At 44.9% G+C, this 72,089-nt stretch overlaps 2 protein-coding genes across 2 annotated transcripts in view; both read right to left on the bottom strand.

The window, feature by feature from the left end:
• The window catches only part of IL27RA (interleukin 27 receptor subunit alpha), a 77,304-nt gene extending 54,763 nt beyond the window's left edge, over positions 1-22,541 (bottom strand). The window contains exons 1-2 of the mRNA XM_089652648.1: positions 22,282-22,541; positions 11,685-11,766 (exon numbers count right to left, since the gene is read on the bottom strand). Of these exons, the coding sequence (XP_089508774.1) occupies positions 11,685-11,760 (76 nt within the window). The 5' untranslated portion in view covers positions 11,761-11,766; positions 22,282-22,541. The remainder of the gene's footprint in view (positions 1-11,684; positions 11,767-22,281) is intronic.
• A 27,442-nt stretch (positions 22,542-49,983) lies between these two features.
• RLN3 (relaxin 3) lies at positions 49,984-69,972 on the bottom strand. The gene is made up of 2 exons (XM_089652614.1): positions 69,734-69,972; positions 49,984-50,484 (listed from the first exon to the last, which is right to left on the bottom strand). Exons 1-2 carry the CDS (start codon positions 69,912-69,914, stop codon positions 50,195-50,197), a joined length of 471 nt encoding a protein of 156 aa, XP_089508740.1. The 5' UTR covers positions 69,915-69,972; the 3' UTR covers positions 49,984-50,194.
• Positions 69,973-72,089: the final 2,117 nt, after the last annotated feature.

Below are 72,089 nucleotides of genomic sequence, written 5' to 3'. Positions count from 1 at the left end.
AGTGAGTGCAGGGTCCGGGGAGACCAGATATAGTGAATGCAGGGTCCCGGGGAGACCGGATATAGTGAATGCAGGGTCCTGGGAGACCGGATATAGTGAATGCAGGGTCCGGGGAGACCAGATATAGTGAATGCAGGGTCCGGGGAGGGCAGATATAGTGAATGCAGGGTCCTGGGAGACCAGATATAGTAAATGCAGGGTCCGGGGAGGGCAGATATAGTGAATGCAGGGTCCGGGGAGACCAGATATAGTGAATGCAGGGTCCTGGGAGACCAGATATAGTGAATGCAGGGTCTGGGGAGACCAGATATAGTGAATGCAGGGTCCGGGGAGAGCAGATACAGTGAATGCAGGGTCCGGGGAGACCAGATATAGTGAATGCAGGGTCCGGGGAGAGACCAGATATAGTGAACGCAGGGTCCCGGGAGACCAGATATAGTGAACGCAGGGTCCGGGGAGACCAGATATAGTGAATGCAGGGTCCGGGGAGGCCAGATATAGTGAATGCAGGGTCCTGGGAGACCAGATATAGTGAATGCAGGGTCCGGGGAGAGCAGATATAGTGAATGCAGGGTCCTGGGAAGACTGGATGTAGTGAATGCAGGGTCCAGGGAGACCGGATATAGTGAATGCAGGGTCCGGGGAGACCGGATATAGTGAATGCAGGGTCCGGGGAGATCAGATATAGTGAATGCAGGGTCCGGGGAGACCAGATATAGTGAATGCAGGGTCCGGGGAGACCAGATATAGTGAATGCAGGGTCCGGGGAGATTAGATATAGTGAGTGCAGGGTCCGGGGAGACCAGATATAGTGAATGCAGGGTCCCGGGGAGACCGGATATAGTGAATGCAGGGTCCGGGGAGACCAGATATAGTGAATGCAGGGTCCGGGGAGACCAGATATAGTGAATGCAGGGTCCGGGGAGAGCAGATATAGTGAATGCAGGGTCCTGGGAGACCAGATATAGTGAATGCAGGGTCCGGGGAGAGCAGATATAGTGAATGCAGGGTCCTGGGAGACCAGATATAGTGAATGCAGGGTCCTGGGAAGACTGGATGTAGTGAATGCAGGGTCCTGGGGAGACCAGATACAGTGAATGCAGGGTCTGGGAGACCAGATATAGTGAATGCAGGGTCCGGGGAGAGCAGATATAGTGAATGCAGAGTCCTGGGAGACCAGATATAGTGAATGCAGGGTCCGGGGAGACCAGATATAGTGAATGCAGGGTCCGGGGAGACCAGATATAGTGAATGCAGGGTCCGGGGAGACCAGATATAGTGAATGCAGGGTCCTGGGAGACCAGATATAGTGAATGCAGGGTCCTGGGAGACCAGATATAGTGAATGCAGGGTCCGGGGAGAGCAGATATAGTGAATGCAGGGTCCTGGGAGACCAGATATAGTGAATGCAGGGTCCTGGGAAGACTGGATGTAGTGAATGCAGGGTCCAGGGAGACCGGATATAGTGAATGCAGGGTCCGGGGAGACCGGATATAGTGAATGCAGGGTCCGGGGAGATCAGATATAGTGAATGCAGGGTCCGGGGAGACCAGATATAGTGAATGCAGGGTCCGGGGAGACCAGATATAGTGAATGCAGGGTCCGGGGAGATTAGATATAGTGAGTGCAGGGTCCGGGGAGACCAGATATAGTGAATGCAGGGTCCCGGGGAGACCGGATATAGTGAATGCAGGGTCCGGGGAGACCGGATATAGTGAATGCAGGGTCCGGGGAGACCAGATATAGTGAATGCAGGGTCCGGGGAGACCAGATATAGTGAATGCAGGGTCCGGGGAGAGCGGATATAGTGAATGCAGGGTCCTGGGGAGACCAGATACAGTGAATGCAGGGTCTGGGAGACCAGATATAGTGAATGCAGGGTCCGGGGAGAGCAGATATAGTGAATGCAGAGTCCTGGGAGACCAGATATAGTGAATGCAGGGTCCGGGGAGACCAGATATAGTGAATGCAGGGTCCAGGGAGACCGGATATAGTGAATGCAGGGTCCGGGGAGACCAGATATAGTGAATGCAGGGTCCAGGGAGACCGGATATAGTGAATGCAGGGTCCTGGGAGACCGGATATAGTGAATGCAGGGTCCGGGGAGACCAGATATAGTGAATGCAGGGTCCTGGGAGACCAGATATAGTGAATGCAGGGTCCGGGGAGGGCAGATATAGTGAATGCAGTGTCCGGGGAGACCAGATATAGTGAATGCAGGGTCCTGGGAGACCAGATATAGTGAATGCAGGGTCCGGGGAGACCAGATATAGTGAATGCAGGGTCCGGGGAGACCAGATATAGTGAATGCAGGGTCCGGGGAGACCAGATATAGTGAATGCACGGTCCTGGGAGACCAGATATAGTGAATGCAGGGTCCGGGGAGACCAGATATAGTGAATGCAGGGTCCTGGGAGACCAGATATAGTGAATGCAGGGTCCTGGGAGACCAGATATAGTGAATGCAGGGTCCGGGGAGAGCAGATATAGTGAATGCAGGGTCCTGGGAGACCAGATATAGTGAATGCAGGGTCCTGGGAAGACTGGATGTAGTGAATGCAGGGTCCAGGGAGACCGGATATAGTGAATGCAGGGTCCGGGGAGACCGGATATAGTGAATGCAGGGTCCGGGGGGATCGGATATAGTGAATGCAGGGTCCGGGGAGACCAGATATAGTGAATGCAGGGTCCGGGGAGACCAGATATAGTGAATGCAGGGTCCGGGGAGATTAGATATAGTGAGTGCAGGGTCCAGGGAGACCAGATATAGTGAATGCAGGGTCCCGGGGAGACCGGATATAGTGAATGCAGGGTCCGGGGAGACCGGATATAGTGAATGCAGGGTCCGGGGAGACCAGATATAGTGAATGCAGGGTCTGGGGAGACCAGATATAGTGAATGCAGGGTCCGGGGAGAGCGGATATAGTGAATGCAGGGTCCTGGGGAGACCAGATACAGTGAATGCAGGGTCTGGGAGACCAGATATAGTGAATGCAGGGTCCGGGGAGAGCAGATATAGTGAATGCAGAGTCCTGGGAGACCAGATATAGTGAATGCAGGGTCCGGGGAGACCAGATATAGTGAATGCAGGGTCCAGGGAGACCGGATATAGTGAATGCAGGGTCCGGGGAGACCAGATATAGTGAATGCAGGGTCCAGGGAGACCGGATATAGTGAATGCAGGGTCCTGGGAGACCGGATATAGTGAATGCAGGGTCCGGGGAGACCAGATATAGTGAATGCAGGGTCCTGGGAGACCAGATATAGTGAATGCAGGGTCCGGGGAGGGCAGATATAGTGAATGCAGGGTCCGGGGAGACCAGATATAGTGAATGCAGGGTCCTGGGAGACCAGATATAGTGAATGCAGGGTCCGGGGAGACCAGATATAGTGAATGCAGGGTCCGGGGAGACCAGATATAGTGAATGCAGGGTCCGGGGAGACCAGATATAGTGAATGCAGGGTCCTGGGAGACCAGATATAGTGAATGCAGGGTCCTGGGAGACCAGATATAGTGAATGCAGGGTCCTGGGTTTAGTAGCACTTTAAACCCCACACCAGTGCAGCGCATCATGCATTCAGTTGAATGGGTCGCGTTTGTCAGTTAGTAGATAATTTTTGCTGCACTGCAATGCAAACCATCGCGACCATGGTATATACACCCCCACTGCTGCTTTTGCAGGTTAAGGGGAAGAGGTTTGGGGTGGGGGTAAAAACATGTCTTAGCCGCTATACTGCCCCCCTCCCCCCCAACCGCAAATGTTAACAAGGCCTCAGGCTAGGTTCACACCTATGCTGGTTGCGTTTGAGTCGTTTCTACATTGCATTTTGCTTTTTTGCACTTACGTTTTTGACGCATTTTTCACACTGCCGCAATTTCAGCTGCGATTTGGGAATTGAAATCGTACCAGAAATCAGATCTAATGAATGTGAATGTGCCATTTAAATTGAATGGCATTGCAATGCACCAATGCATGTTACATGGCTTGTCGCACACTGCGGTACGGCACACGTTCATCCAATGCATAGGTGTACAGTAAATTGACCCTTCCATTGAAAGCCTGTCCGGTCACACCGCTGCGATTCAAAATCGTGTGACTTGTGTGCAATTTCAGTTGCGATTTCTGAAAACTTTATTGCTACTTGTAAAGATTTTCAACTATTTCTTGCAATTTGCAGTGCGATTTCCATTATATTCTATGTATGTGAAATCGCGACAAAACTGCAGGAAAAGTAATGCTACAGCTACCTTAGAAATCGCGCTGCAGCAGATTGCACGTGTTAAGACGCTGACATTCACATTCATTAGGTAAATCGCACCTGAAGTCGCATCCAATGTATTTCTATGGCACTTTCCTAATCGGCGTGATTTGAAGTAGCGCAATTTCAAAAATAGTTCCTGCACTACTTGTTTCTGATTTCATTGCATTGACTTCTGTTAAGCCAGTGGTCACACTGAATGCAAATTGGCATGCTATTTGCATGCCATGCAACATGCAAATCGCATGCCAAATCTCAGCCTATTGTCCGCAATTACATATCGGTGCAGTTCTGACTTGGTCAGAGCCGCACTGATTTCTAAAAAAGTACATGCACAACGTTTGGTGCGATTTGCATAGACATCTATATCAGATGTCTTGCAAATCGCACCTAAAATCGACATGACATCCGACTTTGAAATCGTGCGACTTCACTGTAAGTCGCACAATTTTAAAGTAGGGTTGAAGCAGAACTCTTGCCACCCTGTAGCAGGAGTTCTGCTTTAGATTGGCGGGGAACTGGTTAAAGTGGTTGTAACCCCTTATATATACCCAGTGAAGTGATTGGCCTCCGGAGATACACAGAGATGAAACCAATCCTCGTACATAAGTTGTACCTGTTTAGCTACAGTCCTTCTTCTCTACTCTACATCTGTTCAAAGACCAGAATTTATACAACTTGTCTGAGATTTCAGAAAGCAGGGGAAGGGGAACTGAGGTTACACTTTGCGGAGCTCAGTGAGAGCTGATTGGAGGGAAGGGACACTCCCCCCTTCACACAGCACACAGGTACATAGATGAGGCTGTCAATCACAGGCTGTGTGCTGGAGCTCCCTCCCCTGTCACCTTTTATCTCTTGGTGTCAGGAAAACTTGTCAGAAGTGACTCATGCTGATAGCAAAGGAAGGAGACAGCAGACAGAAATGACACTTAGTACTCGGGATAGAGACAAATACACACTATAGAGGGATAAGCTTTGTTCGTATTTCATGTCTGAGGTTTAAAACCACTTTAATTGTACATACAGTTGCAAGAAAAAGTATGTGAACCCCTTGGGATTACGTGGAGTTTTGCATGAATTGGGCATAAAATGTGCTCTGAACGTCATCTAAGTCACAACAATAGAAGAACACAGTCTGCTGCACATAATACTACACAAACATTAGATGTTGCCATGGTTTAATTGCACATAACATGTAAACATTCACAGTGCAGGGAGGAAAAAGTATGTGAGGCCCTAGCTTAATAACTTCTCCCAGAGCTAATTGGAGCCAGGAGTGAGCCAACCTTGACTCCAATCAGTGTGATGATATTGGATGTGTTGCTGACAGCTGTCCTGCCCTTAAAAAACACACACCTGTTTTGGGTTTACTGGTTTCAAGAAGCACTGTCTGATGTGAACCATGCCTCGCAGAAAAGAGCTCTCAGAAGACCTACGATCAAGAATTGTTGACTTACATGAAGCTGGAAAGGGTTACAAAAGTATCTCCAAAAGCCTTGATGTTCATGTGTCCACGGTAAGACAGACTGTCTACAAATGGAGAAATTTTAGCACTGTTGCTACTCTCCCTAGACGTTGTCGTCCTGTAAAAATGACTGCAAGAGCACAGCGCAGAATGCTGCATGAGGTAAAGAAGAATCCCAGAGTGTCAGCTAAAGACCTACAGAAATCTCTGGTACATGCTAACATTTTTGTTGACACATTTACAGTAAAGAAAACATTAAACAAGAATGGAGTACATGGGAGGACACCACGGAGGAAGCCATTGCTGTCCAAAAAGAATATTGCAGCACGTTTGAAGTTTGCAAAAGAGCACCTGGATGTTCCACAGCACTACTGGCAAAATATACTGTGGACAGATGAAACCAAGATTGATTTGTTTGGGAAGAACACACAACACTATGTGTGGAGAAAAAAAGGCACAGCACACCAACATCAAAACCTCATCCCCACTGTAAAACATGGCGGAGGGAGCATCATGGTTTGGGGCTGCTTTGCTGCCTCAGGGCCTGGACGGATTGTTGTCATTGATGGGAAAATGAATTTCAGAGTTTATCAAGACATTTTGCAGGAAAACGTACGACCATCTGTCCGCCAATTGAAGCTCCGCAGAGGATGGGTGATGCAACAGGACAATGGCCCAAAGCATACAAGTAATTCAACAAAACAATGGCTGCAACAGCACAGAATATGCCTTCTGGAGTGGCCCAGTCAGAGTAATGACCTCAACCCGATTGAAATGCTGTGGCATGACCTTAAGAGAGCGATTCACACCAGACATCCCAAGAATATTGCTACACTGAAACAGTTTTGTGAAGAGGAGTGGTCCAAAATGACTCCAGATCGTTGTGCAGGTCTGATCTGCAACTACAGGAAACGTTTGGTTGAGGTTATTGCTGCCAAAGGAGGGTCAACTAGTTATTAAGTCCAAAGGTTCACATACTTTTTCCTCGCTGCACTGTGAATGTTTACATGTTATGTGCAATTAAACCATGGCAACATCTAATGTTTGTGTAGTATTATGTTCAGCAGACTGTGTTCTTCTATTGTTGTGACTTAGATGATGTTCAGAGCACATTTTATGCCCAAATCATGCAAAACTCCACATAATCCCAAGGGGTTCACATACTTTTTCTTACAACTGTATCATATATCATATCGTGTTGTATCGTGTCATATATCATATCATATCATGTTGTATCACATTACAATGTACTGAGTGGGACAGCCTAGAGCAGTGGTGGTCAACTTCCTATTATAGAGGGACTCAAGCAGGGGCAGACTGACAACTCATGGGGCCCCCGAAAATAGGGGATCATTGGGCCCTTGTGTCTTTGCCCAAACTCAAAAAAGGCCACCTACTGACCCCGGGCCCTCGGGCAGTGCTCGAGTTTCCAAATGGTCAGTCCGCCCCTGGACTCAAGTGTGACCTCTGACATCCCTAAAGGGGAACACATAATATTCCGTGAATGTAATGCTACAGAAAGCTGTCAGAGACCACACACATGCAGATAGCAGTGGCAGGAGGCAGCAGACAGAAATGACACTTAGTGCTCTGGATTGAGACAAGTACACACTGCAGAGGGATATGCTTTGTTCATATTTCATGTCTGAGGTTTATAATCAAGTCATTTTAACGGTAGTCCATGCCCATCCATTCACTTTGAAAGACCAGCCAACCAGCTAAATACAAAGCTGTGACACCTATTGGCAAAGGGAAGCCCACTTATGAATCCCACTCCGTCTTGTTGAGCTTTGTGGCTGCAAAACATAGGGGAGGTGACAACACTTATCAGAGCCCACAGTTTTGTAGATTCGGCGCCATTGCCAACCCACCACTTCCTCCTATGAGTCTATGTACCTTCTCTTCTCACCCATTAGCCTGATTTTGGAGGCACTTTTTTCTTTTTTTTTAAGTTGCCAGTTCCAAGGCTGCCATTCTTCTGATTATGGTGAAACATGCGACTTAGTAGATGTGGCAGTGCTGGGCCAATCACCGGACACCAATACTGTCACATGGGTAGAGGTCATAGCCCCGTGCAAGCTTTGACTTCAGTGAAGCAAAGGTGAGTGTGTATTGCTGGGGAAGGGGGGGCTTTAGAGTAAACCAGTTGCCTTACCCTGCATGGACAAGCATGGGTTCACCCCATATGGTCTTAAGGGACCCAGTACTCTGTTCTTGCAAAGAGGGGCATGTCACTCAAAACTGAGTTTCGGATTTATTCTGATGATCAGAATTCCGATAGTTGTAGTTGCAGTGCTGGGACGGGTTTGTCCTTCGCCCATGGTGGAGATGCACCCATCTGCTAACACACGATGTAGATGGCTGTACTGCCCTGCGTGCTCATTCTCCACCCCTCCATGCTTCAGCTGCCCATACTTGCCATGCAGTTGCAAGGTCATTTGACTGGGCAGACTGGGCAGCTGAGTGCTCTGAGGAAGGGAGTTCAACTCCCGAAACGCGTTAGCAATTTCACCCAAGGACCTCCACTGCCCGCGATTGCCATCTTTGGCTCCTTGCTTCTGTTTTTATGACCTTTTTGGTTTGTGAGTATGCATTTGTGATTTTATAATACATTTCCCATATATCACGGTAATGCACGAGGAGAGCGCGCCATGTTTTTTTTTTCTTTTTTGGGCAGTTGAGTGGTCTGTTTTCTCGAGCCGGCTGAAGCATGATGTGACAGCAGTAGTTGTCAGAACACGCAGAAACATGCTGCCCAGTAGAAGAAACTCCATGGTGTGATAGTTGCCCACCATTGATCTGGAGAGTGCACAGGGGTGGACTGACAACTCATGGGGCCCCCGGGCAATAGGGGATCATGGGGCCCCTGTGTCCTTGCCCAAACTCAAAAAAGTCTATGAAAAAGGTACCAGGGGCATCTCATGGGGCCCCCTACTGACCCAGGCAGTTCCCGAGTTTCCAAATGGTCAGTCCACCCCTGAGAGTGCATAGGGGGCAGTACTCACTGCACATCACCCCCACTCCCATAGGAGCACACTACCCCCGGGGCGCCTGCCCCTCCCTTGTCCCGGCCCTGGTTATAACAGTGGATCCCATGATCAGTGGCGTCCCTAGGCAGGTGCGGAGGGGGTGTGCGCGCCGTACCGGGTGACACCTACCGCACGGGGTGACACCGGACCCGCTCCACGAAAAGGTAAGTTGTAAAGCAAGCCGACGATCCCCGCAGGATGGATCGGATCTGCGGATTGAGCATAATGGATCGGAGTCCGATCCATTATGCTCCCCAATCCGCAGATCCCATCCATCCTGCGGGGATCACCAGCTTGCTTTACAACTTACCTTTTCGTGGAGCGGGTCCGGTGTCACCCCGTATAGGTTGCATGTCGATGATCCCCACAGGATGGATCAAATCTGCAGATTGGGGAGCATAATGGATCGGACTCCGATCCATTACGCTCAATCCGCAGATCCGATCCATTCTGCAGGGATCGTCGGAGGTTATGTCACCAAGTGTTATCGCACCGGGTGACACCAACCCTAGGGACGCCCCTGCCTATGATGGAAGTTCTATAATTGAAGGAGTTACCTTACTTGTTTTTTTTTTTAGATCTATGAACAGCATTCAACAGTATTGCTTCACCTGGGTAGGTGCTGGCAGACGGCAAGCCCTGAAACGATCGGTGACTTCATCAGGGAATTCCCATCAACCATTGTCTGCAGACCTTGGACTCTGCAATGACTTTCTGAGCATAGCGGATTAGCTAGAATGTGATAGTTATACTTTACGCTCAGTTCTGGGGAAAGGACGAACCGGCAACTGTCCAAGACACAGGATCGGGGGATGGGGGTGGGGGTGGTCTGCACCCCTTTGCATTATTATGTGTGTACTATACAAGTATTTGTTAAATAAATTGCAAAGCTCACAATTTTTTTTCTCTTTTAGATCTGATGTGCAGCCTTGTGTAAATTTACTGTTTAACCTCTTTCCGTCCGCCCTATAGCAGATATACGGCTACAGGGCGACACGGGTGCGCAAAATCACGTATATGTACATGATTTTGCATTACCAGGTGGGGGGTGCGCGCGAGGCGCACTCACCCCACCCGCGCTGCCATTTGCAGCCGTGGTTGTCAATCACTGGTTTCCAGCCCGTGATTACTCGCCGGCACCTGGTGATTGCCGAGCATCTCCGACGAGGGGGAGAACTGTTTGTAAACAACACAGATCTCTCCCCTGTCAGCTCCTGCACACTGTTTTCGATGGCTCCTGCATAGCCCAGCAATACAAAGCAGTGTGCTTACAGTGAAGCACAAACATATCACACAGTAAAACAGCACACAGTAAACCCTTTGATCGCCCCAGATGTTAACCCCTTCCTGCCCAGTGCCATTAGTACAGTGTCAGTGCTTTTTATCAGCACTGTTCACTGTATTGGTGTCATTGGAGATGTCAGTGACACCAGGTCAGCTCCCCCCAGTTTCAGATTGTCCGCCATAGTCCCGCTATAAGTTGCTGATCGCCGCCATTACTAGTAAAACAAAAAATATCCCATTATCTATACCGCCATTTGTTAACGCTAAAACTTTCACGTAAACCAATTAATTTACACGGATTGGGATTTTTTTTAGCAAAGACACGGAGCAGAATACATTTTGGCCTAAATTTATGAAGAAATTAGATTTTTTCAATTTTTTTACTGGACACGTTTACCTCTTCACGCCGGCGCCTCCCGGCCCTTTAAGGCGTTTTCAGACACCGGGAGGCGGGGTGAGGCTTTAGGGTCATATGACCGCCATGATTCGCTGTCATGGCAGTCATATGATCGGATATGATGGGCGGCACAGTGGTTAAGTGGTTAGCACTTCTGCCTGGCAGTACTAGGGTCACCTGTTCAAATCTCAACCACAGCACCACCTGCCTGGAGTTTGCATGTTCTCCCTGTGCCTGTGTGGGTTTCCTTCCACACTCCAAAGACACGCTGGTAGGTGACTTGGCTCCTGTCTAAATTGTCCCTAGTATGTGTATGTATGAATGTAAGTTAGGGACCTTAGATTGTACACCCCTTGAGGGTTAGGGACTGATGTGAATGTACAATATATATGTAAAGTGCTGTGTAAATTGATGGTGCGATATAAGTACCTGAAATAAATAATAAAAGGTCCTGATCATAAGGGGAGATCAGGACCTTTCCATGAGACACTGACATATGTGCTGGGATTGTGCAGGGCGCATGCTGTCATACATATGTGTTTTCAAATGGTACACAAATATGTAGCAGCTCAGTGTCAAGGGGTTAATAGCAAAAAGTCAAAAATATTATTTTTATCTCAAAATTGTCACCATTACTAGTATAAAAAATAAATAAATGCAAATTTCAGTATATATACCGCCATTTGTAAATGCTATAACGTTCATGTAAACCAATTAATTTTCACGTATCAGGATTTTTTTTTTTTAGCAAAGACACGGAGCAGAATACATTTTGGCCTAAATTTATGAAGAAATTAGATTTTTTAAATTTTTTTACTAGATATGTTTTACAGCAAAAAGTTAAAAAAAATGTTTTTATTCAAAATTGTCAGTGTTTTTTTGTTTATAGCGCAAAAAATAAAAACCGCACAGGCGATCAAATATCACCAAAAGAAAACTCTATTTATGGGGGAAAAAAGGACGTAAATTTCATCTGGGTGCAGCGTTGCATGACCGCGCAATTGTCAGTTAAAGTAACACAGCGCAAAAAATGGCCTGGTCAGGAAGGGGGGGAAATCCTCTGGAGGGCAAGGGGTTAAAAGGAAAATTAAAAGGCCCCCTTTGTCCTCATGCAGTAGGATGTGAGTAGCCACCCATTCGTCTTGTTGTCGGCTGTTGCCTCTGGCAGTACACAGGATCCACCAAAAACTGTCATAGTCAGCTTGTATAAAATGGTTTTTAAAAAGCAGGAGAAAGGCCCATTTCTTACCGTTGGAAGAAGTGATGGCAAAAACTAGGATGACAAGACCTCCAATGAGAGATTTAATCCACCAGTCCTCCGACATCCCACCCTAAGACAGACATAGAGAACGGGAGAGACATTTATATTATTATTATTATACAAGATTTATATATTATTATTAAAATACAGGATTTATATATTATTATTATTATACATGATTTATATATTATTATTATACAGGATTTATATTATTATTATACAGGATTTATATATTATTATTATACAGGATTTATATTATTATTATTATTATTATACAGGATTTATATATTATTATTATACAGGATTTATATATTATTATTATACAGGATTTATATTATTATTATTATTATACAGGATTTATATATTATTATTATACAGGATTTATATATTATTATTATACAGGATTTATATTATTATTATTATTATACAGGATTTATATATTATTATTATACAGGATTTATATTATTATTATTATTATTATACAGGATTTATATAATATTATTATTATTATACATGATTTATATATTATTATTATACAGGATTTATATATTATTATTATTATTATTATTATTATTATTATTATTATTATTATTAAACAGGATTTATATTATTATTATACAGGATTTATATATTATTATTATACAGGATTTATATTATTATTATTATTATTATACAGGATTTATATATTATTATTATTATACAGGATTTATATATTATTATTATACAGGATTTATATATATTATTATTATTATTATTATACAGGATTTATATATTATTATTATTATACAGGATTTATATATTATTATTATACAGGATTTATATATATTATTATTATTATTATTATACAGGATTTATATATTATTATTATTATTATTATTATAATACAGGATTTATATATTATTATTATACAGGATTTATATATATTATTATTATTATACAGGATTTATATATTATTATTATTATACAGGATTTATAGCGCCAACAGTTTGCTCAGCGCTTTACAATATAACGGGAGACAATACAGCAACAATACAGTTCAATACAAGAGGGATAGGAGGGCCTGATCCTGGGAGCTTACAATCTAGGAGATAAAACAGAAAACATGATATCAGGGCTGGAGGCATCCTTACTCAAAAGCAAACATTTATTATATTACAGCTTACCAATTCTTAGATATGACGGCTGCATTATGTTACTTTTTTAAGTTTTCGTTCCTTTATTTTCACCTGGTGATCCTGCCAGTAAATCTATTGCTTTTTTTTACCGGACCAAGCTGTCTTGCAGATGTAGCTGTTAGAGGGTAGAGACAAACCTTTTAGGCTCTTTTTACATTAGCACAGGGGTGTCAAACTCCAATTCATTGCGGGCCGTATAAGCATTCTGGTTGGACTCAAAGGGCCAGTTGTATCTGTAAGACTAGATGTCCAGAGCACCCCCCCCCCCCATTACATCAGATGTCAAGAATCCCACACCCTCCCTAACACCCAGGGGCAGACTGACCATTTGGGAACTCGGGCACTGCCCGAGGGCCTGGGGTCAGTAGGGGGCCCCATGAGATGCCCCTGGTACCTTTCATAGGCTTTTTTGGGTGTGATTTGAGTGTGGGCAAGGAGACAGGGGCCCCATGATCCCCTATTGCCCGGGGGCCCCATGAGTTGTCAGTCCTTCCCTGCTAACACCCAACATCACCGTGCAAAGCTGGAAACCAGAAAGTGCAGGGTCTGGAGGAGGACCAGAGGAGGAGTGGAGTCAGTTACCAGAGTCTGCTGAATGCTGAGACCAGGGGAGGCAGATATGAGGGGGTGCTGCAGCTGCACTGAGAGGTTCGGGGTTTGGTAGAGGAGTTCTATTCTCCTCTCTGCTGGAGCCCAGACCAGACCAGGGGATACCTGCAGGAAAGGTGCAAGGGCCACATGAAATGGCCTGGAGGGCCGTATTTGGCCCGAGGGCCTTGTGTTTGACACCTGTGGGCAACCTTTTTTTTTCAACTGAGCCAAATCTCGCCAAAACCACGATTGAAATTTATTTTGAGAGCCACATTTTTAAAACTGAAAATACATCCCCCATATAGTAATTCATCCCTCATAGTAATTCATCCCCCCTATAGTAATCCATCCCCCATATAGTAATTCATCCCCCATATAGTAATTCATCCCCCATAGTAATTCATCCCCCATATAGTAATTCATCCCCCATAGTAATTCATCCCCCACATAGTAATTCATCCCTCATAGTAATTCATCCCCCATATAGTAATTCATCCCCCATATAGTAATTCATCCCCCATAGTAATTCATCCCCCCTATAGTAATTCATTCCCCCTATAGTAATTCATCCCCCATATAGTAATTCATCCCCCCTATAGTAATTCATCCCCCCTATAGTAATTCATCCCCCATATAGTAATTCATCCCCCCTATAGTAATTCATCCCCCCTATAGTAATTCATCCCCCATATAGTAATTCATCCCCCATATAGTAATTCATCCCCTATAGTAATTCATCCCCCATATAGTAATTCATCCCCCATATAGTAATTCATCCCCCATAGTAATTCATCCCCCATATAGTAATTCATCCCCCATAGTAATTCATCCTCCATATAGTAATTCATCCCCCATAGTAATTCATCCCCCCTATAGTAATTCATCCCCCCTATAGTAATTCATTCCCCATATTGTGTCAATTCACTTACCTTTGCTCCGCGCGTTCCTCTCGCCGTGTTCCCGCGCCGTTCCGGTCTTCAGGGCGGACTGTGAGAGGAGAGGAGTTCTTCACGCTGCCCCGCCTACATCCTGACAGCCAATGTTTGCCACGCTCCGCGGGCCGGATTAAAAGGTCCGCCGGGCCGTAGTTTGCCTATTGCTGGGCTAGCTGCAGAGTCCTGACTTTTGGGGCGGCCGCCCGAGAGGAGGGAGGGGAGCGCGCGCCCGGCACACAGATGAGCCGCATTAAAATGTGTAAAGAGCCGCGGCTTGCCGACCACTGAGCTACGGCAACCTTATTGCCTGTCACCTGGTGGGCAGTGTGCTCCGGAGCCGCAGCAAAGGTGAAAAAGAGCCGCATGCGGCTCTGGAGCCGCGGGTTGCCGACACCCGTCCTAGACCTTTGCAGAAATATCGTGTGACATAAAAAAAATTAAAACTACCGCTATTATATTCTCTAGGGTGTTTGCTTTCATATATATCATGTTGGGGGGTTTTGTGTCATCTTCAGGCATAAAATTATTTTTTAGACGTGTGCAAAAAAGGCCAAAACGGCTCTGGCAGCGAAAGGGTTAAGCGCAGTGAGAACAAGCGGCGGGGGTTTCCTGCTGCGGGTGTCCCCATTGAGGAGATTCATTCTTATTTCTGGTCCTGGTGGTCGCTGTCTGCAGGACAGGAAGAGAATGGGGGAAAAAAATGACAGTTGTTACCTGTTTAGGGGCGTCTACTAACTGGCTTTTGGGTTTTTGGAGTAGAAGGTAAAGAACTGAAGACCCAATACGTGTTCTAACCCCTTCCCTGCACTATACAAAACAAGGGAAAACTCTGGAATCTCAAAGTAAAGTAATGCCCAGAGCTTCTGAATTGTCCCCACCCAGCTGACACAGAATCTAATGATTGTTTCACTAGTGCATGATCTAAGAGCAGAAACATTTCCCTTACTCCACAGTCCGATGGCGGCCAGTGCTCAATTGTTCTCTATGGCAGCAGAATGTGAGCGGACACACCTACTAGTGGCCACCGCTGGTACTGCCTTGTGGGTGATGACCTACAAGGCAGTACCAGCGGTGGCCACTAGTTCTGCATTGTATGGGATGACATCAGCGAGAGGCGGGGCCAGTCATAAAAGTTCTGATTTGGGGGAACCTGTTATTACAACCAGAACCTGCAGAGGGGAAGACAGCAGAAGTGCAGATTAAGTTGAATACAGGTGTACCTCGGTTTACGAATGCCTCGTTTAACATAATTTTCAGTTTACGACTAATAATCCATTGAAAATAATGCCTCGGTTTACAATTTTTTTTTGCAATACGAACGGATTAATTGGTTTTTAATGCATTTATGAATTATTTTTTTAATCATGTCCCTGTACAGTATTTATGCCTTTAAAGTGCACTTTATAAAGAGTTTTGAACAGATAAGACTTCTTTTTACTTTTTTTCTGACCTCCGGAACGGATTAATTGGTTTTCAATGCATTTACAAATTTTTTTTTAATCATGTCCCTGTACAGTATTTATGCCTTTAAAGTGCACTTTATAGAGAGTTTTGATCAAATAAGACTTTTGTTTTTACTTTTATCTGACCTCTGGAACGGATTAATTGGTTTTCAATGCATTCCTATGGGAAACCGAGTTTCGGTTTATGCATTAAATTCGTAAACTGAGGTACGCCTGTACTTTATATTAGTTCACCCTCTAGAAAATAAGTACAATGGGGTCTTTTTTTTTTATAGATTTGTACATATATTTATCCTACAAAACTGCATGTACATTCGTTCTATGTGAATACCAGCAAAATTGAATGTTATTGGGTTATTGCCTCTCCAGGTTGAATGTTATTCATTAATACAGAATAGAGTCAGGAAAATACTGGTTCTCCAGAAAACAACACTTCCGGGAATGTCGATCTTCTGCTCCCCCCCGTTGCTCTTAATGGTTCCTCCCGTCTCCAGGAGGTGGCGGTTTTCTGTTCCCCACTGCTGTCAATCAATGGTTCCTCAAGCTGCCCATCCCCCCTCCCCCCATATAACTATAGGATACAGTAGGTACATGGAGGTTGATGGGAAGAGCCACTGAGCACCATGGAGGACAAGAAGATCAACACTACTGGAAATGTCGGTCAATGAAGCCTCAACTGGCTGACTCTCTTTGGTGGCACAGGCAGCAGGAAAGATAAGTATTTATCAGCTTCTTACAGGTACTTCTTTTTTCATCAAATTTAGGTGACTTAGGTGGTCTTTTAAATGCTGGCCATACACAAGTAGAATTTAGTTCAAAACTTTTTGTTTTATAAGAACATTCGTTAAATTTTCTAATCGGTGGGGTCATTCGTTTTGACCATAGTTTTGACAAAATTTGAAGGAGCAAATAGTTCTAATAGTGTATGTTGGTTTTGTTTCAAAGTCAAATGTAAAACGCAAACAAAATTTCACAGTAGTTTCGAATGACACTCGTCAAGTCATCGAATATGCTGCGAATCTTCGCATAAATGTTCGTTGGGATGTGCGTTCAAAATTCTACTAGTGTATGTCCAGCTTAAAGGATAAGTTCACCTTTTAGTAAAAAATAATAAATGCACATTTTTTTGCAATTAAAAAAAAAGTGCATTAATTATGTAGCACCCCTCTAGATAGCCAGGGGGAGCTAGTGTTCAATTCTTAGTAAGGAGGGCTGAGTAGCACCCGGGTTGTAATAGTTAGCAGGGTTAAATTTTGGTCAGGGCTGAGAGGCTCTACAGGTCAGTTCCCTGATACCTCCCCATGCTCTAGAGTCTTGGAGAAGATTCTAGAAGCAGTGGGTGGGAGTGAAGAGGGGACTTGCCAGGAGGCTTGCCATGGGGCCAGGGCAGCCCTTAAACGTGCTAGAGCCTTCTCAGTAGCAGGAGAATTTGGGTGGAAGATGGTGCGAGAAGGCTGAGGTGCAGGAGCCTGGGAGTGGGCTCAGTTGGGAAGGGGTCCACCTCTACGTAGCGATGCTGGAAAGGAGGAAAGCTCAGACCTCATTGGCCCCCAGAGCAAGGACCATCTATGCAGCAGGGAAGGAGCTAGCCCAACGGAAGGCCTGAAAGCAGCTACCAACCCAACTCATAGGAAAAGGACTGAATAATCTTACACCCCCTGGGCCAGTTTAAGGGGAAAGGAACACTCTATTGGAGAACCTGATTAGGTCCTTACCTGGGACTGAAGGCACTGGATCCCCTTGCCCAGGGATTCCTTTAGACAGCTGGATAGAGAAGGATTATCTGGGGTCTGGTGTGGTGCACCAGGAGAGGCTGGAGAGCTCTCCAAGAAGAGGATTTGCTGTGTGAAGACTTGGTTACATGGTTTCAGAAAGTTGTCCTCAGTTGCAGTTCCCATGGGCATCCCATACACCCCTTACCCCATCCAAATTATCATCCCCTAATAAAACATAAGAAACCCAAGCTGGTTACTGTCTCCTGGATGCAAGTCTGTGAGGAATGCATGTTGCCTGGCTGTGCAGCACTATAGGGGGACCCAAAACTTCAGTGACTCCTAAGGGGGTAGTGCTACAATTATTTTTATCTACAGGAGCCTGGAAAGCATGGCACCAGCAATCAGTAGATCGCTGGTGCCATGCAGCTCTCCTGCAGACCTGTCAGAATATCTGCTTGATGTTCAGGATGTATGGGCAAGCAGATATACTGACCGGAAGAAACAATGAACTACCACGGTGCTCCACAGCGCTGTGGTAGTTCATTGAAAATTACAAGCCCACAGCCGCTAAGACTGCTGGGACGTAGTTCATTCATTCACAGAGCACTGTGAATGAGTGACACAGCCAGCTGGGCGGAGCTCTGCATGGCCACTTTTTTTTTCACATTTGACATCTAGCAAGAGGGGGGGCTAGATCTCCCGCAAGCTGAGAAAGCGGTGCATTGGTGGCAAGAGGGGGCCAGTACATTTATAACATGTTATACAAGGTGAACTTATCCTTTAAGGCTCCGTTCACACCGGTGCGTTTTTTAGAAAACGCACTGCAGTCCATTTAACATGGTTTCCTATGGGCCATGTTCCCATCTATGCTTTTTTGAGCTGCTGCGTTTTTGCAAAGGGTCGGGGACTTTTTTGAAAAGCAAAAAGCTGCATTTTGCTACAATAGAGTTCAATGGAGAAGCTGCTGAAATGCATGGTGGCGCGTTTTTGCCGCTTTTTTGATGTGTTTTGCAGTTTTATTCTGCCTAGCAACAAAAAAAAAATTTCACTTTACCAAAAAAAAAAAAAGCTGAACAAAACGCATCACAAATGTGTGTAGAAAAATGCAAAGCGAACTGCAAAACAGACAAAAAGCAAACTGCATAAGTGTGAATGGAGCCCTAGAACCCATCATTGGAGCAACACAGTGGTTTGGTGGCTGGCACTTCTGCCTTGCACTGGGGCCATTGGTTTGATTCCCATATAGGACACTACCTGCATGGAGTTTGTATGTTCTTTCAGTGTTTGCATGGGTTCCTTCCCACACCCTGAAGGCGTGCTAGTGTGTAAATTGGCTCCTGTCTAAATTGGCCCCAACATGTGAGGTACAGACCTAGATCTAGATATGTGCAGAACGAAAACATTTGTTTCCTTGCAATTTATTTAAATAATTTCATCTAGTAAAGCACAGCAGCTAAATAGTTAGCACTTCCTCCTAGCAGTACTAGGGTCATGGGTTCAAATCCCAACCACAGCATCTGCCTGGAGTTTGTATGGTCTCCCTGTGCCTGCGTGGGTTTCCTCTGGGTACTCTGGTTTCCTCCCACATGCCAAAGACATGCTGGTAGGTGAATTGGATCCTGTCTAAATTGTCCCTAGTATGTGTATGTATGAATGTGAGTTAGGGACCTTAGATTGTACGCCCCTTGAGGGTTAGGGACTGATGTGAATGTACTATATATATATATGTAAAGCGTAAATTGACAGCACCAGGGGCAGACTGACCATTTGGAAACTCGGGCACTGTCCGAGGGCCCAGGGTCAGTAGCGGGCCCCATGAGATGCCCCTGGTACCTTTCATTGGTTTTTTCATAGGCTTCTTTGGGTGTGCGCGAGGACACGGGGGCCCCGTGATCCCCTATTGCCCGGGGGCCCCGTGAGTTGTCAGTCTGCCCCTGGACAGCACTATATAAGTACCTGAAATAAATAAAGTTTGTTTTTGGCATTCGTTTTGCTTCAAATTCAATTCAAATTTTCCGAATTCAGTCGAATTGAATTCAGTTCCATCTACGGCCAGCTCTAAATTGTAAGCACCTTGAGGGCTGGGATTGATGCGAATGTGTGAAAGGGTGGGTGCTCTCTAAATACCTGTACTAAAGAAAAATACATTTCTCCATTGTACGATATTACGCAGATTCTACGCAGACATGTGTATATGTATTCAGGAGGACCCCAAAAATGAGCAAGTCTCTGATTGGCCGATGTGCCTGATTTCGGTTCCATGTGTATTAACAACGCTGGTAACGTTAGCTGTGTAAAGACACGTTAAAAATTGGAGTTTTTCAGCGTTTTTGCATTAGCGTTTAGCCGCTTTATTTAGCTTTTTTTCTACCAAAAACAACATTTTTTTTTTGTCCAAAAACGCCGGTTTGCCACATTTTTCAGCATTAGAGCATTTTTACAGCTAAAAACTTCTAGAAACCCACTAATCCCAGCCATAAAACGTTGATTGCAGTCTATGTGTGTATGGACACGTAGGAGAACATGTTGGGGATGGACACGTAGGATAACGTGCCGGGGATGGACACGTAAGATAACATGCCGGGGATGGACACGTAGGAGAACATGTCGGGGATGGACACGTAGGATAACGTGCCGGGGATGGACACGTAGGATAACGTGCCGGGGATGGACACGTAGGAGAACATGTCGGGGATGGACACGTAGGATAACGTGCCGGGGATGGACACGTAGGATAACATGCCGGGGATGGACACGTAGGATAACATGCCGGGGATGGACACGTAGGAGAACATGTCGGGGATGGACACGTAGGATAACGTGCCGGGGATGGACACGTAGGATAACGTGCCGGGGATGGACACGTAGGATAACGTGCCGGGGATGGACACGTAGGATAACGTGCCGGGTATGGACACGTAGGAGAACATGTTGGGGATGGACACGTAGGATAACGTGCCGGGGATGGACACGTAAGATAACATGCCGGGGATGGACACGTAGGAGAACATGTCGGGGATGGACACGTAGGATAACATGACGGGGATGGACACGTAGGATAACGTGCCGGAGATGGACACGTAGGAGAACATGTTGGGGATGGACACGTAGGATAACGTGCCAGGGATGGACACGTAAGATAACATGCCAGGGATGGACACGTAGGAGAACATGTCGGGGATGGACACGTAGGATAACATGCCGGGGATGGACACGTAGGATAACGTGCCGGGGATGGACACGTAGGAGAACATGTCGGGGATGGACACGTAGGATAACGTGCCGGGGATGGACACGTAGGATAACGTGTCGGGGATGGACACGTAGGATAACGTGCCGGGGATGGACACGTAAGATAACATGCCGGGGATGGACACGTAGGAGAACATGTCGGGGATGGACACGTAGGATAACGTGCCGGGGATGAACACGTAAGATAACATGCCGGGGATGGACACGTAGGAGAACATGTCGGGGATGGACACGTAGGATAACATGCCGGGGATGGACACGTAGGATAACATGCCGGGGATGGACACATAGGAGAACATGCCGGGGATGGACACATAGTATAACATGCCGGGGATGGACACATAGGATAACATGCCGGGGATGGACACATAGGAGAACATGCCGGGGATGGACACATAGGAGAACATGCCGGGGATGGACACGTAGGATAACATGCCGGGGATGGACACGTAGGATAACATGACGGGGATGGACACATGGGATAACATGCCGGGGATGGACACACGGGATAACATGCCGGGGATGGACACGTAGGATAACATGCCGGGGATGGACACGTAGGAGAACACGCCGGGGATGGACACGTAGGAGAACATGCCGGGGATGGACACGTAGGATAACACGCCGGGGATGGACACGTAGGATCACACGCCGGGGATGGACACGTAGGATCACACACCGGGGATGGACACGTAGAATAACACACCGGGGATGGACACGTAGGATAACATGCCGGGGATGGACACGTAGGATAACATGCTGGGGATGGACACGTAGAATAACATGCCGGGGTTGGACACGTAGGATAACACGCCGGGGATGGACACATAGGATAACACGCCGGGGATGGACACATAGGATAACATGCCGGGGATGGACACATAGGATAACATGCCGGGGATGGACACATAGGATAACATGCCAGGGATGGACACATAGGATAACATGCTGGAGATGGACACATAGGATAACATGCAGGGGATGGACACATAGGATAACATGTTGGAGATGGACACATAGGATAACATGCAGGGGATGGACACATAGGATAACATGCTGGAGATGGACACATAGGATAACATGCTGGAGATGGACACATAGGATAACATGCAGGGGATGGACACATAGGAGAACATGCAGGGGATGGACACATAGGATAACATGCCGGGGATGGACACATAGGATAACATGCAGGGGATGGACACGTAGGATAACATGCCGGGGATGGACACGTAGGATAACATGCCGGGGATGGACACGTAGGATAACATGCTGGGGAGTTTACTGGCTGTAGAAAAAAATACTAAAAGCCAAAGGCAGCCGCTGTAAAAACGTCCCGTGTGTATGGGGACTTCCAATCCAATTCACTTATCGCTCCTAAAACGCAGGGAACGCCGTTGTCAGCAATATGGAGGCGCAGTCCATGGAGGGACCGGCTTGGCTTGGTGGCTCACCTGTTCCCAGGAGCTGGTCTGGTCATTATCCTGGGAGCACGCTGGCTGCAGGCGTGCGTTCGCTGTCTTGCTTTCTTCTGATTTTCTTCTTCTCTCCTCTCACTTCCTCTTTACTTTTCCGCTCTCACACTCTTTTCGTCATACACTTCCCACACTTTACCACCCCCCACCAACCTATCCAGCCAGCCCAGCACCCTGGACAGCCTCCAGGTCTCATATGCCGGCTCTAGCTGCCTCTATGGCTCTCCCAGCCCTCTGAGGCCCTATCCTCTAGTCTGTATACGGGAATAATACACCCTCCCTGCACTCCCCTCCCTCCGAACTGTCACTTCCTCCGCATTTTCAGTGTTTAAAGTCCAGGAAGCCAAAGAGCTTTTCATGTGTCTGAGCGCTTTATTTGTTATGTAATATTTGCTTTATTATTTCCTTTTTCATCTCTAGTTCACACAGCTTGCTATGCACTTCTTATCCCTCCGCTCCTCCTGTTTTATTCTCTTCCTTATCAGCCTGTTAGTCACCTTAAAGTGTTACTAAACCCCGGACCCTGCATTCACTATATCCGCTCCCCAGACCCTGCATTCACTATATCCACTCTCCCCGGACCCTGCATTCACTATATCCACTCTCCCCGGACCCTGCGTTCACTATATCTGGTCTCCCCGGACCCTGCATTCACTATATCCGCTCTCCCCGGACCCCGCATTCACTATATCTGGTCTCCCCGGACCCTGCATTCACTATATCTGGTCTCCCCGGACCCCGCATTCACTATATCTGGTCTCCCTGGACCCTGCATTCACTATATCCTCTCCCCGGACCCTGCATTCACTATATCTGGTTTCCCAGGACCCTGCATTCACTGTATCCTCTCCCCGGACCCTGCATTCACTATATCCTCTCCCCGGACCCTGCATTCACTATATCTGGTCTCCCAGGACCCTGCATTCACTATATCCTCTCCCCGGACCCTGCATTCACTATATCCTCTCCCCGGACTCTGCATTCACTATATCCGGTCTCCTGGACCCTGCATTCACTATATCTGGTCTCTCCCTGGACCCTGCATTCACTATATCCAGTCTCCCCGGACCCTGCATTCACTATATCTGGTCTCCTTGGACCCTGCATTCACTATATCCGGTCTCCTGGACCCTGCATTCACTATATCTGGTCTCTCCCTGGACCCTGCATTCACTATATCTGGTCTCCCCGGACCCTGCATTCACTATATCTGGTCTCCCAGGACCCTGCATTCACTATATCCGGTCTCCCCGGACCCTGCATTCACTATATCTGGTCTCCCCGGACCCTGCATTCACTATATCTGGTCTCCCAGGACCCTGCATTCACTATATCCGCTCTCCCCGGACCCTGCATTCACGATATCCTCTCCCCGGACTCTGCATTCACTATATCCGGTCTCCTGGACCCTGCATTCACTATATCTGGTCTCTCCCTGGACCCTGCATTCACTATATTTGGTCTCCCCGGACCCTGCATTCACTATATCTGGTCCCCCAGGACCCTGCATTCACTATATCTGGTCTCCCAGGACCCTGCATTCACGATATCTGGTCTCCCCGGACCCTGCATTCACTATATCTGGTCCCCCAGGACCCTGCATTCACTATATCTGATCTCCCAGGACCCTGCATTCACTATATCCTCTCTCCCCGGACCCTGCATTCACTATATCCGGTCCCCCCGAACCCTGCATTCAATATATCTGGTCTCCCTGGACCCTGCAATCACTATATCTGGTCTCCCCGGACCCTGCATTCACTATATCCGGTCTCCCCAGGACCCTGCATTCCCTATATCCGGTCTCCCCGACCCTGCATTCACTATATCTGGTCTCCCCGGACCCTGCATTCACTATATCTGGGCTCCCCGACCCTGCATTCACTATATCTGGTCTCCCCAGGACCCTGCTTTTTCTATATCTGGTCTCCCCGACCCTGCATTCACTATATCCGGTTTCCCTGGACCCTCCATTCACTATATCTGGTCTCCCCGCACCCTGCATTCACTATATCTGGTCTCCCTGGACCCTCCATTCACTATATCTGGTCTCCCAGGACCCAGCATTCACTATATTTGGTCTCCCCGGACCCTGCATTCACTATATCTGGCCTCCCAGGACCCTGCATTCACTATATCTGGTCTCCCCGGACCCTGCATTCACTATATCTGGTCTCCCCGGACCCTGTATTCACTATATCTGGTCTCCCCCGGACCCTGCATTCACTATATCTGGTCTCCCCGGACCCTGCATTCACTATATCTGCTCTCCCCGGACCCTGCATTCACTATATCTGGTCACCCCAGGACCCTGCATTCACTATATCTGGTCTCCCCAGGACCCTGCATTCACTATATCTGGTCTCCCCGGACCCTGCATTCACCATATCTGGTCTCCCAGGACCCTGCATTCACTATATCCGGTCTCCCCAGGACCCTGCATTCACTATATCTGAACTAGGAAAGAAGACTGACAGCACAGCACTGGAGGGCATCGTATGAAAGGTGAGTCTGCCAAAATGTGCTACTATGTAGTATATCAGGGGCAGGGGCAGGGGCGGACTGACCACTCAGAAACTCGGGCACTGCCCGAGGGCCCGGGGTCAGTAGGGGGCCCCATGAGATGCCCCTGGTACCTTTTTCATAGGCTTTTTTGAGTTTGGGCAAGGACACAGGGGCCCCATGATCCCCTATTGCCCGGGGGCCCCATGAGTTGTCAGTCCGCCCCTGATCAGGGGTGCCCGACTGCTGGCCCCTGGGCCACATGTAGCCTGCAACCTCCTGCTCTGGGATGGTGGGTTGGCAAGCCCAGATCGCAGGTTCAGAATGGAGCCAGCGGTAACATGAAACATGAGGCTGCAGTAGAGAGCAGAGCCAATGCTCCTTGTATAGCGCCACCGCCTGTCACAGGTGGAGTGACACCCAATGCATTCCACCGGGGACAGCAACAGCCGGCGATACCTCCAGGGTGATTCCCATGAAGTGAAGATAAAGCTCGGTTCACACCTATGCAGTTTGCGTTTGATCCGATTCTGCAGTGCGTTTTGTGTTTTTGAACATGCGTTTTTGATGCGTTTTGCAGGTTTTCTTCAACTTGTTGCTGGGCAGATTAAAACACAAAACGCATCAAAAACGCACTGCATGCTTTTCTGCAGTGTCTCCGTTGAAGTCTATAGAACCAAAAGCGCAACATTTTGCGTTGATTAAAGTTCACATGGTGCGGAATTCGCACCGGTTTCAGTGCGATTTCCGCACCGCTTTATAATCGCACCCGGATTCTTGTGCGAATCACATGTGATGTACCACACCGCATCAGTGCGAACCCAGGCTTACACTTTCCAAAAAACGCATCAGGTGAAAACGCGGAGATGTGAACCTGTGCCATAGGAAGTCATGTTAAATGAACTGCTGTGCGTTTCTACAAAATGCAAACAGAAAACGCATAGGTGTGAACCTAGACTACTTTCACACTGATCGGTCCACAAAAACACAGCAAAAACGCATAGGCGTTTTTACTGGGCCTTTGCCGCGCTTTCTGAGCATTTTTAAAGGACAGGTGACTTAAAAACTGCACCAAAAATGCTTCTTAGAGCCGCTTTTCAGGTGTTTTTTAGGCGTTTTCCATTGACCTCAATGGGAAGAGGCATTTTTTAGGCGCTTTTTAGGCGTTTGTGAGGCGTTTTCCATTGATTTCAATAGGAAGATGAGTTTTTGAGGCGCTTTTCAGACTTTTTTAGGCGTTTTCCATTGATTTCAATGGTAAAAGGAGTTTTTGAGGTGCTTTTCAGATGTTTTTTAGGCGTTTTCCATTGATTTCAATGGGAAGATGAGTTTTTGAGGCGCTTTTCAGACGTTTTTTAGGCATTTTCCATTGATCTCAATGGGTAGAGGCGTTTTTGAGGCGCTTTTAGGTGTTTTGTAGGCGTTTTCTATTGATTTCAATGGGAAGATGAGTTTTTGAGGCGCTTTTCAGACATTTTTTAGGCGTTTTCCATTGATTTCAATGGGAAGATGAGTTTTTGAGACGCTTTTCAGATGTTTTTTAGGCGTTTTCCATTGATTTCAATGGGAAGAGGAGTTTTTGAGGCGCTTTTAGGCGTTTTGTAGGCGTTTTCTATTGCTTTCAATGGGAAGAGGAGTTTTTGAGGCGCTTTTCAGACTTTTTTAGGCGTTTTCCATTGATTTCAATGGGTAGAGGCGTTTTGAGGCACTCTTAGGCGTTTTGTAGGTGTTTTCTATTGATTTCAATGGGAAGATGAGTTTTTGAGGCGCTTTTCAGACTTTTTTTGGCGTTTTCCATTGATTTCAATGGGTAGATGCGTTTTGAGGTGCTTTTCAGGCGTTTTCTATTGATTTCAATGGGAAGATGAGTTTTTGAGGCGCTTTTCAGACATTTTTTAGGCGTTTTCCATTGATTTCAATGGGAAGATGAGTTTTTGAGGCGCTTTTCAGACGTTTTTTAGGCGTTTTCCATTGATTTCAATGGGTAGAGGCGTTTTGAGGCACTCTTAGGCGTTTTGTAGGTGTTTTCTATTGATTTCAATGGGAAGATGAGTTTTTGAGGCGCTTTTCAGACATTTTTTAGGCGTTTTCCATTGATTTCAATGGGTAGAGGCGTTTTTGAGGCGCTTTTCAGGCGTTTTCTATTGATTTCAATGGGAAGATGAGTTTTTGAGGCGCTTTTCAGACGTTTTTTAGGCGTTTTCCATTGATTTCAAGGGGAAGAGGAGTTTTTGAGGCACTTTTCAGGTGTTTTTTAGGCGTTTTCCATTGATTTCAATGGGAAGATGAGTTTTTGAGGCACTTTTCCATTGATTTAAATGGAAAGAGGCATTTTTGGACCATTTTTTTAAAAATTCACCAAACATGCCCCAAAGATGCTGCAAGTAGGAGTTTTTACACTGTACCGCAACATCTCAGTGTGGAAACATACATTCACATACGGAAGCATTTTTCATGAGCTTTTCGGGCGCCTTTTATATATGCGAAAACGCTTCAAAAACTCCTCAGTTAAAATTGCATATCAGTGAGCATATCTGTTCTAGTTCTGGTTACTCTGGGCTGCTTATTGATCTGTTACAAAAAAATAAAAAAAATAAAGAAGCGGATCCGTCACCTTCCGTCTGGGCGGATCAGATGGGAGGGCCCATAGAGTAGAGTGGGCATTGAAAACCAATTAATCCATTCCGGAGGTTAGAAAAAAGTCAAGTCAAAACTCTTTATAAAGCACACTCTAAAGGCACGGGGCTGGCGCTATAAACCTCCCAGGCGCAATGCATCCTGGGGAAACTTGCTTCGTATTGCGAAAAAAAATTGTAAACCGAGGCATTATTTTCAATGGATTTTCATTCGTAAACTGATAGTTATGTTAACCGAGACGTTCGTAAACTGAGGTACACCTGTATAACAATGAATGCGTTTAGCTTGCCATCTTGTCCTAAAGTGTGCACTTCAGACTTTGGGCCAGCCCCATTTTTTTTAAAATAGTAAACATGCTATACCTACCTGCTCTGTGCAATGGTATTGCACAGAGCAGCCCCAAACCTCCTCTCCTGGGGTTCCCTGATGGTGCTCTTGGCTCCTCCTCTTCTGTGTGTGCCATCATAGGTAGCTGCTTCCTATGGTGGCACATGTGCTGGTGTGCTCCCAAGCCCTGCTGTCTGTGTCCAAAAAATCAGGTGTACGCAGCAGTGGAAGGTTATAATATAGAGAAAGGTGACATTGTGCCAGACCGGCGTCTGAAAAGAAGCAAATAATCTCATTTTTATTATTTTGCACAGACTGCTGTGATCAAAGTTGAGAAAAAAAAAAAAACTTCGAGCCATTTGTTAGGCTTAGTTCAGACCTTTGCGTGTCGGGATGTGCGCAAAATCGCGCCCTTTCCTACATGCAAACACGCTGTCATTTAGCAGACACACGGCAGTGCCAATAATTGTTAATGGCACCCCTTTGCATCTGCAAACGCACACGGTTCGGTGTTGCACGTTTTCGGAAAAGAGAGGCGTCTTTTCTGCGTTTCTCGTGTGTACGGCAGCCCATTGAAATGAATGGGCTGCTCTACATGAATGGGACGCACAAAAAACATACCCGTGCAGGGTCAGACTTGTAGGTGTGAACTGAGCCTTGAAGGATACGCCCAGCCAATACTTTTATAGTTTTGGATAAAACAGGGAAGATTTAACACCCCGGCCTCTCTACTGATACAGAGGGGCGTCTTTAGAAAGACCTCCCCCCCTTTCCTGTCCCGCTGACACCTATTTCACCAGACAGAAGTGAGAGAAAATCTGAAATAGTAACCAAGAGAGCAATAAAAAAAAGCCGTGAGGGCTCCATCCAAAACTTTTTTGGCTGAACATACAATTTAAAATTTTATCAACTCGAACCATTATGTCTTTTCTGCCGCAGTCATGGGCTATGCCCTGTTATCCAGCTTTGATGTGGGTGTGCCATAGGGCAGTATACAGCCGCATTCACTCCATTTCCAGGAACTGACCCCCTCCTTCTCCCAAATTACTTTGTATAGTCTGCTGTAAATGATGAATATTGTGCAACTGTTATACTTATTATGTCAGCGTTCGCCTCTTCCCACATTACACATACACATCAAGACATAGACATGGCAGTGTAGTGGGCGAAACACCATTATCAACCTAATTGTACGCTGCTAACAAATGGGCTTTAAAAGGTTAATAACATACTTTTCTTTAATATAAATATATATATATAAATAGTCTAAGAAAGCAAGCGAGTGCTTAACCACTTGCCCTCCTGAGGATTTACCCCCCTTAATGACCAGGCCTCTTTTTGCTACTCGGCGCTGCACTAATTCAACTGATAATTGCGCGGTCATGCAACGCTGCACCCAAACGAAATTTACGTCCTTTTTTTCACACAAATAGAGCTTTCTTTCGGTGGTATTTGATCACCTGTGCGCTTTTTATTTTTCACGCTATAAACAAAAAAAGGCCAAAAATTTTGAAGAAAAACAATATTTTTTATTTTCAGCTATAAAAAATATATAGTAAACTCAAAGTTGGTTATAAATTTAGGCCAAAATGTATTCTGCTCCATGTTTTTGGTAAAAAAAATCCCAATAAGTGTATATTGATTGCTTTGTGTGGAAGTTATAGTGTCTACAAACTATGGTATAGATACTGCAATTTACGCCATTTTTGTGCTATACAGCACTGCGCTAGTTTAACGGACAATTGCGCGGTCATGCAATACAGTACATAAATGAAATTTACATCCTTTTTTCCCCACAAATTGAGCTTTCTTTTGGTGGTATTTGATCGCCTGTGCGGTTTTTATTTTTTGCGCTATAAAAAAAAAAGGCTGACAATTTTGAGGAAAAATAAACAATATTTTGGACTTTTTGCTATAAAACATGTCCAGTAAAAAAAAATGCAAAAATCAAATTTAGTCATAAATTTCTGCCAAAATGCATTCTGCGACATGTCTTTGCTTAAAAAAAACCCAATACGTGTAAATTAATTGGTTTACGTGAAAGTTATAGCATTTACAAATGGCGGGAAAGATACTGGGATTTTTAGGGTTTTTTTTATACTGATAATGGCAGCGATCAGCGAATTATGGCGGCGATCAGGGACTTATGGCAGTGACCAGCGACTTATGGCGGGACTGGGGCGGACATTTTGACATTGGGGGGTACTGACTTGGGGTCACTGACATCCCCAAAAACACTAATACAGTGATCAGTGCAAAAAAAAAAAAACTGACACTGTACTAATGGCAATGGGGAGGAAGGGGTTAACTTTATTTTGCAGGGAAGGGTTATAGGAGTGAGGGGAGTGTTTTACTAGGGGGCGGGGCTGTGTACTGGACGGGACAAGGCTGATCCAGAAAGAAAAACTGTTCTTTCTCGATCAGCTCATCCTCGAACTGTCAGGGAAGTGACAGACAGCACAGCTACTGCAGCTGTGCTCTCTGTCACTGTTTGCCGCCGATCGCCGGGACATAGCCGCTAAGGAGGGGCTGTGACCCGGCGACTGACATCTGCGGCAGAGAACCGCGGGACAAACAATGCGGCGGCGCGCCTCACGCGTGCCCCCTATTTGTTTACAAAACACACGTCTTAAAACGTGGTTTTGCCTGTGAGTGCCGCCCTGCCACCGTATATGTACAGTGGCTGGGCGGCATGCGGTTAAAACAATATAAAGCTGCTAAACACCAAAAGGTACCATATAAAACCTCCAGATAAATTGTAAAAGCAGGGTGTAGCACTAAATGAATAACCATAAGGCAAATATCTGTACTTATATCAAATAATATAGACACATTAAATAAAGTGACTCAGTGATATAAAACGTGTCAGTTTCATAAACAATGAATGCATGCATACACCATAGAAGACACATAAAAATGCATAAAACAGTCTGTGGTGAATTAATAAATCTGCATAAAGTGCGACATGAAGTGATAGCCGTGTCATTGAGTGGTGACAAATCAGGTGCAAAGTGTCAGACCAATTTATCGGACAATAGTCCACATTTAAGGTGCATAAGAGATCTTGATGATCTTCAAATCCAGTGATCTGGTCAGGTATCGTGGTGATATAAGTGATAAGATTGCGCACTCACCAGATACGCAATCAGACTGCGCATTTGGAAATAACAATTCCAGAGGACTGGAGATCCCTTTATGGTCTGGTCTGGTCAGGTGCCCCTCACTGCCTGGTATCCATTGCCACACATGATACAGCCGCTCTGTGGGTATTAGTAGCTCATGAGGAGCTCCAAAAGAGGAGGCCAGATAGTGTAATACCTTTTAAACAGGTGATGTTTATTCAAAAAGGTGCAGCACAAAAATTGTGAGAAAGACACTGACCATCTGTTGATATCCAAGATGGCCGCTGGGCCCACCTGGCACTGGCGGCATGACATCACAACTCTGTAGCTCCCTCCTGACGCGTTTCGTGCACACGTATTCATAGGGGGTGTATATATATATATATATATATATATATACATATATATACAGTTGTGTTCAAAATAATAGCAGTCAGACATCACTAACCTGACCAATCACTGTTTTTGGTAGAAATGATATTTCTACATGGCAGATAATTTACTAGCAGGTGTAGTAGAGTAATAGAAATCCAACAGACCCAACAGTCATGACATGCATGCTGCTGATTCTGTGTCATTGAATCACTAACTGAAATGGGCATGTTCAAAATAATAGCAGTGTGGAGTTCATTCATTCTTTGAAAAACAGGTGGCAATTATTGCCCTTATTTAAGGAAGGAAGGCAGCAAATGTTGTACATGCTGGTTACAGTGCATTTCTCTCTGAAATTCTGAGGAAAATGGGACGTTCCAGACATTGTTCAGAAGAACAGCGTACCTTGATTAAAAAGTTGATTGGAGAGGGGAAAACATATAAAGAAGTGCAGAAAATGATCGGCTGCTCAGCTAAAATGATCGCAAATGCTTTAAAATGGCAACCAAAACCTGAAAGACGTGGAAGAAAGCAAAAAACTACCATTCGAATGGATAGAAGAATAGCCAAAATGGCGCGGACTCAGCCAACAATCAGCTCCAGGACGATGAAAGAAGGTGTGACGTTCCCTGTGAGGACTGTTACAATTAGAAGACGCCTATATGAAGCCAAGCTATCTGCAAGAAGTCCCCGCAAAGTCCCACTGTTGGAGAAAAAAAGTGCTGAAGAGTTTACAATTTGCCAAAGAGCACATTGACTGACCTAAAGAGAAATGGCGCAACATTTTGTGGACTGATGAAAGTAAGATTGTTCTTTTTGGGTCTAGTGGCCGGAGACAGTTTGTCAGACGACCCCCAAACACTGAATTCAAGCCACAGTACACTGTGAAGACAGTGAAGCATGGTGGTGCAAGCATCGTGATATGGGGATGTTTCTCATACTACGGTGTTGGGCCTATTTATCGCATACCAGGGATCATGGATCGGTTTGAATACATCAGAATACTTGAAGAGGTCATGCTGCCTTATGCTGAAGAGGAAATGCCCTTGAAATGGGTGTTCCAACAAGACAACGACCCCAAACACACCAGTAAACGTGCAACATCTTGGTTCCAGACCAACAAGATTGACGTTATGGAGTGGCCAGCCCAATCCCCGGATCTTAATCCAATAGAAAACTTGTGGGGTGACATCAAAAATGCCGTTTCTGAGGCAAAACCAAGAAATACAGAAGAACTGTGGAATGTAGTCCAATCATCCTGGGCTGGAATACCTGATCACAGGGGCCAGAAGTTGGGTGACTCCATGCAACACAGATGTACAGCAGTTCTCAGAAACAGTGCGACCACAACCAAATATTAACCAATTCAATACCGGGCACTTTACCCCCTTCCTGTCCAGGCCATTTTTCAGGTTTCGGCGCTCTCACACTTTGAATGACACTAAAATTTTAGCATTTTCTTCACACAACTAGAGCTTTCTTTTGGTGGTATTTAATCACCACCGGGGTTTTTAATTTTTTGCTAAATTAACAAAAAAAGACCAAAAGTTTTGAAAAAAAAACACGTTTTTCTTTGTTTCTGATATAAAAGTTTGCAAATAAATAATTGTTCTTCATAAATTTAGGCCGAGATGTATTCTGCTACATGTCTTTGGTGAAAATAACCCAAATTAGGATGTATTTTTTAGTTTGTAGGAAAGTTATAGAGTTCACAGACTATGGTATAGATCTGAATATTGATCAATCCTGAAGTACTGACGGCCAATCTAATTTCTTGAGGTCCAAGAATGTCAGAATAGTACAGATACCCCCCAAATGACCCCTTTTTGCAGAGTAGACAGTCCGACGTACTTCATAAGAGGCATGGCGAGTTTTTTGAAGTTTTTTTGTCATAATTTTTTGGAAAAATAAAAAATTAATAAAATTATTTTCACTATTTTTTTTTACATACTGTCACCAGTGCAGTACAGCGTCATCATATAACTGGCATGGCAGTGATCAGGGACACTGACAATATGAAAAAAATATATATAATTTTTTTTTTTATTAATTTTACATTTTTATTATATTTTTTTTTCTTTTTTTTAAGATTTTTTTTCATATTTCACTATGTCCAAAGTAGTACAATGTTACTATGTACTACTTTGGGGAAGTGATCAGTATTTTCTTTACACAATTTTTTTTTTTACACAATTGCTATAAGCAAGCATTTACCTGAATGACATGGATTCATTCAGGGCTTCTTTTTTTTTTTTTGTGCTTAGCTGTGATTTGGCCACAGCTAATCACATGACATGTGCATGTGATCGCTGTGACCATTCACAGCTAGACACTAGTATACAATGGATGGCAGGAATGAAGCCATCCATTGTATACAACTGTCATGTGACCTGCTGTGATTGGTCACAGCAGGTCACATGGTACCGGCAACGGGGCCGATACTCAGATCTGTCATCAGCCGCGTCCGAGGTATACGGCCGGTGACAGATTGCGCTGCTGCGTGGCTTTGCAAGCGCAAAAACTGCGCATGCCCAGGAGGACGCCATTTGGCATCCACCCCGGAAATCTACAGCATTTTGCCGGCCGCCAAACGGCTATTGGCCGGGCGTCTTTTGGTTAATTAGGTGATTCAAAGGAAAGCAAAATCTTCAAACATTTCTCAGTTTATATAGTGAATGTTTGAGTTTGTAAAGAAGAATACAAACACTGCTATTTTTTTGAACAGTCTAATATTCACTTTTCTTCAATTTTTTTAGAGGAACAACACAAATTTGATATATTTTTCTTCATGTCTTGATTTGGAATAGAATGTGTAGTGTTCCCAATTATAAATAAACAGTGCAAACATAGACCTCTAAATATAATCAATCTATAAAGTGCATAATAATACTAAATATATCATAAATAATATTAATAGTGAAAGTCCATCATAATAATAAACACACATAGTTTGTGAATCACAAAAAATTTGTGTGAAGATAAGAAATCCAAAAATTCTTCAGATGCAAAGAAAACTTCCACCTTCCACCTGTGCAAACCAACATCAATTACACTCACCAGATTTTTGGTGAATGAAACGCCTTTTAGGGATTTAAAGGGATCCTAAGCCCTCTTTCATATCCACTCTATAGGATTCCTCACCATCAGAATATGCTCCACCATTCAACCAGGGGAAAAAAATCTCAGATAGTGTGATATTGCTAATTGCTACTATTAACAAAATCAAAGATTAAGGCCACTCACATTTCAACTACTTTAAAAAGGCACATTTATTGAAACAACCTCTTCCAGATGGAAAATGAGTGATATACAGCCTCCTCAGGACTCTCACATCACAGCTCCAGGGTACAGCAGAAGCTCCACAGAGAAACCCATACACAGATCCCAAAAGCTGGCCGCTGGAACGCACCACTCAGCGTGCGCTCCACTCACCGGAGGTGACGTCAGATGTACCAGGTATAGACTGGAAATGCGTCAACGCGTTTCGCCCCTCCCATCGGGCGTTCTCAAGTGTTCCCAATGCATTTGTGTGGATGGAAATAAAAGCTAGTAGAAGGATTTTGAGCTTTATTCATTTTTTTAAACACACTGCTATTATTTTGAACACAACTGTATATATACAGTGAGAAACAGAAGCATTTGAACACCCTGCGATTTTGCAAGTTCTCCCACTTAGAAATCATGGAGGGGTCTGACATTCACATTGTAGGTGCATTCCCACTCTGAGAGACAGAATTAAAAAAATCATGAAATCACATTGTATGCTTTTTAAAGAATGTATTGGTCTTGCACTGCTGAACATAAGTATTTGAACACCTGAGAAAATCAGTGTTAATATTTGGTACAGGAGCCTCTGTTTGCAATTACAGAGGTCAAACGTTTCCTGTAGTTCCTGACCAGGTTTGCACTGCAACAGGGATTTTGGCTCCTCCACACAGATCTCCTCTAGATCTGTCAGGTTTCGGGGCTGTTGCTGAGCAACACGGAGTTTCAGCTCCCTCCAAAGATGTTCTATTGGATTTCGGTCTGGAGACTGGCTAGGCCACTCCAGAACCTTGATATGCTTCTTACGGAGCCACTCCTTGGTTATCCTGGCTGTGTGCTTCGGGTCGTTGTCATGTCTTAGCCTGTAGGGTTCAATATTGAGTTGGCCCCGCCCTTTACAGCTATAACAGCTTCAACTCTTCTGGGAAGGCCGTCCACAAGGTTTAGGAGGGTGTCTATGGGAAGGTTGGACCATTCTTCCAGAAGCACATTTGTCAGGTCAGGCACTGATGTCGGGGGAGGAGGCCTGGCTCACAGTCTCTGCTCTAATTCATCCCAAAGGTGTTCTATGGGGTTGAGGTCAGGACTCTGTGCAGGCCAGTCAAGTTCCTCCACCCCAAACTCGCTCCTCCATGTCTTTATGGACCTTGCTTTGTGCACTGGTGCGCAGTCATGTTGGAACAGGAAGGGGCCATCCCCAAACTGTTCCCACAAAGTTGGGAGCATGAAATTGTCCAAAATGTCTTGGTATGCTGACACCTTAAGAGTTCCCTTCACTGGAACTAGGGGGCCAAGCCCAACCCCTGAAAAACAACCCCATACCATAATCCCCCCTCCACCAAACTTTACACTTGGCACGATGCAGTCAGGCATGTACTGTTCTCCTGGCAACCACCAAACCCAAGCACATTCATCGGATTGCCAGACAGAGAAGTGTGATTTGTCTCTCCAGAGAACACGTCTCCACTGCTCTGGAGTCCAGTGGCGGCGTGCTTAACACCACGGCATCTGACGCTTTTCATTGCACTTTGTGATGAAAGGCTTGGATGCAGCTGCTCAGCCATGGAAATCCATTCCATGAAGCTCTCTACACACTGTTGTTGGGCTAATCTGAAGGCCACATGAAGTTTGGAGGTCTTTAGCTATTGACTCTGCAGACAGTTGGTGACTTCTGCGCACTGTTTGCTTCAGCATGCGCTGACCCCGCTCTGTCATGTTACGTGGCCTACCACTTGGTGGCTGAGTTGCTGTTGTTCCCAGTTGCTTCCACTTTGTTACAATACCACTAACAGTTGAGTGTGGAATATTTAGTAGCCAGGAAATTTCACGGATGGACTTATTGCACAGGTGACAACCTATCACAGGACCACGCTTGGAGTCACTGAGCTCCTGAGAGCGACCCATTCTTTCACAAATGTTTGTAGAAGCAGTCTGCATGTCTAGGGGCTTCATTGTATACACCTGTGTCCATGGAGGGGATTGGAACACCTGAATCCAATGATTTGGAGGGGTGTCCAAATACTTTTGGCAATATGTTTTACAAACAGTATTTGACAAAGGATTCCCAGAGCTCTATGGATTATCTAAAGCGACACCACAGCAAATGTCACTTGCTTTGAGACTTTGTTTTTCTGAATGAAACTTCAGACAATAAAGGAGGGGTCTCTGCCCTGACTAATTCACGTGTGTGTTTGTGTATGTATGTGTGTGCGTGTATTATCCCTCCCTCTTAGATTGTAAGCTCCAAGGACCCTCTTGTATTGAACTGTATTGTTGTTGTATTGTCTCCCGTTATATTGTAAAGCGCTGAGCAAACTGTTGGCGCTATATAATTCCTGTATAATAATAATATAATAACTTCAGCTTGAGCTATTGAGGCCACATGCTTTTTTTGCAGCAAGTGGTAAGCAACCAGAGGAAAGGACATGAAAAGAATTTCCTACAAAGCAATTATTTTGTGAGAATTTAGTCCCACTGATTTTTAGCTCGGACAAGTAGATACTTAAATGAGAACAAAACGAGAGAGGTTACCACCCTTCCTTGCAAATAGGTTTCATTCTAGATGACCCAGAATGGTGTGTACAGGATATTTTAGATCCCTCAAATTTCTCCATTTCAAAGGGTGATTTTTCCCTTAGGCCCCATGTACACGGGACACTTCTGAATGATGGAAACTGACTGCTGGAAAACGTAGGTTAAAAACCGTCTGTTTAGCCGCGTTTGCATAACGCGTTTATGCGCATTTATAAGATTTTATGTGTATTTATGTTTAGAAGTGTTTTTTAAAGATAAGCACAGGAGAACCTCCCAAATGCCCACAATGCACTGAAAAGTGGTAAATTATTAACTATTTCAGACTGTTTCAGAGAAATACAGAAAGTAGAAGCAGAGACAGCAGGATGTGTTGAGATTAGCTTAGGTGTGAGTTGCTCATTAACATTTCTTTTGTTTCCAAGGGTGGGAAAGGTGTCTGGTGGACCAAGTCAATAAGGCCACCTGGCAGGGGGTCTTCATGAGGAATTTGAGGTGTGAATGGTCATTAACATTTCTTTTGTTTCCAAGGGTGGGAAAGGTGTCTGGTGGAGGGAGTCATTAAGGTCACCTGGCAGGGGGTCTTCATGAGGAATTTGAGGTGTGAATGGTCATTACCATTTCTTTTGTTTCCAAGGGTGGGAAAGGTGTCTGGTGGAGGGAGTCATTAAGGTCACCTGGCAGGGAGTCTTCATGAGGAATTTGAGGTGTGAATGGTCATTAACATTTCTTTTGTTTCCAAGGGTGGGAAAGGTGTCTGGTGGACCAAGTCAATAAGGCCACCTGGCAGGGGGTCTTCATGAGGAATTTGAGGTGTGAATGGTCAGTAACATTTCTTTTGTTTCCAAGTGTGGGAGAGGTCTGAGGTGTGAATTGGTCATTACAATGTGTGACAAGCTTGGTAGGAACATCCTGTGTTCAGTGTTTTGTCCATTTGAGTACCTTAAAAACGCTTTGCATGCATTTTTCATGATGAAAAAAGGCTCTGGACAGCATCGGGAACTGGAAAAAAAAAAGTTTCAATTTTGATTTGCCACGTTTACAAGCCTTTTGCGTTTGAACCGCTGATAAGTTTTCTGCATTCCAAAAAATGACTGTAAACTCAAATGCCTGTAAATGACTTTAAACAAAAATGTGTACATGGACACATAGGAAAACATTAGTTCAGGGGCTGCTGAAATAAACGATGAACAGCTCCTAAACGTAAGTTTGTCAGCTGCAGTGTACATGAACCCTTACTCAGTTGCACGTGGACACTCCAGCATCAGTACTACTCGACAACGGTGCCTTCCTGAAGTAATTACTTCAACTTGCTTCATGGGAGGCATGGCTCTGACTCCATCCAAAACTTTTTTTTTCATTGGAATATCTTGGGGAAATATTAGAACTTTCTGTCTGTGTTCTACTTAGCAGGATATTCCACAGTTAAAACTAAAATTCAAATGCAAACAGTTATAAACGCGATTTGCCGTGTATACAAGCGTTTTGCGTTTGAAACGCTGATAAAATCGACTGCTGAACGCAAGTTTTCTGCGTTCAAAAAACCGACTGTAAACACAAATGCCTGTAAATGACTGTAAACAACGATGTGTACATGGACACACAGGAAAACATTAGGGAGAGTTCAGGGGCTGCTGGAAAAAACGCAGAACGGCTCCTGAACGTCAGTTTATCAGCTGCAGTGTACATGGAGCCTAAAAGAAAAAATTATATAGTGTATACAACTGGGACACAAGTCATATTGTAATTGAGTTTTACTAAAAATGACCTTTCCTTTTCAGTCTGCAGTCGCTGTAATTTTCTGTAAAATGCAAAATGGCAACCTGGAGGCGTTCTGTAGACAGATGGTGTACAGGACACCCCCAAGAAATGTCATTTCCTGCTTGAGTGATTGGCTTACAAATTTTCTGCAATTTGCATTTGTGTTTTTCTTTCCAACGTGTTGCTGGGCAGACTAAAAAGTGCAAAACGCATCAAAAACATGCTTTTCTGCAGCGTCTCCAGTGAAATCTATAGAACCAAAAAAGCAACGTTTTGCATTTAAAAAAGTCCCTGACCCTTTCCAAAAAACGCAGCGGGTGAAAACACGAATGCAGGGTCCTGGGTTTAGTAACACTTTAAGCAAGTGCGGCAGCTCTCTGGAGACGGAAGTATATGTGAACCCCAACCTAGTAAAATAAACCATTCAGTTTAAAGTAGAAATGAAAGGCAAACCATTTGTGTATAGATATTTTTTAAAAAAATTATAAATACCTTTTTATTTATTCCTTTTTTATAACTGATCACATACCCTCTGTTCTCGGTTGCACAAGGAGCTCAGAGAGCTGGGGAAGGAGACACAGCAGCACACTGACCTTCCCAGTCAATAGCTGTGTAAGGTGGGGGGGGGGAGGTGAGTATCAGCACAAGTCTGATCATTGGAGGAGAGCTGTCCGAGTTGCCAACACAGAAAAAACTGACATACAGGCGGACCTTGGTTTACAAACGCCTCAGTGACCGTCATTTTCAGTTTATGAATGAAAATCCATTGAAAATAATGCCTCGGTTTACAATTTATTTTCGCAATACGAAGTGTTTATAGCGCCGGCCCCGTGCCTTTAAAGTGCACTTTATAAAGAGTTTTGAACGGATAAGACTTTTTTTTTACTTTTTTCTGATTTTCTGACCTCCGGAACGGATTAATTTGTTTTCAATGCATTTACGAATTCATTCTTAATCATGTCCCTGTACAGTATTTATGCCTTCAAAGTGCACTTTTTATAAAGAGTTTTGAACAGATAAAAGACTTTAACTTTTTTCTGACCTCTGGAACGGATTAATTGGTTCTCAATGCATTTACAAATTTTTTTTCAGTCATGTCCCTGTACAGTATTTATGCCTTCAAAGTGCACTTTATAAAGAGTTTTGAAAAGATAAGACTTATTTTTACTTTTTTCTGACCTCCGAAACGGATTAATTGGCATCTGAAACCCCTTAAAGGGCTGGGATGCGCCGGCGTGAAGAGGTTAAAAAGGTGGGTTTAGGTATAGCCATATATAGGTACGTTTGGAGTTGGTCAGATCAGAAATGAAATGCTTTGCTGGGTTTTGTTTGCCTTCCTCTGGATCAACTGTGGGTGTAGGATTATAACTCTTTTTTTTTTTAATGGTTGAACTGGATGGACTTTTGTCTTTTTTCAGCCGGACTAACTATGTAACTATGTAACTATGATCTGCCTTCTTTTATTGTAAAAGTGTTGGAAAGAATATGTTACAACTCTACTACTTCGGGTCACATAGTAAGGACCTGGGATCAGTCTGGAGGAAAGAAGGGAAAGGGGAGACATGTTGGAAACCTTTAAATACATAAAGGGGGTGAATAAGGTTCAGGAGGGTAGGATTTTCAACAGGAAACCAAAATCAAGAACTCGGGACATGACCTCCAACTAACTGGAGGAAAGTTCAAAACTAATCTCAGAAAGTATTATTGAACTGAAAGAGTAGTTGATGCTCGGAATAAACTTCCAGCAGAGGTAGTGAGCCAGTCAACAGTAAATAGCTTCAAACATGCTTGGGACAAGCATAGATCTATGGTCAGACAAAAAAGTGAACAAAAAAAAACCACAAAAAAACCCCCACAAAAAAAAAATACACAGAACCCCCCCCAAAAAAAAACAACACAGACCCCCCCCCCACAAAAAAAAACACAGAAATCCCCCCAAAAAAACACCAAAAAAACCCATAAAAAAAAACACAAAACGCAAAAAATCCCCACAGAAAAGCAACCCCCCCAAAAAAAAAAAAAAATCCCCCCCACAAAAAAAACAAAAAAAAAACAAAACAAGCAAACAACCCTCCCCCCCACCTCCCAAAAAAAAGGGCAGACTCGATGGATCACTCGGTCTTTTTCTTCCGTCACTTTTCTATTTTTCTATGACCCAATCACAACCGTATGCGGCTGATAATATTTGTCTTGGGAAGTGATCAGTTGGCAGTGATGAAGGTCATGTCTATGAAGGCTGCAAACATCAGCCAGCAGCTCTTACGAGAAACGATTAGTCTGACAGTTTCGGGAAACTAAGCACTGCTCTTTATCCTTACATACACAATGAAGGGAACATCCAGAGCAGTGGCTTCCAAAATGCAGCCCGGGGGCCAAATGCGGCCCTTTGCTTGCTTTTCTCTGGCCCTTGGGACACTCTTTAATTCACTGACTTCATAGAAAGGCATCATTCTTCCTAATGACACCAACAATGAGGCACAATTCCGACTAATGTCGTAAATGATGGGGCATAGTTCCTCCCAATGACACCAATGATGGTGCACAATACTTCCCAATGACACCAATGATGGTGCACAATACCTCCCAATGACACCAATGATGGGGCACAATACCTTCCAATGACACCAATGGCGAGGCACAGTTCCTCCAACTGTCACACAATGATAGGGGATTGTTTACTCCTACTAATGCTGGGATATTTTGTATTCCCTTTGGCCACAGTCTGCCCCCCCTAAAGACTGAAGGACAGTAAACTGCCCCTTTGTTTATAAAGTTTGGAGACCCCTGGTCTTCCTAATGACACCAACAATGAGGCACAATTCCTACTAATGACATAAATGATGTGGCATAGTTCCTCCCAATGACACCAACAATGGGGCACAATACCTCCCAATGACACCAATGATGGGGCACAATACCTCCCAATTACACCAATGATGGGGCACAATACCTCCCAATGACACCAATGATGGGGCACAATATCTCCCAATGGCACCAATGATTGGGCACAATACCTTCCAATGACATCCATGATGGGGCAAAATACCTCCCAATGACACCAATGATGGGGCACAATACCTTCCAATGACACCAATGATGGGGCACAACACCTCCCAATGACACCAATGAGGGGGCACAATACCTTCCAATGACACTGATGGTGAGGCACAGTTCCTCCCACTGTCACACAATGATAGGGGATTGTTTACTCCTACTAATGCTGGGATATTTTGTATTCCCATTGGCCACAGTCCAGCCCATCTAAAGCCTGAAGGACAGTAAACTGGCCCTTTGTTTAAAAAGTTTGGAGACCCCTGCAACAATGAGGCAAAATTCCTACTAATCACATAAATGATGTGACATAGTTCCTCCCAATGACACCAACAATTAGGGCCCAGCGACACCAACAATGGGGCACAATACCTCCCAATGACACCAACGATTGGGCACAATACCTTCCAATGACACCAATGATGGGACACAATACCTCCCAATGACACCAACGATTGGGCACAATACCTTCCAATGACACCAATGATGGGACACAATACCTCCCAATGACACCAATAGCGAGGCACAGTTCCTCCCACTGTCACACAATGATAGGGGATTGTTTACTCCCACTGATGCTGGGATATTTTGTATTCCCATTGGCCACAGTCCGGCCCCCCTACAAACTGAAGGACAGTAAACTGGCCCTTTGTTTAAAATGTTTGTAGACCACTGGTCTTCCTAATGACACCAACAATGAGGCACAATTCCTACTGATGACATAAATGATGTGGCATAGTTCCTCCAAATGACACTAACAATTGGGGCCCAGTGACACCAACGATGGGGCACAATACCTCCCAATGACACCAACACCGGGGAACAATACCTTCCAATGACACCAATGGTGAGGCACAGTTCCTCCCACTGTCACACAATGATAGGGGATTGTTTACTCCCACTGATGCTGGGATATTTTGTATTCCCATTGGCCACAGTCCGGCCCCCCTAAAGACTGAAGGACAGTAAACTGCCTTTTGTTTGGAGACCCCTGGTCTTCCTAATGACACCAACAATGAAGCACAATTCCTACTAATGACATAAATGATGTGGCATAGTTCCTCCCAATGACACCAACGATAGGGCACAATACCTCCCAATGACACCAATGATGGGGCACAATACCTCCCAATGACTGGCCTTTTGTTTAAAAAGTTTGGAGACCCCGGTCTTCCTAATGACACCAACAATGAGGCACAATTCCTACTAATGACATAAATGATGTGGCATAGTTCTTCCCAATGACACCAACGATGGGGCACAATACCTCCCAATGACACCAACGATGGGGCACAATACCTTCCAATGACACCAACGATGGGGCACAATACCTCCCAATGACACCAACGATGGGGCACAAAGCCTCCCAATGACACCAATAATGGGGCACAATACCTCCCAATGCCAACCCCTAGTTTAAAAAGTTTGGAGACCCCCGGTCTAGAGTGCTTCCCCCCAGCACACAGCAAGGTAATGCAATGGCTGATATTACAAGCCTTCAGACGGATGCAGAGCACACGGCCATAAAGGGGTTAATGAAGTCTTTTTGCGTGCCAGCACTTTGTCAAGTGATATAATATACCAACAAAGGAAACAACACGAAATGTGAGATGTGATACTGCCGCATGAACAGAGGAAGTACACTTTTGTCCTGTTGTGTTAATGCCGTAGTGGTAAATGTGTTCCTTTTCCGTGACAGATCGCAGAAAACTGCAAAAAACTTCAAAAAACGAATATTAAACAGCAACTGTACTGTGATCGCAGCCAAAACTTTGCACGGCTCCCCCCCCTGGAGAAGCCACTGATGTCTGGGACCCCTGTTCCTAGTGATAACGTCCTTTCAGGCAATACTTCACTCACTGAGGCATCCAAGCTGGAGGAAAAGATGTTTATTTGGGTAGCACACCCTGCGGGGCAACTACTAGAAGTGGCAAACATTGGCAAATAGTGGCATCAATAACATTTTTGAAACTAGATAGTAATAAAAAAGTTTTACAGGGTAGCCGAAACCTGGCTTAAGGGAAAAAGTCTGCACCTCCCAGGCCAGGGGTCTCCAAACGTTGTAAACAGAGGGCCAATTTATTGTCTGTCAGTCTTTAGTGGGGGCGGACCATGGCCACCGGGAGTAGAAAATGTCCTGGCATCAGTGGGAGTAAAAAATGCCCCATCCTTGGTGTCAGTGAGAGGAATTGTGCCCCGTCAATGGTGTCATTGGGAGGAACTGTGCCCCGTCAATGGTGTCATTGGGAGGAACTGTGCCCCATCAATGGTGTCATTGGGAGGAACTGTGCCCCATCAATGGTGTCATTGGGAGGAACTGTGCCCCGTCAATGGTGTCTTTGGGAGGAACTGTGCCCCGTCAATGGTGTCTTTGGGAGGAACTGTGCCCCGTCAATGGTGTCATTGGGAGGAACTGTGCCTCGTCAATGGTGTCATTGGGAGGAACTGTGCCTCGTCAATGGTGTCTTTGGGAGGAACTGTGCCCCATCAATGGTGTCATTGGGAGAAACTGTGCCCCATCAATGGTGTCATTGGGAGGAACTGTGCCCCATCAATGGTGTCATTGGTAGGAATTGTATCCATAGTGGATAAAATAGTGCTCCAGGGGCCAGAAAAAAGCAAGCAAAGGGACACATCCGAGCCCCCGAGCTGCAGTTTGGAGGTCACTGTCCTAGGCTATGACTTCTTGAGGATTTCTAAATACAAGATACATACGCTCAGGGACTAAAAATCACAGCTCTACCTTACCTCCTTCTCAGGGGCGGACTGACAACTCATGGGGCCCCCGGGCAATAGGGGATCATGGGGCCCCTTTGTCCTTACCCAAACTCAAAAAAGCCTATGAAAAAGGTACCAGGGGCATCTCATGGGGCCCCCTACTGACCCTGGGCCCTCAGGCAGTGCCCGAGTTTCCAAATGGTCAGTCAGCCCCTGCTCCTTCCACTGGCCAGTAATATATCGGTTGGCGGCTGGCGTTGGGGCCCAAGATGACGTTGGAGCCCTTTTAAACAGAACTTTTGTCATTTCAACAGAAAGGTGTAATATTCAAAACACATCCCCTAGGATGCCAAAACTGGCTGATACTGACTTTGTCAGGAATCAGCAGCAGGGATGGCCAGATCTGTGTGGTTACACTCAGAAAACTGGGACCAGACTGTGTATGCTTTAATGTGTTACTAAACCCACAACAGTACAATCAGTCTGTATATGCAGTAAAGCATGCTTGTTATACTCACTGTGGAACCTAAGGGGTTAATCCACTGCATTGTGTAAAAAGGCTGTTTGATCCTGATTCTCTGATCCTCCCCTTCTTCCAGTGTCTCCCTCTTATCTCCTGATGATAAGACGTATCGTGGAGACACTCTGCACATGCTCAGTTTGGTGTATATTGCTATAAAGGTGTTTTTTGTTTCTTGGGAGAGTGCATGTAAACAGCACAGGACCAATCAGCACTGTCCAGACAGAGGTCAGGGGTTCTACATCCTCCTAGAGCAGAAAGAAAACTCCTCCTACATGTTTTAACCAAGTGCTCTGCCGGACACTGATAGAAGTCACAAGACTGCTATAACTGCTGATGAGAAAAGGTATTTAGTTCACATTTACTCATATAATTGCATTGCCATGTTCTGTGTACTGTGGGAGACCAGATATAGTGAATGCAGGGTCCGGGGAGACCAGATATAGTGAATGCAGGGTCCGGGGAGACCAGATATAGTGAATGCAGGGTCCGGGGAGACCAGATATAGTGAATGCAGGGTCCGGGGAGACCAGATATAGTGAATGCAAGGTCCGGAGAGACCGGATATAGTGAATGCAGGGTCCTGGGGAGACCAGATATAGTGAATGCAGGGTCCGGGGAGACCGGATATAGTGAATGCAGGGTCCGGAGAGACCGGATATAGTGAATGCAGGGTCCGGGGAGACCAGATATAGTGAATGCAGGGTCCTGGGAGACCAGATATAGTGAATGCAGGGTCCGGGGAGAGCAGATATAGTGAATGCAGGGTCCGGGGAGAGCAGATATAGTGAGTGCAGGGTCCTGGGAGACTAGATATAGTGAATGTAGGGTCCGGGGAGACCAGATATAGTGAATGCAGGGTCCGGGGAGACCAGATATAGTGAATGCAGGGTCCGGGGAGAGCAGATATAGTGAATGCAGGGTCCGGGGAGAGCAGATATAGTGAATGCAGGGTCCGGGGAGACCAGATATAGTGAATGCAGGGTCCTGGGGAGACCAGATATAGTGAATGCAAGGTCCGGAGAGACCGGATATAGTGAATGCAGGGTCCTGGGGAGACCAGATATAGTGAATGCAGGGTCCGGGGAGACCGGATATAGTGAATGCAGGGTCCGGAGAGACCGGATATAGTGAATGCAGGGTCCGGGGAGACCAGATATAGTGAATGCAGGGTCCTGGGAGACCAGATATAGTGAATGCAGGGTCCGGGGAGACCAGATATAGTGAGTGCAGGGTCCTGGGAGACTAGATATAGTGAATGTAGGGTCCGGGGAGACCAGATATAGTGAATGCAGGGTCCGGGGAGAGCAGATATAGTGAATGCAGGGTCCGGGGAGAGCAGATATAGTGAATGCAGGGTCCGGGGAGACCAGATATAGTGAATGCAGGGTCCGGGGAGAGCAGATATAGTGAATGCAGGGTCCGGGGAGAGCAGATATAGTGAATGCAGGGTCCGGGGAGAGCAGATATAGTGAGTGCAGGGTCCTGGGAGACTAGATATAGTGAATGTAGGGTCCGGGGAGACCAGATATAGTGAATGCAGGGTCCGGGGAGACCAGATATAGTGAATGCAGGGTCCGGGGAGAGCAGATATAGTGAATGCAGGGTCCGGGGAGAGCAGATATAGTGAATGCAGGGTCCGGGGAGAGCAGATATAGTGAGTGCAGGGTCCGGGGAGACCAGATATAGTGAATGCAGGGTCCGGGGAGACCAGATTTAGTGAATGCAGGGTCTGGGGAGAGCAGATATAGTGAATGCAGGGTCTGGGGAGACCAGATATAGTGAATGCAGGGTCCGGGGTTTAATAAAAGAACACGCTAAGGCCCCATTCACACCTGCACATTTTAGGAAAAACGCGTTTCTGCACACATTCTCACAAACATTTTTAAATGTATTCATTTATTTCAGGTACTTATATAGTGCTGTCAATTTACACAGCACTTTACATATATATTGTACATTCACATCAGTCCCTAACCCTCAAGGAGCGTACAATCTAAGGTCCCTAACTCACATATACTAGGGCCAATTTGGACAGGAGCCAATAAATCTGCCAGCATATCTTTGGAGTGTGGGAGGAAACCCACACAGTCACAGGGAGAACATGCAAACTCCAGGCAGGTGGTGCCGTGGTTGGGATTCAAACCAACGACCCTAGTACTGCCAGGTGAAAGTGCTAACCATTTAGCCACTGTGCTGCCCAAACATGCAAAAACATGCCAAATAAAGAATTGCACCTGCAGTCAGGGCCATGGATAAGGGGGTACCACCAAACCTCCTGTACAGGGCCCAAGCCAACAAGGGGGCCCAGGCAGCTGGGTGAATCGGATGTGGGCAGGGAGGGTAATCGGGACAGGTGGGCAATTACTGGAACTGACCCTCTGTATGGCTTTCTCTGCAGCTGCTGTAGAGAGAGACATACAGGGGATGGGTTCCAGTAATTGCCCCCCCCCGGTGCACTTATCACATTCCCTGTGCACCAAATTGCCCTTGTTGCCCAGGCCTCCATGTGCCCCCACCCCCGCAGTGCTGCCAGCTTCCCACCAGCAGCATATGTCACATTTACCAGCCCCTTCCTTCCCTGAATGAACACAATGAGTGATCAGTACCGATGACTCACTGTGTTCCTTTCATCTGAAGCATAGTAAACTGTTTTTTTTAGGGGGGGGGGCTGTATCAGCTTGACTGTATGGGGCCCTGTGGTTTGTAACAGCAGCCCTTCCTGCAGTGCTACTGGTTAGCAGTTAAAACATTAGAAAAACACGTCAAAATGCATTGGAAAAAACATGCAAGGCACACTGCAAAGATAAAGCTACTTTGGCGCATTTGGCACATGTAGGGCATCCCATTCAAGTAAATAGACTGCCCTAGGCACGACCAACGCGCAATAAAGTGTGAAAAAAGCGTGTGAATGAGGCCTTAAAGTGAAACTAAACCCAAGAATGAAAATGTAACATACTGTATTTCAACATAGTCCTTAGATGTGTTGTATTTGTTTTCTCTTTTCTTTTGTCCCCATGGTCATTTTAACTGCTTGAAGAGTGAGTTCACATGTTTACACATGGCTGCGTGGCTGGTGGGTTAACCATTATCAGATAACCACAGACCTTGATGTGATAAGCACAGATTCTAGACATTTCCTTTTACCGATTTCTATCAGCTCCATGTTATTAATGATACATACTCTGATATACAGAAACTGGTTGTACACTACTCATCTTGTCTTCCTGTGCACTACCCAACCTGTCCGTTCATTGTCTTCCTGTGCACTACCCAACCTGTCCGTTCATTGTCTTCCTGTGCACTACCCAACCTGTCCGTTCATTGTCTTCCTGTGCACTACCCAACCTGTCCGTTCATTGTCTTCCTGTGCACTACCCAACCTGTCTAATTATTGTCTTCCTGTGCACTACCCAACCTGTCTGATCATTGTCTTCCTGTGCACTACCCAACCTGTCCGTTCATTGTCTTCCTGTGCACTACCCAACCTGTCCGTTCATTGTCTTCCTGTGCACTACCCAACCTGTCCGTTCATTGTCTTCCTGTGCACTACCCAACCTGTCCGTTCATTGTCTTCCTGTGCACTACCCAACCTGTCTGATCATTGTCTTCCTGTGCACTACCCAACCTGTCTGATCATTGTCTTCCTGTGCACTACCCATCCGGTCTGATGGTTGCCTTCCTGTGCACTACCCAACCTGTCTGATGGTTGCCTTCCTGTGCACTACCCATCCGGTCTGATGGTTGTCTTCCTGTGCACTACCCAACCTGTCTGATGGTTGCCTTCCTGTGCACTACCCAACCTGTCTGATGGTTGCCTTCCTGTGCACTACCCAACCTGTCTGATGGTTGCCTTCCTGTGCACTACCCAACCTGTCTGATGGTTGTCTTACTGTGCACTACCCAACCTGTCTGATCATTGTCTTCCTGTGAAATTCCCAACCTCCCTGATCATTGTCTTCTTGTGCACTACCCAATCTGTCCAATGGTAGTCTTCCTGTGCACTGCCCAACCTGCCTGATCCTTGTCTTCCTGTGCACTACTCAACCTTCCTGGTCCTTGTCTTCCTGTGCAGTACCCAACCTTCCTGATCCTTGTCTTCCTGTGCAGTACCCAACCTTCCTGATCCTTGTCTTCCTATGCTATACTCAGCCAGTCTAATCCTCATCTTCCTGTGCACAACCCGACCTACTTGATCCTTGTCTTCCTGTGCACTACCCAACCTGTCTGATCATTATTTTCCTGTACACTACTCAACCTGTCTGATGATTCTCTTCCTGTACACTACCAAACCTGTCTGAACATTAGATTGGTGTCTTCCTGTGCACTACCCAACCAGTCTGAACATTTTCTTCCTTTGGACTACCCAACCTGTCTGATCAGTTTCCAAGGTTCCCCAATTCCCAGGCTTTCCCATCAATAAGTAACATTTTTTAAGGATGCCACAACTGGGGAAAGTCAGGTACATTTTCTCTCCTGCCTGATAATTGTCTTCTGTACACTACTCATTGTACCTGATAACTGGTTTCCTGTACTATCCCCATCCTACCTGATTTATGTTTTCCTGTGCACTACACATTCTGCCTGATAATGCACTATATACTCTTGTTGTATTGGTAAGCTACTCCTATGTACTTAATGGGTTATTTACTAAAACTGGAGAGTGCAAGATCTGGTGCAGCTCTTTAAACCAATCAGCTTCCAGGTTTTATTGTCAAAGCTTAGCTGAAGTTAGAAGCTGATTGGCTACCATGCACAGCGGCACCAGATTCTGACTGCACCAGTTTTAGTAAATCTAGCCCTTAATATCTAATTATTTTGTCTGTAGGAAGTGCATGTGTTATGAAGTAGTAAAACACTGAAACAAACGGCTAATTCAGTTTGAAAGTGTTTGAAAATGTTTATTTCACAGATTACATACTGTACATAGTTTGACTTTATTGTCAATAAATTTACTGACACGTCCACTCATGCAGGAATAAAAATACATACACTGTACATGCCCATCACAACCTGTGCCACAATATACATGACCTGTCCCTCACTCCATGATGGGCATCATCAAGATGGTCGCTGCCTCCTCTCTTTAACACAGCGAGCTAATCTGGCTCTTACTGCACCCCCATTTACAGCATGTGTTGGACAAACCCAATGCCGCTTCCCTTCCCCTCCTCTCCACTGCCCTGAGGGAGTCATCTGATGATGATGCTACCCCATGCCTTCCAACAGATGGTTCTCTCCAGCTCTGGGGGGCTCCATAGTCCATGATGTCCCCGTTGTGTGAGCGCAAGTTGTTTGCCCACTCGTTGAACACCTCTTCTTCTCCTGAGTCTACGTCGGTGGAACCTAGGTTCCCAAATATCTCCGTGAGGTCCCCTGGAATACATAGACATAACATGACCCTCCACATGAATAGCACAATGCCACATAGCAATAAACACAGAAGTCATGTAGGCAGATGAGAAGAGTTCCATTCTTGTGGTGTCACCTGGTCTCCAAAGAAGACACTGCCATCAATAAAAGCACTTATTAGTGTTAAACCAGCCATAGAAGGTTTAAATCTCGGCCAGTTTAGCAGGGAACGTCTGAGATTCAAACCATCTATGGGCTGATTGTACCCAATTAAATTGTTGCACAACTTGGGTACAACCAGCATGTCGAATTTTTGCATCCAATTATAGCCAGCTCCCCGTGTCCCCCCACCCGTAGTTGCAGGAAAGCAAAAAGCATCATCTATTATTATTTTTTTATTATTATTATACAGGATTTATATAGCACCAACAGTTTGCTCAGCGCTTTACAAAATGAAGGTAGACATAACAGTGACAATACAATTTGTTACAAGAGGAAACAGAGGGCCCTGCTCGTTAGAGCTTACAATCTAAAAACAGTTAGGCAGGCCATAGATTATTCAATTTTCTTTCCTTCCACCATGGGTGGAAGGAGAGGAAATTGCTTTATTTCCCCATCAACGCAGTATTGATAGGGGAATCCCTTCCACAACGCTATTCCCTGCTGGCAGAACACAATGATTAGTGTTGCCGGCTGTAGCCGCCAGCACTAATCGTTTGGGAATAACCCAACAGGCTATTTGTACACATGTTGATTGATAGACCACCTGAATTTCGATCCATATATGGGCATCCTGGTTGTACACAAGTCAATCAACTTGTGTACAACCAGGGTGCCCATACATGGATTGAAATATGGCTGGTCCCTGCTGAACCGACCAAATTTTGATCCATGTATGGCTGGCTTTAGAGCAGTGATGATTTACTTACACAGTATAGGGAGCCTCCAACTGCAGCCCCCAATGTTATCAAGGTGCTGAATATAATATTTAGTAGATTGCACACTATAGAAGGCTCTGCAGACATATTACACGACAATTCAGAGAGAATAGACATGCTCCATGGGTGTTCGGAGCCTGAGCACATGAGACTGATAGAGAATACTACCATGACAATCCCTTTTACAAGTCAATGAGTAAATGCTCCCATTACTGACTGCAGGGGTCAGGGGGCAACACATCAAGTACTACGGGGCCACATATGGCCCTTGGGTCTGAATTGGGCCCCTGGGGTTGGAACATTTTTTTAGATTTCTCTGTTGCAATACATTTTTGACAAGTTTTACAAATAAAATCAAGCATTAAAAATCAGAGATACATATCTCCGCACAATATGAAGAACCCTAATTATCAGGTGTAGGTTACAGAAGTATAACAATACAGAGACATCAGATGTATTTGAGGCCACCCTGCCTTAAACAAGGACATCTCACTACATTTAGTTCTGCTTGGCTGTATTCAACTAGAGCTCCATTGATAGATCTGTCTTTGCTTGGTCTTCCTTAAACCCAGTGTGATTGTCTACTACTATCTTCTACTAGGGAGGCCTACCACTAGCAGGTTTGTTGTCAGTGGTGTATGCTGGGGAAGGGTATTACTTGGGTTGAACGTGTGAAGATTTCTTTGTTTCTCCTAGGCCTTTGGCCTGGAGAGGGGCTGCTTCAGTGCTGCTGTCCTCCTCGGTCTGCTACCTAGGTAGAAATAGCATGGAGGATTTTTTTTAGAAGTATAAAAAAATGAACTAACCCGTTAATTTCTTCCACAGCAGAACCAGGGGGGAAAAGGGAAATAATGGCAGCCAGTGACCAACAAAATTGAGGAAGCTCCAGATGTTCGGCCTGACTGGCCTACTCACTAAGGTATTCTTCAGGGACAAGCAAGTGTAAAGGCGATGCCAAAGGCTCTAGAACGAGAAAGAGCTTTTCATTCAACTTTTATCAAACAGAGTCTGGAAAGTGTCCCACATGGTACCCAGTGCCCAGGGGTGGACTGACCATTTGGAAACTCGAGCACTGCCCGAGGGCCCAGGGTCAGTAGGGGGCCCCATGAGATACCCTTGGTACCTTTTTCACAGGCTTTTTTGAGTTTGGGCAAGGACACAGGGGTCCCATGATCCCCTATTGCCCGGGAGCCCCATGAGTTGTCAGTCCGCCCCTGCCAGTGCCTAAAGGTCACTACCAAGCTATCCCTACAGTGTCCAGTCCAGTGGGGTTTAAATGTGGTACAGGCTAAAAACCAGGTTGGCAATGACCACACCAGAATGCTGCTGATTGAAGAAAAATCTCCAGCAGCTATGTAAAGAAAAGCCTTGATTGAAGAATAAATTTGTGAAGGAGAAAAATGCTAGAAAAACACAGGGTGGCGTTTACAGCAGCAGAACTGAAGGGAAGATGTCCATCCTTCTAGGTCTGGGTTTAGGTCTGAAGTTTTCCTTGCCTGGAAAAGGGGTCTTGGAACGGAGTGCCAGATTAGACACTCTGCTGCTGGAGGTGTCCCGGTAAGCTGCATAAAACTGGAGCCTTGCTGGGAGACTGGTAGGTCATGTTGGGAAAAAGAAAAAAAGCAATCTGCTCACCAGCCAAGGTTTTACAAGATACAGAATGCCAGTCATGGCTTAAAGGTCCAAGTTTTGTGTAGCTGGGAGGAAGGTCTGTAGTCTGTGCTGTGCTTTGGTTATCCAGAGCCCTAAACCCCTCTCCTTTCATTGTAATGGTGCTGAATAAACTCAGTGACCATGACTGAAGTGACTGGTGGCCAATGTCTCACAATTCCCCCCCCCCCTTTACATGCCAAGAACACAGCCATGTAGTAAAATGTCAGCCTACTAGACCTCTGAGGCCCCAGGGGGATCACTTCCAAGGGGTGCTGCCTGATCTATTGATTTTCCTGTAGTCAGGATGGTTGCATTGTCAACCTTGGTCACTAGGGTGGGTTGTACATTACCTAGAAAGTTATGGGGTATCTACACAGTCGTACCCATCTGTCAGATTATTAATGTTGTCTATGTTCCCTATGAGAATTAATTTCATGTTCGGTCACCAGGACAGGAATCTGTGGAATATCCTGCTAAGTAGAACACAGACAGAAAGTTCTAATATTTCCCCAAGATATTCCAATGAAAAAAAAAAAGTTTTGGATGGAGTCAGAGCCATGCCTCCCATGAAGCAAGTTGAAGTAATTACTTCAGGAAGGCACCGTTGTCGAGTAGTACTGATGCTGGAGTGTCCACGTGCAACTGAGTAAGGGCTCATGTACACTGCAGCTGACAAACTTACGTTTAGGAGCGGTTCATCGTTTATTTCAGCAGCCCCTGAACTAATGTTTTCCTATGTGTCCATGTACACATTTTTGTTTAAAGTCATTTACAGGCATTTGAGTTTACAGTCATTTTTTGGAATGCAGAAAACTTATCAGCGGTTCAAACGCAAAAGGCTTGTAAACGTGGCAAATCAAAATTGAAACTTTTTTTTTTCCAGTTCCCGATGCTGTCCAGAGTCTTTTTTCATCATGAAAAATGCACGCAAAGCATTTTCAAGGTACTCAGATGGACAAAACACTGAACACAGGATGTTTCTACCAAGATTGTCACACATTGTAATGACCAGTTTACACCTCAGATCTCTCCCACCCATGGAAACAAAAGATATGTTAATGACCATTCACACCTCAAATTCCTCATGAAGGCCCCCTGCCAGGTGGCCTTAATGACTCCCTCCACCAGACACCTTTCCCACCCTTGGAAACAAAAGGAATATTAATGACCATTCACACCTCAAATTCCTCATGAAGACCCCCTGCCAGGTGACCTTAATGACTCCCTCCACCAGACACCTTTCCCACCCTTGAAAACAAAAGAAATGTTAATGAGCAACTCACACCTAAGCTAATCTCAACACATACTGCTGTCTCTGCTTCTACTCTCTGTATTTCTTTGAAACAGTCTGAATAGTTAATAATTTACCACTTTTCAGTGCATTCTGGGCATTTGGGAGGTTCTCCTGAGATTATCTTTAAACAACGCTTCTAAACGCAAATGCTCATAAAAGCGTTATGCAAACACGGCTAAACAGACGTTTTTTAACCTATGTTTTCCAGCAGTCAGTTTCCATCGTTCAGAAGTGTCCCGTGTACATGGGGCCTAACACTGAGCATGGTAACAGCCTAGGCTCAACGTTAGCCTAGATTCACACTAGAGCTGCTGCATAATCATACTTTTTTTTTGGTGCATTTTAAATGTTTGCATTTTATGTGTAGGAGGAGATTGTTAAGCACAAAAGCCTACCAAAAATGCATTCATTTTCCTGCACTCCCATTGAAGTCTCTGTGGCCAAAACCTGACTATGCTGCACCAAAAGAAGTTCCTAAGCTTATTCAAAAATGTTGCATTGGTGTGAAGGGGAACCATAGAGAATAATGTCATTGTCGTGCATTGCAGCACGATGGCAGATGCGGGAGACATCACACAATCGATAAGCCTGGCAGCTGCACCGGCATACCTCCCAACTGTTTGAGATGGGAACGAGGGACACCTATTACCTGTCTAAAAAAAAAAGATAAAATTTCATATGGGTACAGTGTTGCATGACCGCGCAATTGTCATCCAAGGTGCGACAGCGCTGAAAGCTGAAAGTTGTCCTGGGCAGGAAGGGGGTATAAATGCCCGGCAGGCAAGTGGAAATGTTGGAAACTAGTTATTCATTGGTCGTGTGTGTTTTGCCTCATTTAAAGTCCCGGAACAAATAATAGGCAAGTGGTTAAAGATCAAAAGTGCATTTTATATACAACTATATAGATCAGACCAAAATGAGGGACAGATCAGGAGCAAAGAGGGACAGTGGGACTTTTTGCTCACAGGGACAGTCCCTCGAAATCAGGGACAGTTGTGAGCTATGCGAATGATTGCACCAACTGTTGTCACCTTCTCACCAAGCTGCTTGGCGATAGTTTGGTAGCCCAGTCCAGCCCTGTGTAGGTCTACAATCTTGTCCCTGACATCCTTGGACAGCTCTTCGGTCTTTGCCATGGTGGAGAGTTTGGAATCTGATTGTTTGATTGCTCCTGTGGACAGGTGTCTGTTATACAGGTAACAAAATGAGATTAGCAGCACTCCCTTTAAGAGACTGCTTCTAATCTCAGCTTGTTACCTGTATGAAAGACACCTGGTAGCCAGAAATCCTGCTGAATGATAGGGGATCAAATACTTATTTCCCTCATGAACAGGCAAATCAGTCATCATTTGTTAGACATGCATTTCTGCTGAATTTGTTGTTGCTATTCTGTTTCTCAGTGTTACAATACACGAACATTCGATTTTTAGACCGATCATTTCTTTGTGAGTGGGCAAACATTCAAAATCAGCATTCAAAATACTTATTTCCTTCATTGTCAATGGACAGCAGCGGTGTAATAAACAGTAATATTAGGCTGAACCTGTGTACAGCAAGTACGGGAATTGTAATTGTGTTTGCAATTTGCATGACGTTGGTTTTTGTGGTTGTACTTGTGCAGCTGAGATGACTAGCACTTGGTTAATACTGAGAGAACATTGCGTGCCGATATTAACCCGAAATCATCTTATCACACAAGACATCTTCCTCATCAGAAAAGTCTACCATAATCTTCCTGGCTTGCCCTAGGTCCACACCTAAGCGTTTTCCGCAGCGTTTTGCAGAAACGCACTACAGTCCATGCAACAGACGCAAATCCTCAGCTGGATGACATTTAGTTGATCTCCTAAAACTGGTGCACACAGCATCTGGTGCAGCTCTGCATAGGAACCAATCAGCTTCAAACTTCAGCTTGTTCAATGAGGCGTTGACAATAAATCCTGCAAGCTAATTGGTTAACATGCACAGCTGCACCAGATTCTGTGTGCACCATTTTTAGTAAATCCCCCCATCCCCATGGATCAGAATCAATTGCTGGGCTTTTAAATGACATTCTTGCTTTTATCTTTTTTCAACTTTTGAAACACTCCTGTGCTACTAATTTCTTACATCCTCTTTGCAGTCGCTTCCTGTCTACGTGTATTGGAGCATTTCTCATTCTCAGGGCAGGGTTTCCTGATGGTGATCACAGTGGGCAGCGTAAGCAGGGTCGTGGATAAGGGGGTACCAGCAGTCCCCCTGTACGGGGCACAGGGCAGCAGGGGGGCCCAGGTAGCTGGGTGAATCGGATGTGTACAGGGAGGATGTTTGGCACAGCTGGGGGGCAATTACTGGAACCGATCCCCTGTATGGCTCTCTGCAGCAGCTGAAAACTGGCTTCCTCTCCTCTTCCTCTCGCTGGCTTTCAGCTGCTGCAAAGGGAGCCATACAGGGGATTGGTTCCAGTAATTGCTCCCGGTGCACCCATCACCCTCACTGCGCACCATACATTTCCTCCTGCTGCCCAGGCCCCCCTGTGTACCCCCACAACCCACAGTGCTTCCGGCTTCCCTCCTCTCCTTTCTACCAGCAGCTGCAAGCACACAATAGGATCCTTCATGATGGAGAATGCAGGAAGAGTCCAGTAAATATGTCACACTTACCAGCCTTGTCCTTTCCTGAATGAGCACAACAAGTGATCGGTACCAATCACTCACTGTGTTCATTCATAACTGAAGTATAGTCAACAGTGTTTTTTTTGGAGGGGCAGGGCCCTGTCAGGGTGGCTGTATGGGGCCCTGTGGTTTCTAACAGCAGCCCTGAGTTGTGACAGTGCAGGAGCACAGTTGTATCAAGCGTCGCTTCCATTTAACCCTTTTACTGCCACCGCCATATGCGATCTCCGGAAGTGTGTCTGTCGGCTGTCAGATGGGATCCCGGGGCTGGGCAGCTGCTGCATCACTTCCACACAGCCCCGTATGTTTCCCAGGCTCCACACACCCATTGGTGGCCCCAGGACTGGCATGTAGGGTTTCTACCTCATCCCTTTAAACCCGAACACATATGAATGACACAGGTTCTGGTGCTCAAAGTGAGTTTAATTATTTATTTCAGGTACTTATATAGCGCCATCAATTTACGCAGCGCTTTACATATATATTGTACATTCACATCAGTCCCTAACCCTCAAGGGGCGTACAATCTAAGGTCCCTAATTATCACCTTAACCTCCCTGGCGGTATTCCCGAGTGTAGCTCGGGGTAAAGTTTCAATACCAAGAGCGGTAACCCCGAGCTACACTCGGGCTTACCATGCGGCGTTGCTCAGGGAGTCCCTGCAGCACTTACCTTGTCCTTCGCTCCCGCGATGTGTCCCCTGCAGCGTCCCCGGCCATCTCCTCCGGCTGATGCCGGCATCCGGCTTCCATGTTCCGGTCCCTGTGACGTCGGGAAGTACGGGCGCCGGAACCGGCGGGAAATTTGAAATTTTTAAAAAGTGTCATTTTTGCTGTCATTGCTGTTTCAATGCATTTCACATACATTTTGTCCCGAGTGCTTTGTCTTGTGCCCTGCCTGCATTTTGACTGTTCTTTCTGCCTGGAAACTTAGAAACATCCATGGCGTCCAAAAAGCGTCCCTTTACATCAAAAGCGGTTTTAGACCGGCTAGAGAACAGCGATAGTAAATCAGAACCACTTGCAGAATTGAGTGATAATGATTCGTGGGGGAAATACGTCATCAGACACTGAAAACGATTTTGCGACTTTGCTCAGTGATGTGCGAATTTGCCTCTGTATTTCAAATTTCAGTGTTTTTGGTTTGATTATATTATTGAATTAAATGTATTATTATTATATTATTATTTTTTATGATTATTTATTAAATTATAATTTATGATTTCGTGTTTCAACTTTTATCATACCCGGGATGTTTACTAGACTCTTGTTCGGACAGATTTCAGTGAGTTATTCCTAAAAATGACAGCCTACAATAAAAAAATACATATTTCCATGCAAAAAAATGGTACCGCTTTCAGCACAAAAAATCGGAAAGAATCATACCGCCAGGGAGGTTAATCAGCCCCAGAACCTGGGTCATTCATATGTGTTCGGGTTTAACCACTTGCCTACCGGACACTTTTACCCCTTCCTGCCCAGGCTAATTTTCAGCTTTCAGCTCTGTCGCACTTTGAAAGACAATTGCGCAGTCATGCAACACTGTACCCAAACAACATTTTTATAATTTGTTTCAGACAGAGCTTTTTTGAGATGGTATTTAATCACCACTGGGGTTTTTTATTTTTTGCTAAACAAACTAGAAAAAACTGACAATTTTGAAAAAAAAAAGTTTTTTCTAAGTTTCTGTTTTTTGTAAATAAGTAATTTTTCTCCTTCACTGATGTGCACTGAGAGGCTGCACTGATGAGGAGGCACTGAGAGGCGGCACTAATGGGCACTGACAGGCATCACTGATGGGCACTGAAAGGTAGCACTCACATATGGCACTGATAGGCGGCACTGATAGGTAGCACTGAATGGCACTGAGAGGTGCCACTGATTGGAACGGTTAGGCTGCACTGAAGGGCACTGATATGCGGCACTGATAGTTGGCACTGAACGGCAGCTCTGATGGGCACTGATGTGGCATTGATATGTACTGATAGGCACTAACAGGTGGAACTGATGGGGCTACACTGATAATCAGAGCACTGATGTTCAGTGTAGATGTCCCCTCTGAGGAATGCCACTTACCGGCTCTCCTCTCGCACTGTCAGCGTGAGGAGAGGACTGACAATAAACGGCATTTCCTATTTCCATGCGATCAGCTGTGATTGAACACAGCTGATCACGTGACAGAGCCTGTGTCTTCGGCTCTTTACTGCGATTGGTGATCCGCTGTGTCCCAGGGATACAGTACACCACCGATCACTGCGGCGCGCACCCCCGGGGAGACGCATGTGCAACTAGAATGGGAGGATGTTATATGACGTCCTCCCAGAACGAGAAAGCCGTCTCCCTCCTGTCATTTGGTTATATGGCAGGCAGGAGGCAGTTAAAGGGATGAGGTGACAACCCTTCTGGCAAGGTCAGTGCCGCCGGGTAGAAGGGAGGGAGATCAGAGAACATCCATTTGCTGATCTCCCTTTCTGCTAATGCCTCTGAAGCAACGTGTAAGAATCACTGCCAGGTCCTGGTATCCTTCTACCCAGGGGAAGACGCTAATAGAGCGTGATCTGCACTCCATTAGCTTCACTGGAGGATAGGTGAGACATCAGGGGTCTTTCAGACCTCTGGTGTCTCATTAAAGAGAACCTGTCACCAAAACAAATGTATCACGTAGGAGACTTTTTGTCCCCATGTGATGAAAGTAAAAAGCTTGATACAAAAAAATAAGTAAAAAAGAGTAAAAAAATGAAAGGTACACCCAAGCACTTAAAATACCACCCCAAAACATTTTGGAGCCCTCCACCCCCACATACACGCATGTACTAGCCCCACGTCAGTCCATCTTGAATGCTGCGGCCAGACTCATCCACCTCACAAACCGCTCCATATCTGCCACCCCTCTCTGCCAATCCCTCCACTGGCTTCCGATTGCCCAACGGATAAAATTCAAAATCCTAACACTGACGTACAAAGCTGTCCATAATACTGTCCCAAACTACATCACCGACCTGATATCCAAGTACCACCCAAATCGTACTCTCCGCTCCTCACAAGACCTCCTTCTCTCTAGTTCCCTGGTCTCCTCCTCCCATGCCTGCCTCCAGGTCTTCTATAGGGTTTCCCCCATCCTCTGGAACTCCCTACCCCAATCCATCAGACTATCACCTGCTCTCCTCACCTTTAGGCGCACCCTGAAAACCCACCTCTTCAGGGAAGCCTACCCCACCCCCTGCTAATTACTGAACTCCTCCACTCTTCCTACCACCCCATCCTCCACAGCTATTTCCTCCTATACCACTATCCCCTCCCTCCTAGATTGTAAGCTCCAAGGAGCAGGGCCCTCGAACCCCTCATGTATCGCATTGTATTGTTACTGTACTGTCTCCTGTATTGTCTCCCTTTATAATGTAAAGCGCTGAGCAAACTATTGGCACTATATAAATACTGTATAATAATAATGTACAAATGTGAATGCAATGTTGGGGCGCCCAAGTACGAAAATGTTGATTGCACTACACACGTTGCACATCGCCGTGCACACTGGAGTGACCGCAATCATTGTGTGCGGTGCGATTGGAGCTGTATATTTTGTATGGCTGTATATGCACCACACCTGCATCAAAAACGTGCAGGACCCTTTTTTGGGTCCGCCATAGAATCGGATCGCATGGGTATTCACACAGAGCAGGTAAGTATGACATGTTTGGTATTAAAAAAATAAGCCTTTATTACCACTCTAAAGCACTGCCTATGGAAAATATAACGTGATGAAGGTTGTCGCCGTATCACAGATGCAAACATCTGTAATGCTTGATGTGTTGGATATCTGAGCGCAACCCCATCTTTTATGGCCTACCAAAAAAATAGATAAAATATTTTGTTTGCATACCTGCGAATGAGCGCTCCTGCTTTTGGCGGAATGTTGGTGAACGGAGCCTGGTGGAGCTTTATATAAATTGCCTGGATACAGGATCTTCATGTGTCCTCTGGAGGGCAAGTAGTTAAAAGGAAGGTATAAAACACACATGAAAAGAAAAACTAAAGGTCCTCCTGCGCTGATATGGAAATACCCTAATCAATAGCGGCCAACACCCAATGATGATACCAATCAAACAAATGAAAATGAAAATAAATGGTGCAGCGCTGACTTCAAAAACAAATATGAATAAATATGTATCTATATAAAAACACAGTGCTAATGGGTCCAAAAAAACAAAAATATGCATATAGCAATAAAGTGACTAATAAAAACCGTGATATCACAAAAGTGAACAATACTGGTGTGCGGGTCACCTTAGTGACCTAAAGATAGTGATAAACACACAAATTATTTCATAAAGTACTGGTGTTAAGTGTCCTTATTCATTCTCAAAAAAAACTTTAAAACAAGCAATTATAAGTCCATAGATCACAAATAGCAAGTGTTGATAAAAAGTGATATAAAAGCATGTAATGTGTTAAACGTGAAAACTTCGTGCAAGTGCCGGCACACTTTGAATCCACTCCAGCTGCAGTGCCTCCTCACCTCCTTACTGTGATCCAGGGGCGGACTGAGAACTCATGGGGCCCCTGGGCAATAGGGGATCATGGGGCCCCTGTGTCCTTGCCCAAACTAAAAAAAAGCCTATGAAAAAGGTACCAGGGGCCTCTCATGGGGCCCCCTACTGACCCCAGGCCCTCGGGCAGTGCCCGAGTTTCCAGATGGTCAGTCCGCCCCTGCTGTGACCCCATGGGGCCCAACAAGCATTCAGGATCACTTTCGATCCTTCACATCTCTGGCTAATATCTCTCCAGAAAGGCAAGGATCATAAACGGTCTCCTGTTCAGCCTCCAATCCTAGTGAGTAATAAAAAAGATCCTCCATAGCGTAGTATTTTAAGTAATGCAGTCACGAGACCACGTGACGTAACGCGTAGGTATGCCGACACGCAGCTTCCGGTACGAGTGACGCACACCTGGTGGAGGACGCCATCTTTGTACACCCAGTACACCCCACATGGATTCAGCATACCCACATACAGCAGGAGGCAGGGACTGCATGTTCATGTGAGTGTACTTCTTATGTTTCAATAAAAAGACTGCATTGCTTAAAATACTACACTATGGAGGATCTTTTTTATTACTCACTGGGATTGTAAGTAATATACCCCACAGAGTACCATGATAAAGGGCAGAGGAGGAAGCATTGGAGGCTGAACAGGAGACCGTTTATGATCCTTGCCTTTCTGGAGAGATATTAGCCGGTGATGTGAAGGATCCAAAGTGATCCTGAATGCTTGTTGGGCCCCATGGGGTCACAGTAAGGAGGTGAGGAGGCACTGCAGCTGGAGTGGATTCAAAGTGTGCCGGCACTTGCACGAAGTTTTCACGTTTAACACATTACATGCTTTTATATCACTTTTTATCAACACTTGCCATTTGTGATCTATGGACTTATAATTGCTTGTTTTAAAGGTTTTTTTGAGAATTAATAAGGACACTTAACACCAGTACTTTATGAAATAATTTGTGTGTTTATCACTATCTTTAGGTCACTAAGGTGACCCGCACACCAGTATTGTTCACTTTTGTGATATCACGGTTTTTATTAGTCACTTTATTGCTATATGCATATTTTTGTTTTTTTGGACCCATTAGCACTGTGTTTTTATATAGATACATATTTATTCATATTTGTTTTTGAAGTCAGCGCTGCACCATTTATTTTCATTTTCATTTGTTTGATTGGTATCATCATTGGGTGTTGGCCGCTATTGATTAGGGTATTTCCATATCAGCGCAGGAGGACCTTTAGTTTTTCTTTTCATGTGTGTTTTATACCTTGCTTTTAACTACTTGCCCTCCAGAGGATTCCCCCCCCCCCCCCCCCTCCTGACCAGGCCATTTTTTGCGTTACGGCGCTGCATTACTTTAACTGACAATTGCGCGGTCATGCAACACTGCACCCAAATTAAATTTACGTCCTTTTTTTCCCACAAATTGAGCTTTGTTTCGGTGGTATTTGATAATTAGACCTGAAAATTGGGCTCCCTCTATTCCCCTCCGTCCTTTGGCCTCATGCACACTGGACATTTTTAACATGACTGTTATTCGGGATGGTTCGTTTATCGGCTGATTTTTCATCCAAAAAACAAAACATCAGTCATTCTGTTGCCACCAATGATTGCGAAAATCGTCTGTTTTTCACAAATTTTCCATCATGACCGATAAAAGAAAAGAGGAAGAACCGCGAAAATCAGCTGATGCCATTGCCCCACTAACGGTGCGAAAATCAGCCGATGCCATTGCCCCACTAACGGTGCGAAAATCAGCCGATGCCATTGCCCCATTAACTGTGCAAAAATTGGACGATTATTCTTTCGGACGAAAAATCGGCCGATAAACAAACTGTCTATGGCCTGCATTAGGGGCTTCTGGCAGTTTTTCTGCAGATTAAAAATCCACTGCCAGTGCATTTAATATTTTCATGGCGAGGGGCTTTAATGGATAGTTGAAGAGTCAAGAGGTTATTATTATTACCTACTCCATCGGAAGCATGTAAAACACTTTTTAGGCTGCCTAGCCAAAAAAAAAAAAAAAAAGTTTTTAAATGAGTTGCTAGGCTAGGTTCACACCTATGCAGGTTGCATTTGAGCAGTTTCTGCATTGCGTTTTCGCACTTGCATTTTTGTTGCATTTTTTATGCATTTTGCTTTTTTTTTTTTTTTTTTTTTTCATTTCTTAAATTTTTCTTGTTGCTAGGCAGATTGAAATAGCAAAACGCATACAAAAAAACGCAATACATGCTTTTCTGCAGCGTTTCCATTGAAGTCGATAGAACCAAAAACGCAACTATTTGCGCATAAAAAGTTGCACCCATCCAAAGTGGCATCAAAGTCAATACTTTTCTGTTGGATAAAAAAAAAAAAAACTCATCAAAAATGTAACACTTGCATTTTTGGTGCTTGTCTTTTAAAATCTATTACATGCAAAACGCAATCTGTTGCGGGAAAAAAAAAGTCCCTGACCCTTTAAAAAAAACCGCACCAGTTGCAAACGCACAGGTGTGAACATGTACCATAGGAAATCATGTTAAGTGGACTGCTGTGCGTTCCTGCAAAACGCAAAACACTGCAGAAAACGCTTAGGTGTGAACTTAGTTTAAGAGCCCATGTGCAGTAGCCGGGTCCGCAGGGGGGCATTAAATACACGCGTGTTCACGTCCATGTTGTGTCGTGTGTTATCGTGCGTTGTATTTGGGTGGCCCATTAATTTAAATGCACTACAACAGATCATAAATCGAGCATGCAGCATTTTCGGCAGCGCACCTCAATTTAATAGTCTAAATGGGCCCTTAGTGTATGCGACCCCCCCCCCCCCTACAATGAACATTTGGTCCTTTTTGGGGTTGAAAGTGTTTTGTTATATTTGTTTAATACAGGCAAAAAAAATACCTGTTCATCCTGCCAGAAATCCAAAGTTTTGCAGCCTCAAGCAGCCAAGAAGCATGTTAGGACTGCAGAACAATCCCCATCCCCCATTTTTGGAGATGTGGAGGAGGGAGGTGTTCTATTGTTCTTGCACACTTCCTGTCTAGGGTGACAACAAAGCTTCTCCATAGATAATGAACAGTGATTGAAGTGAAAATAAAGAGAAAAAAAACCTGTAAAAGAGAAAACGAATGCATCCACCTCACCTACCTCATTGGTAAAATGCAATATAATAGATTTTTGTTAGATCCACTTTAGATCACTTCATTCAAATAGATAATTCAGTGTTAAGTCGATGGTGGAAAATCAAATCACTTATTGACACCCCTATCTGTCAAGCACTTCAAGAAGCACTATCTTACTCTTGGCTTTTTCAGATAGGCCCTGGTCCTTGGAGTTTCGCTCCTCCTGCTGCATTTTCCATACCATGAAATAAAAACCAATCAGGAAGCAAAAAACCCCTTGTGATAGAAACTACAGAGGAAGGACCTGGTACCTCGATAACAGAAAGCAGATCATATCTCTTCCGATCTTATCATGAGAGCGTTCTGGAGATATAACAAGCCTAATGCAGGCCATAGAGGGGTTGAACATCGGCCGGAAAAAAATAAACGCCGATTTTCGCACCATTAGTGGGTTAATTGGTCGGCCGTTTTTCGGGGTTTTGGCACATTTTTTTTATCAGTAAAGTTGGAAAAAAATCAGCCGATTTTGCCAATCGGCTGATTTTCCCGGCAATGATGGGCAAATCAGCCGATCGTTTTACTGATAACAAATCTGCGCATGAGCCGTGACCTGCAAGAAGCAGAAGAAGAAAAAAAGAAGAAGAAAAGAAGAAAAAAAGAAGCAGAAAAAGAAGAAAAGAAGAAGTAAAGGCAGAAAAGGAAGAAGGCAAAGAAGAAGAAAAGAAGAAGCAAAGAGAAGAAGAAGAAGAAGAGGAAAAAGAAGAAGAGGAAAAAGAAGAAGAGGAAAAAGAAGAAGAGGAAAAAGAAGAAGAGGAAAAAAAAGAAGAGGAAAAAAAAGAAGAGGAAAAAGAAGAAGAGGAAAAAGAAGAAGAGGAAAAAGAAGAAGAGGAAAAAGAAGAAGAGGAAAAAGAAGAAGAGGAAAAAGAAAGAAGAGGAAAAAGAAAGAAGAAGAAAAAGAAAGAAGAAGAAAAAGAAGAAGAGGAAAAAGGAGAAGAGGAAAAAGAAGAAGAGGAAAAAGAAGAAGAGGAAAAAGAAGAAGAGGAAAAAGAAAGAAGAAGAAAAAGAAAGAAGAGGAAAAAGAAGAAGAGGAAAAAGAAGAAGAGGAAAAAGAAGAAGAGGAAAAAGAAGAAGAGGAAAAAGAAGAAGAGGAAAAAGAAGAAGAGGAAAAAGAAGAAGAAGAGGAAAAAGAAGAAGAAGAGGAAAAAGAAGAAGAAGAGGAAAAAGAAGAAGAAGAGGAAAAAGAAGAAGAAGAGGAAAAAGAAAAGGAAAAAGAAGAAAAGGAAAAAGAAGAAGAGGAAAAAGAAGAAGAGGAAAAAGAAGAAGAGGAAAAAGAAGAAGAGGAAAAAGAAAGAAGAAGAGGAAAAAGAAGAAGAGGAAAAAGAAAGAAGAAGAGGAAAAAGAAAAGGAAGAAAAGAAGAGGAAAAAGAAAGAAGAAGAGGAAAAAGAAGAAGAGGAAAAAGAAAGAAGAAGAGGAAAAAGAAAAGGAAGAAAAGAAGAGGAAAAAGAAAAGGAAGAAAAGAAGAGGAAAAAGAAAAGGAAGAAAAGAAGAGGAAAAAGAAAAAGAAGAAGAAAAAGAAGAGGAAAAAGAAAAAGAAGAGCCGTGACCTGCAAGAAGAAGAAGAAGAAGAAGAAGAAAAAAAGAAGAAGAAAAAGACAAATTAGCAGCAGAAGAAGAAAAGAAGAAAAAGAAGCAGAAAAAGAAGAAAAGAAGAAAAAGAAGTAGACAAAGAAGAAGCAAAAAGAAGAAAAAGAAAAAGAAGTAGAAAAAAAAGAAGAAAAAAGAAGAAAAGGAAGAAGAAAAAGAAGAAGAATTCCAGTCCGCTATTATATTTTATATGAAAAGTCTTGCAGTTGCAACAATGTATCTATTTGTATCCGAATAAAAACATCTGTATCTGACATGGATACAAATGGATACATTGTTGCAACCGCAATACTTTTTCATGTCAAATATAATTGCGGAGCTCTCTGCAAGGGACAGAAGAAAATTAAATGCCGGCCATAGACGGGACGAAAACCGACCGATTTTTTTTTTACCGTTGGTGGTAACGTCGGCCGATCAAATCACCAATTTCCTTTTTTTTATAAAAAAACGGCCGTTTTTCGACCTGTCTATGGCCTGCATTAGGGCCAGTTCACACTCCATGCATTTCAGTTGCTTTTTTTCTGCATCCAAAACGCACTGAAAGTAGGTGATATGGTTGTCGATGTCATAGTTCACATCAGCGCTTGCAGTTCCAGTGCATTCTGGTTGCAGAAAAAAAAGTAGAACGTGCTGCATTTTTTCTGCACAGAACTGTACTGAAATGCAGTAAAAGCATCAAAAACACGCTGGAACACACCAAAACGCATAAAAAACTCACTAAAAAATACCACAAATGCACTGGAACACACATGTCCCTATTTAAATTGAAGAAAAAGAGGGGGAAAATGAACTGGAATGCATAAAAAACGCACCGGAATGTCTCAAAAACGCGCATGCAGAAACACATGCGGATACTCATCTGGAACACATCTGGACTGCGTTTCTATAGTGTGAACCGGCCCTTAAGGCAGTAATAAACCCAAAAGCAAACGTATCATATTGCAGCTCACCAATTCTTAGATGTGATGGCTGCATTCATTTTCTTTTACAGGCTTTCTTTCCTTTATTTTCACCTGGTGATCCTGCCAGTAGGTCTGTTACTTTTCAACAGAACAAACTTCCCTCCAAATGTATCAGTTACAGGGAAGAGACAAGCCATTTAGCACTGCCAGAGGCGCTTACAATGATCCATTTTTATTTATTTATGTAATGCATTTATCCCAAAAGAAAACTGCTGTAACTGCTGATACAGTATGAGCTGGAGCGTGGCTTCAGTTTGTTTGTGTATTTAAATCTGCTAGTACATCTAACACTACTTTCCTTCCAGGCGGCACGCTGCTGTCCAAGCATGCCCCCTGTGCTCCTTCATCCAGAGTGGGGGCACTCTAATACAGGAGGCATGTTACTGGCCACATCACCAGGCAAAAACAGAGGGGAAAAAGGCCTAAAAAAGAAAACTAATGCAGCCACCACATCTAATGATTGGTAAGCTGCAGTATATTACATTTTTTGGTTTGGGTTTGTCACTGTTTTAAAGAGGACCTGTTAGAGCCCCGCTATGGGGTCTGTTTAGAAAGTAGAGAATGTGACTTTTATTATTTATGTATTTCAGGTACTTATATAGCACCATCAATTTACACAGCACTTTACATATGTATTGTACATTCACATCAGTCCCTAACCCTCAAGGGGTGTACAATCTAAGGTCCCTAACTCACATTCATACATACACATACTAGGGACAATTTAGACAGGAGCCAATTCACCTACCAGCATGTCTTTGGAATGTTGGAGGAAACCGGAGTACCCAGAGGAAACCCACACAGGCACAGGGAGAACATGCAAACTCCAGGCAGGTGGTGCCATGGTTGGGATTTGAACCAACGAGCCTAGTACTGCCAGGCAGAAGTGCTAACCATTTAGTCGCTGTTAGCAAACATTCTCTGCCCAGTTCATGTGTTTTACATTACATTGTATGATTCTCCACCAGGGAATGTCTGGTGAAAGTCACATTCTCTGCTTTCTAAGCCCCCTATTGTGGGCCTCTCACAGGTCCCCTGTTTGTTATAGCTCAGTCTAGAATGCTCTAATGATATGACTGGATAAGATCTGCCCTCTGTTATAGCCCCGATGGGGTGGATTTACTAAAGACAAATAGGCCGTGCACTTTGCAAGGGCAGTTGCTCCAGAGCTTAGTAAATGCCGCAAAGCCTCACTTTGCAAAGAATACCCAATCACATGCAAGGAAAAAATTTTAAAAAACAGCATTTTTGCTTGTGCGTGATTGGCCGATGGAAGTCTGCAGAGTTTCCCAACCATTTACTAAGCCCTGGAACAACTGCACTTGCAAAGTGCCCAGTCTATTGACATTGAGTAAATCTCTCTATTCTGGATGAAGGAGCACAGGGGGCATGCTTGCACAGCAGTGTGCCCCCTGGAAGGAAAGTAGTGTTAGATGGGGTCTGTTTAGAAAGTAGAGAATGTGACTTTTGGCAAACATTCTCTGCTCAGTTCATGTGTTTTACATTACATTGTATGATTCTCCACCAGGGAATGTCTGGTGAAAGTCCCATTCTTTGCTTTCTAAGCCCCCTATTGTGGGCTTCTCACAGGTCCCCTTTAAGGTCTCATATAGCTCAGTCTAGAATGCTCCAATGATATGACTGGATAAGATCTGCCCTCTGTTATAGCCCCGATGGGGTGGATTTACTAAAGACAAATAGACCGTGCACTTTGCAAGGGCCGTTGCTCCAGAGCTTAGTAAATGCCGCAGAGCCTCACTTTGCAAAGAATACCCAATCACATGCAAGGAAAAAAATTAAAAAAACAGCATTTTTGCTTGCGCGCGATTGGCCGATGGAAGTCTGCAGAGTTTCCCAACCATTTACAAAGCCCTGGAGCAACTGCACTTGCAAAGTGCCCAGTCTATTGACATTGAGTAAATCTCTCTATCTATCCAGTCAGTCACATCCAACCCTTGGTGATTGCATGGACCTTCACTTGTAAGCAACTTTTTCCATGAATTCTGTTAGCAATTATTTTACAAGGTAGGTTGCCAGGTCTTTCCCCAACCCCCACCATGCAGGAGATCCTGGATGAAACTAGGACAATTTAGACAGAAGCCAATTAACCTAGCAGCATGTCTTTGGAGTGTGGGAGGAAACAAGAGTACCCGGAGGAAATCCACACAAGCACAGGGAGAACATGCAAACTCCATGCAGGAGGTGCCATGGTTGGGAATTGAACCCATGACCCATTTACTACAAGGCAGACATGCTAACCACTAAGCCACTGTGCTAACCACTAAGCCACTTAGTACATCTATGTGAAAGTAAATCTATTCAGCTTCACCTCAAGACTTGTCAATCCCAAAACTGGCTCCAGCTTCAATCAGAAGTTTTTCTTAAATAGTTTTTTTTAAATAAAAAAAAAAAAACGTACATTTTTGGGTGAAAGTTGATGAATTCGTTATAATAGGATATATTAGTAGTAAACTGATACTTACCCCCCTGCAGGGCTTCATTTCTCCTCCAGCGGGACCCTCCGCACGTGAAGATGACGGCACGTATGAATTCTCTGCCGCACAGCTTGACTCCGAAAGCAGGAACCCGGACATTGGCGTGGGCTCCACCATGCCAAGCCAGCAGCCAAAGGATCATCAGCAGGGCTGGCGTCAGGCGCTGCATGCTTGCCGGACTCTGCCTGGAGCCTACAGGTGGCAAGAAGGAGACTAAGAAGCATCTGCTGCGGACCACCTTCTTATAGGCAGGCAGTGCGGACCTGAGGTACGAGATAAGGACCCTCGCTCGCCACCACCCCCTCCCCAGACCAGCCCTGAGAACAGAGATAACCTTTCAAAAGGATAATCAAGTGAGAATTATTCAAGGCTCCTCAGTGGCAGCAATCACTCTGACACATCCAGAAAATCACTTTCGCCAACCGATGCGCAAGGGGACGCAATTTGGCTGGACCGCATTGAAAGTGGCACGGGGGGGGGGGAGGGCGAGATTACAATGGAGCTGCTTACGCACACATGGTATAATATACAGGTTAAAAAAAGATTACTTTCTACCTTCAGGATACATAAGATTTAACAGATGCCATAGATTTCATGTGATTGTAATCCCTTCCATATACCCAGAGAAGTGACTGACCTCCGGTGATACACAGACAAATCCTCCTACATAAGTTGTACCGTTTATCTGCCGTCTTCTCTTTACATGCGTTCAATGTCCAGAAAATACACTATATTGTCAAATGTATTGGTCGGCCGGCCTTTCCACGCACATGAGCTTTAATGGCATCCCAGTCTTAGTCCACAGGGTTCAATATTGAGTTGGCCCACCCTTTGCAGATATTTATTTCAGGTACTTATATAGTGCTGTCAATTTATGCAGCTTTACATATATATTGTACATTCACATCAGTCCCTAACCCTCAAGGGGTGTACAATCTAAGGTCCCTAACTCACATTCATACATACACATACTAGGGACAATTTAGACAGGAGCCAATTCACCTACCAGCAAGTCTTTGGAGTGTGGGAGGAAACCCACGCAAGCACAGGGAGAACATGCAAACTGCATGCAGGAGGTGCCATGGACAGGAACCGAACCCATGACCCATTTACTGCAAGGCAGATGTGCTAACCACTAGGTCACCGTGCTGACCATAACACCTTCAACTCTTCTGGGAAGGCCGTCCACAAGGTTTAGGAGGGTGTCTATGGGAAGGTTGGACCATTCTTCCAGAAGCACATTTGTGAGGTCAGGCACTGATGTCGGGGGAGGAGGCCTGGCTCACAGTCTCTGCTCTAATTCATCCCAAAGGTGTTCTATGGGGTTGAGGTCAGGACTCTGTGCAGGCCAGTCAAGTTCCTCCACCACAAACTCGCTCCTCCATGTCTTTATGGACCTTGCTTTGTACACTGGTGCGCAGTCATGTTGGAACAGGAAGGGGCCATCCCCAAACTCTTCCCACAAAGTTGAGAGCATGAAATTGTCCAAAATGTCTTGGTATGCTAACGCCTTAAGAGTTCCCTTCACTGGAACTAGGGGGCCAAGCCCAACCCCTGAAAAACAACCCCACACCATAATCCCCCCTCCACCAAATTTTACACTTGGCACAATGCAATCAGACAAGTACCGTTCTCCTGGCAACTGCCAAACCCAGACACGTCCATCAGATTACTAGACAGAGAAGTGTGATTCGTCACTCCAGAGAACACGTCTCCAATGCTCTAGTGTCCAGTGGCGGCGTGCTTTACACCACGGCATCCGATGGTGATGTAAGGCTTGGATGCAGCTGCTTGTCCATGGAAACCCATTCCATGAAGCTCTCTACACACTGTTCTTGTGCTAATCTAAAGGCCACATGGAGTTTGGAGGTCTTTAGCTATTGACTCTGCAGACAGTTGGTGACTTCTGTGCACTGTGCGCTTCAGCATGCGCTGACCTTGCTCTGTCATGTGACGTGGCCTACCACTTGGTGGCTGAGTTGTTGTTCCCAGTTGCTTCCACTTTGTTATAATCCCACTAACAGTTGAGCGTGGAATATTTAGTAGCCAGGAAATGTCACGGATGGACTTATTGCACAGGTGACCACCTATCACGGGACCACGCTTGGAGTCACTGAGCTCCTGAGAGCGACCCATTCTTTCACAAATGTTTGTAAAAGCAGTCTGCATGCCTAGGTGATGATTTTATACACCTGTAGCCATGGAGGGGATTGGAACACCTGAATCCAATGATTTGGAGGGCTGGCCCAATACTTTTGGCAATATAGTCTATATAATTGTCTGAGAGTTCAGAAAAAAGGGGGATGAGCACTGAAATTACACACTGCAGAGCACAGTGAGAGCT

Source organism: Staurois parvus, unplaced genomic scaffold, assembly GCF_062004578.1.
Source record: "Staurois parvus isolate SC_StPar_1 unplaced genomic scaffold, SC_StPar_1.0 ptg000689l, whole genome shotgun sequence".
Classification (NCBI taxonomy): domain Eukaryota; kingdom Metazoa; phylum Chordata; class Amphibia; order Anura; family Ranidae; genus Staurois; species Staurois parvus.
Note: the sequence above shows the minus strand (reverse complement) of the source record. Positions and strands in the feature narration are given on the sequence as shown.

Coding starts and splice junctions, on each gene's coding strand:
- RLN3 (XM_089652614.1), bottom strand. CDS start 69,914: ATGCAGCGCCTGACGCCAGCCCTGCTGATGATCCTTTGGCTGCTGGCT. Junction 50,485..69,733: donor AAATGAAGCCCTGCAGGGGG/GTAAGTATCAGT, acceptor TATGTATTCCAG/GGGACCTCACGGAGATATTT.